This window comes from Brienomyrus brachyistius, chromosome 10, assembly GCF_023856365.1.
Source record: "Brienomyrus brachyistius isolate T26 chromosome 10, BBRACH_0.4, whole genome shotgun sequence".
Taxonomy (NCBI): Eukaryota; Metazoa; Chordata; class Actinopteri; order Osteoglossiformes; family Mormyridae; genus Brienomyrus; species Brienomyrus brachyistius.
The window spans coordinates 24,480,122-24,539,515 of record NC_064542.1 but is presented as its reverse complement, the minus strand read 5'-3'; the positions used below and the strand labels follow the sequence as shown (position 1 = coordinate 24,539,515).

Genomic DNA, 59,394 nt, shown 5'->3' with positions numbered 1-59,394 from the left:
TCATACGCACACACACACGAACATTTATACACACACACACACACATATATATATATATATATATATATATATATATATATATATGTATATATATATAAATAAACTGTGCGTGTGTGTTGGATTTTATATGTATACATTTATATATGTTTTGCGGATCAAAAGGTATTTGAAAGGTCAGTGGGCAGATTAGTGCCTGCAGACCCCACTTCATGTAATGAATTTATATTTAATATTTAATACACTTTTGTATGAAATCTTACTTATAATAAAGTGGACTTTCTTTATTCAAGCTTTCTGGTGCCAGATAAGGTCACAATGATTAAGAGGCTCATATTGTGTGAGAATTCCCTCTCTCTCTTTCTCCTTCTTTGTCTCTCTTCCTCCTTTTTGCTCTTTCTCTCTCTCTCTCTCTCCCCCCCCTCCCCTTCTGACACAGTTAAGAGAAATGATTTCCTTGCATGCACCCTTACTCGAGAGAATTACAGAGGCTGGACTGCCTATACAAACACGACACTTCGTTTTTTACTGGGAACAGATGTTTTCTCGTTACATAACAGCGAGACTAGCCAGCAGCTGTCTTTCCTGGCCGCCTGCGAGAGGCCGTGGGTCATGGGTACCCATGTAGGAAATCATTCAGGAACGCCGATCGGCAGCACAGTCCCTCCCATCCTGCCATCTCTTTTCTCTATGCTGTAGCACCATCGGCAGAAATGCAATGTGGGTTCTGAGAACTGCCATTGTTCGCGTTACAGTAAGCTTGGCACGCATGTCTCAGAGGGCTTGTGTGAAGTGCAGAACGTTTGCTTTAGATAACCTAATGCTTTAGGAGTTATGAAAGTCGAAATATCGGTACCCATGCACTTTATTTAAACAATTCGGCCTTTATTCTATAACATTTTTTAGATTAAAAAAATATCCATTTATAAATTCGCTGCTGCATTCCTTTGGATTTACAGTGGAACAAGCCAGAAACGCAATGTAATTTACAAATTCTACCTCATTGTGTCTTAAAATGACCTGAACGATATCATTGGCACCTTCTAGAACTAAGATTTCGGGCAGATGGTTCGACTTTACCTGACGACAGAACTCAGCTATAAGTTGCAGATAACAGTTGCATACATTTCACTCATTCAGCCACCCTGAATAGGGGGACAGGATTCTTTCCTCCTGGTTTTGTGTGAACAACAAGCTGCATGTAGAAAAGACAGAGAAAAACAAAGACATATGTGAGGAGGTCAGAGACAGGCACGTGGCCAGGAATGGAGAATCTCAAGGATTTCCTCCAGAGAATTCCTCTCCAGAGATCTTGCTGTTCCTCTTTCCACCATAGGTAATCTTATAAAGAAGTTTATGCCGCTTATAACTTATAACTCCTTGGATGGGACTGACCATCTTCTGAGTCTGTTTAAAAATCATGGAAGTTTGTAAAACAGCCTGGAATGCTGATTATCACCAGTAAAGCAAAACTAAATCAAGTGTTAGGAGAATATTAAAATGCTAACACTTCTTTCATAGTTTTAACCCAGATTCTAATTACACACATTTATCTTAATCAGTGTCAACTGTGCTGTTTTTCTTCTCATTTTTTGAGAATTGTCCAGTCATTTGAGTTATATGAAGATCATGTTCCATACATAGCAGTACAGGAAAAGCTGATAAATAAAGAGTCTCACATGATACCTTCAGCGTCTGCTTGTCACTGAGGAAACCGTGAGTAATGTCTTCAGACTGAAGGGGACATTCACACGCTACAGTCTAATGGAGATTCTAATGAGTTATAAACATTGCCATAGCAACAACAACAGGATTCATTGTTAAAAAACAAAAAGAGGCGGCATAGTGGTACAGTGGTTAGCAATGTTGCCTCACACCTCTGGGACCAGTGTTCTCAGTCTGGGTTCCACGCGTGTGGAGCTTGCATGTTCTCCCCGTGTTGTCGTGGGGTTTCCTCTGAGTACTCCGGTTGCCCCCCACAGTCCAAAGACATGCTGAGGCTAATTGGGGTTGTCAAATTGCCCATAGGTGTGTGAGAGTGTATGGTATGCAAGTGTGCCCCACGATGGCTGGACCCCTTGTGATCCTGAACAGGATAAGTAGTTTCAGAAAATGGATGGATGGTTGGATGAACAATAAAGAATGAGTAGTGCGACTGCAATAATGAAACACATTTAATAAAGCAATGGCCTAGAATAAAAAACTGAAGCAGATTAAATGTGTGTCTGAAGATCATATAAAGTAAGTTTGAGATGTTAATGGCAAAGGGCAAACATTTCAAAACCCCCCAGTAAACCATGAAAGATGAAGCATATTTAATTGTCACACAAAGGTCAAATTATCATCATCACAAGTACCTCAGTGGTGGAGACTCTTACAGTTTTTGTGATGGCCTTGGACATGGGCATAGCGTATAGCTATGTGTGTGTGTTTTCCCAGCATGCACTTGGGCGCATATTTAGGCACATGTAATCAGGCCCTCGGGAAAAAGCAGACATGCTGAACATTAGCCTGCAGACAAGCTGGACTTTCTTAATGCTGCAGGGCTCCAGCACAGCAGCTATTTTGGCAGAGTGCTGGTGTCCTCTGCACAGAGAACATTAGGTCACTCCGGTTCCTTCTAACGTCCCATTTTCATCAAAGCAGCCCCACTGCAGAAGAAAAACCCTCATGCTCAAACTGAGAATAATGACTTTTCAAGCCAAGGGAAATGATTACTTATTTTGACTGGAATCAGTGGCCCAGAAGACCTGGCTTAACTATGTTACTTCACTCAAAAAGAAATAAAAATAATTTCGGCGCGAGACCTTTGTTGCAGTGCCGAGAGGAACCTGCCAGGGAGAGGAAGTTCGTTATTCTGGGACAGGAAAAAGTGTTGAGAGAACTGACGGCAAAGTCAGAGATGCAGAGAGATGGCTTTGTTTATCCACATTACCAAATACGGTCTGCAGCAGCCAAGGCATGTGCTCTCTCCCTCTCCAAACCAGGAGGGCCCAACACTGCAGTCCACTGTAGCTCCAGCCCTACTGTCTCCTGTTTTTCACTTGCTGACTGACTGGCGGGAGGGATCCGGCTGTGGTTTCTTTCAGACTTCAGATTCCGGAGAAGGAAAATACCCAGTTTTCACTGAGCAAGCAGATTTCCCTCAATGTATTTATTTAGCTCCAAGTCATCCCAGGCTTCAAACGTTTTTTCCACCAAGGTTTCTGCATTGCCTGTATATACTGTATAAACCCTTCTGCACACAGGGCATTTATTTTTTCAGTAGACATCCATTAGATGAATATGCATTCTCAAATTAAACCCACTTACCTTTTGTTCCAGTCATATTCACTGTCAGAATATGATGCAGTCTCATATCTGAGACCAGTAAAATCCCCACACTCATCTTAGTTTATCCTTGCATATACTCCAGTAAGATTTCATATTTTAGGTTTTGACCATTTCCTAAATTCCATAAACTATTTTTGTTGATTAAACATATCAAATCGCATTAGGAATAGTGACCTGGTACTGGATAAGGGTTTGGAAGATATACCAATGTAAGATTAGAGAAAAAAAAAACCATAGCTGTTTTAGTGCCAAACAGTGGCATTTATGGTTTCAGTAAAAATTTACAATATGTAAATGTACGATTCAGGTCGTCATTTCTGGCATAATTCTACGTTCAGTAAATTTTGATGCTACATGTGAATTTCTCTGCAATTCTTTCAATAAGCCCTAAATGTATATATTTGCAAAAATAGAACACTAACAGCACATTTTAGATCTCAGATATTTAGCAACCATTTAGATAAGTAAGAACCATGAAAGCCATTGATTTTGTGTAAACATATTGTTTATTGCAATGTGCATTTTGTATCCATACATCATTGTGAATACCTGCAGTACGTCTTATGGACACAATACAGCAACAATACCCCTTATTCTGTAACGCCAACTGCTAACAAGACTTCTCCCTGTGAGTGTAACACATGGTCCTAGTTGGCTTGTGAGTATACACTGAGCGTCTTTGGTAGCTAGAAAACATCTCCTGGGCTGAAAACGTATCCCTATTCTCAGATAACAGTCTGACACCTGTCTTTTACCTCAGTTTCAAGTTGGCGTCATCCACTCTACTGAACATAAAAATCAGTCATATCGGGAGTGCACCTGATGCAAAAAAATAAAAAATAACTCCATTATCTCCATCTCCGTGATTCTGAGTACTTCACCTTACACTATGTACAAATTTACAAAAACTATGCAAATTTGTATCAATTTCTTCCACATTAAAAACAGCTCATCTCATGACAGTGACAAAGTTCCTATTGACGAATCAGCTTCGCTGTTCCATAAAACATCAAAAAAAGCCAAAGACTTAAATTTCCCCCACAAGCAGCAAGACCCCCGCTGCAGAGCAAGAAAAGCAACGTGTATAAGGAATCACACAGTAATCAAAAGTTGGGCTGAATGTATCAGTCTTGCTCAAGTCCTAATCCTGGGTCCTTAAATCCAGGTGGTTCTTTCCCCCTCTCTTTCCTTGATTTTGCTTAGAAAACGGACTTAAGGACATGAGAAGTTCGATGAGGATGGAATGGTTTAGTAAGGGCCTGACAGCCTGCTCCAGGAAGAAGAAATCCATGGGGGGGGGCTCATTTTTGAGGATGGAGGTCCACTCTGGAGGTCTCCTTGTCAGTGGCACGGTTCTGTGAATCGGAAGACGTGCCGCTCTGGGCACTCCAGGTCAGGTCTCTGGACCAGCCCCATCACATTTTCCCTCTCCCCCTCATCAGGCTTTGGGGGGGGGGGGGGGGGGGGGGGGAGGGGAGAGTAAGCCTCCTCCTCCTGGAAAAGGCACTCCTCCCTATCCCAATGTAACCCCTCGCTGCCTGCACTCTCTTTAACGTTCTGGTCTTCAGAGGCCTTCGTTAAACAGAAAACAGGCTCTGCCGCTGGAATGTCCATTGTTATTTTGTTTTTCATCAGCACGGCCAGCTTCATTGAAGTTGCGCGACGACGCGACTGGAGGTCTAGTTCGGCTTGAGAGCAGTGGCTCTGCCCGCCCCAAGGCAGAGCCACTTACACAGCAGAGCCCAGGCTGTGTGGCGACGGCTGGTCGGCCTGGTCCGCCGGCAGGCTCTGCGTCGGCAGGCTCTCGTCTGACGGCAGCCGGGATTGGAACTTCTCTAGCTGCTCCGGGCTCGCCAGGTTCTTCAGCAGGCTGTTTTCACGTTCCAGCTGGTTGTTCTTTTCTGCCAGCTCCTTGATCTGCTCCTTAAGAATCTCCACCTCTTCTCTGACCGCATACATCAGGTGGTTCTTCACAAGATCCTAAAAAGACAGAGGACAGTTGCACCTTAACTCCAGTAACGAATTGCATGATAGTCAAGCCAGAACACAGGGAAACGTCTAAGACAAACACTGAATAAATATACCTTCTTATGTAACAATGTCTGCTTGCATGTTTCATTTGCATCAAGTATGGTCAAGGTTCCAAAAGTCTGGAGCAAAACCTACTTAGCAGTTCTGAATTCTCTATTCCAACAGAAAACTCACTGCAGTTTTGCTATTAGACACCACATTCAGTGTCTCCTTGTAGGTATCCTAACCCATTGCCGTCCTTCTGCACATTTTGGCTATTGTTGTTCCTTTCTCTGCTATCTGCACTGCAGCAGCAGCGTAAGTATGACATCTGCACACCCCTGGCTCGCACGCTCCTAACAATGCAGCAGCACTGCAGCACTGCAGCAACCAATGACCGCTGCCAACGAGACAATGGGACGTGGGCTGTAGCCAGGAAACTGCATGCACCCCCACAGCCGCAAAGTGACCAGCTTCTCAGCACGTCATCAAACATCGTGCACCTACCAAACTGCAATTTACTGCATCTTTCTGAGTCGTATTACACGCTTAGTATAGTCCTCACTTACCATTGCTTGTTCGATCTTGTTGTCAATCGCAACAACGCTAGCACCAGAGGCACTGTAAGGGGGGAAAAAAAATCAAAATTGTAAATAATATCCAAGCATTTCACTGCCACGATGCAGCAAAACACACAAAACAACGTTGCCATACACTTAACAGAGCTATCGGCTGTAGGCTGTTACAACGCAGACTGCTAATGCTGCAAGGAGTATATGGGGATTACATCAGCACATCTGCAGAAGCGAAAGCTTTAAAACAAACACCGATCCATTATATCAGCAAGCAGGATTTCTCTCAGAAGCTGATCCGGCCTCCGCACAATAACACCCTATAGCCCCTATAGCCAAAACTGCATTTCGAAAGGCAACAATGACAAATAAGTCCATTAGATACTAAAGTATTCTTACAATTTTAATCCATCCAGAATTTCTACTGACAACTGAAAAGCGTCTAAAAACCGACACATCGTAGCTTTACGGTCACCATTAATAATGAAAAAGAATTCAAACAATTATAAATTCTGCCGTTTCTAAGCACTGATCACAATGCATCGACTATTAACGCGAACATTCAAGCCGCTCTATTAAAAATAAATACACAGCCCACATATTTACCTGTTGTCGAGTTTTACTGATACTACATCCCCTCCAAGCAGCGAGGAAAAGAAAGAGATGGAGTAGTTATGCAGCTGGTAGACAGCCACTTCCATGGGCGTTTTGAACATCTCCGTGCTCATGGTCAGGAGGAGACCCGTCTGAATAACGCTCCTCGCCACTTTACCGGAGGAGAGGTCAGCTTGCGCTTTAGCTTTGTTTAGCTTTGTTTGGCTGAGAGCCTTTAAGGCGGCTGCACGTCTGAAACCGGACGACCTACTCGCGGTATGCCTGAACTTTCGGCGACTGCTTCTATTTCTGAGGGCTGTCCTTATATACCCCGCGCCTGACGTCACATCGCGCACTGCAAACGTCTGCATAAATTATGCAAATGAGGCCGCCGGGCCGCGTCTCCTTACCTGCCCCCGGTCTGAACCCCACGGGGGGGCAGTAAACATCCCACCGACCCGCCGACCCGATCGCCATCTATGCAGCGATCGAGCGACTGTTCGCTTTGGAAATGCCCTTATTTTCCGTGCAAAAGTCCGTACGCGTACGTGCATGTGTATTATTCATCAGTATTACCTAAGGGCGTAGTTGGAAAAGTAATGCCACCCTGATCAGAATAAGCGTTTAGGACCTGAAGGGATGGATGGTAACGCACACAATAAACTAAAAAAGAAGAATAAGTGAAATACCTACGTCCTAGCTTATACAAATACAGAACCTGCTAGTATTGAGCCTGAGGTACACGATGTACTTTTCGCGCTTCAGCTTCCTGTGGCGTTTCGCCGCGCAGACTAACACGTAGCCAGTGGATACTGCCGGCCGCTTTTCAGCTTGAGTTTCTTCTGAAGTTTCCCTTTCGCCCGTTTTCTAATCGCTTCACCTCTTTAATCGTTAAACACCACCATAGTTTGCTAGTCGCACTTTGTTTTTGCAAGCCGGCGTTTGCAGACTTATGGTGCCCCGCTGATATACACGTGTTACATATATTCAAGAAAATTTTGTATGCGATTTGAAGAAGTATTTCGAAATTTAAGTTTAATTCTAAATCTGAAATGTGAAATATATTTCAGTAGTATTCTTTTTTCATGTCTTATTTATATTTTATTTTGTCGTAATAAATATATCTATACGACGTTTTGTTTGCAGAAATCACAATTGACATTGGAGATAAATAGTAATAGCGTGTTGTTTTGTAAAATACAAGTAAACAGGGATTTTCCATTTTTCACGGTAATTCCCCCTCTTGCCCTTTAGGGATAATTTTCCCTCTAGTGGCGAAATTAAATACTGCAGATAATTAGTTTGTATTCGAATAATACAAGTTAACTCGCACAATAAATGACCAACCAGTTAAACAAAGTAAATCCCACTGTACCCCACTGTGTTTAAGGTATTGTTGTATTCAAGGAATTGTTGTATGGATTTTCTTATTCGAGTAAAAGTAAAGGAGACACTAAGTCTTGTCGAAAATAGATTAGCAGTACTGTTTTTTTCATGTCAATGTGGAAACTGTACCTTCCACAAATTCAGTCTTGCTGAGAAAGACGGCATACATATACATTCAGATGGGAGCAAGCCAAATATATTCAGGTGAGAGTGCTTTACTCAAGTTCCCAATGGTGATATAATTGCAGGCTACTGGATTTGAACCTACAACCTTCTAACACCCTAATGCAGTGAACTACACACTGCTCCTAAAAAAATAAATACACAAATGAAAGCTCTCCTGTGATGTTAGTGAGGTATTTAAGATGTTTCACAGCAGCTCCTGTGATGTTAGTGAGGTATTTAAGATGTTTCACAGCAGCTCCTGTGATGTTAGTGAGGTGCCAGCAAAGCTTTGGTTCTGAGTCAAACCTCCCTGAACCAAAGTGCTTAATTCACAAATGTTATTTATGGAAGGTTGTGAACGATCTTATTAATGATGACCTCAACTGCTAACCAGAGCACATATAACATTATTTTTAGAATTAACGTCATCCTTATTCATTATTATACAAAGCAAACAGATCTCTATCATAAAGGGACAGAGAAACCAAACTATTTGAATGTTTCAGATTAGTATCAACTGAGTAAAGGTGTCTGACTATGTGAATGTGCATAAATCTCATTAGAATGTCATTAGAATTTGCAGGTTGTCTGAGTATATTTTTGCTATCAGTTATATTGTAGTGGGTATATCAAGGGGCAGTGTGTGCCTGTATCCAGAAGGTCGGCAGTTTAAACCCAACCTCAGCACGTCTGCAGATCCTTGAGCAGGGCCCTTAACCCCCAGTTCCTTGGGTGCCCCTTCACAGTGGCTGCCCTTTACAGACTGCTTACTCTACAAAGAGCATGTAGAGGGAGGCATGTATTAGGGATTTCTCCATAGGGACCAATAAGGTATCTATTATTAGTGCTGGCTAAAGGTAAACGTTAGGGGTATGAGGCAATGCCATGGGGTAGAATGGAGTGCTGGTTGCACACTGGTTAACGGCACGGGCTGCGTAAACATGACCCAGGTCAGGACCTCTGCCCATGCTGTTGGGTTTTATGATGTTTGATGATGGTGTCAGTCTCGTTAAGGCAAGCAGCTACCAAACATGAAAATCACACAGTACACAAGGAGGTGATGAGGTATGAGCACCGAGAGCAGTTTGTGAAGACATCAGGGCATAAAGTTGATGGAGTACTCTGACAAGCTGAGCCCATAAAATTTTATGCCGAAGTAGCTGGAGTGGTCATCCCGCATTCCCACCGGGGTGAAACAGACGTGCTTTTGTGTGCTAAATCCCCCAGATTGGACTCTAAAACCTGCTGATGCAAAATATCAACCCATTTATAGCTCATCTGACTTAAATTGACCTTAAATGGCAGAAAATCGGATTTTTTTCACCGTGTGGTGATTTTATTTGGTACATTCCTGATTAAACAGAGATGTCTGTTACTACGCTGAATTATCCATCCCGTCAGGCATATTATTAGGGATCCAAAGCACATAGTGCTTATGGACCACTATTGTTTTTGTTAGGATTATTATTATTGTTATTCGTATTATTATTTATATTATGATACTGCTTCCCCTCATTAAAGGGGTTGTACCGAAAACATTATCACTTCTCAATATGATGCATCAGACAGATGTTCAAAGTTGAAAATTATACATTACATTCTCGCACCTGTCGAAGCTGACACGCGACATGTGCTTTGCCTCGACTTGTTCACATAACTGCGGTCTCACTGCATCGGGCTCGGCTGGTGGAACAATTTTAAAACAATCTTGTTCCAATCGTACACTTATAAAAAACATTATCCTGAACATATCTGTGGTCAAAATCGTAATTGGTACCCAGCACCATACGAGTCCTGATTGCTGACACAGAAACTACATTGTTTTCCTATATCGTGCCTCTTCTACCATCCACAGTAAATCATGGAACCCAATGACCAAAATCATTGTCTGTGCTTACAAAAGAGGATGGTGCACAAAATGACTTCTTTTGTATGTTAGCTTGTCCTGGCAATTTCTGTGGTTAGCTGATTTAAAAGATGACATTGATTACATGTATAAACAATTTGTAGCATATTTTTTGTTTGTTTGTTCGTACCAAAGTAGAAACACAATTATTTATTATGCCAGTATGTTGAGAAAACCCTGCTGTAGGTTAATTTCCAGTTAATTTCCAGTGCATTACTAACTGGCATTCAGTCCATGTTTTCCTATAACATAACCTACTACAAAACTGAATTTGTCACTGTATGTTTACATTCTGTGCATTTTTGTTGCGGAATCATAAATTCAAAGATCCATAAGTGAACGGACAACTGCAAATCGTACAAACGCTGAAACTTCATAAACTCATTTCCAATGACTTCATAAAGTCATTTTGCCATCACTGTCCCATGATCCTTTGCTGACAGAGGATGCTCTGTCCAGGGTACAGGCAGGACACAAAATCAGACAAAAGGATTCACTGTTGCAGGGCCTTGATCCATTATGAAGAGTGCCATTGTCTCCGGCCCTGCCTCCCCCCTCCCCCACCCCGTGCTTGGTACCCGTCTGTTATCCTCAGGTGTTCTCAGACTTCCTACAAACCTCCCTGGTCCAGTAACAGTTATGGCTAGCTTTCACCTCCTGACATCTCCTTCAGTCTGTTCTAGAAAACAACTATTGTTCACTGTTCTTGGCAGCTGAGACACTCAGTTCCGCAAGGTTCCCACGTGGAAGAATTCCGGCAGAAAGAAAAGTCCAGAAAGGAAAATATTTTAGTATTCAATAGATAAACTGTGTTTGTTTTTCAGAGATATGTGCATGGAGGGTGGCCAGGGCAGGGTCGGGCACAGCCCAAAACGCAACCCAGTGGATTACAACCCACTTGCAGTGAGATTGCATGACAAATGAACATATCAAAGGTACAAGCGCCATACAGAGGGATCACTGGAATACTGAAGCAGTGTGCTACTGTCCTACCAAAGACTGGTGGGGACAGCTTCTAACACACAGTCTTCTGTATCCAGACCACTCCTACAAAATACAAAATGCACAACAGTCTGTTCAGAGACTGCCATGAAAGTACTATCATATGAGATATTATTATCGCTGCAATAAAACATTTTGCAGTAAATACTAGCCATAAAGTATGACATAAGTGTAATAAAGAAATACTCCATCTCGATGGAATTTCTTCAGAATGTTGACAGACTGAAGGTATTGTAAAAAAACAGGATTGTAGTATTAATGCAATAGATTACCAACATCTAGGCTTTCATTTAATAATGTAAATATTTAGTGGTTTTCCTGTTTCTGCTCTTATAGCTGATTAAAATGTGTATGAAGTGCCTCAGGAAATATATTGCTTGTTAGATAATGCTAGAAAAAAAATCCTTGACTGATAATTTATGCATATCAGGCATTTTAGTCTTACATAACAGTAAGGGCTCGGCACGGTGATAGAGTTTAAGACGGTAGGTCTGCAGCAGCCCAGGACATGCTCTGATGCAAGCCCATGTGTTTTATCCACATGGTCTATTATGCTTTAGTCAATAAAAAAATCATATAAGCAGATTTGTGAGAGCACTGGTTAGAAATGCACTTTGACATAAAAAAGAATAAGGTAATGCGCACTTATTCCTCAGCCTTAGAACCTACTTAGAATCGGAATAAATAATAAAATCTGAAATTCATTATATTTTGCCATGGTTATATTAAAATACGATGTATTGGAGCTCGTAGGCAGACCTTTAGCAATCTGATAATCCTGAACGCTAACTTAACATATAAGTAAATGACAAAGACAGTTAGATTTCATTGTACTGACAGACGTCCTTGAAACACACATTGCTGCCTAGTGTCGTCTGAAAACAAGTCAACACTTGTCCTTCTTTTAACTTTGTCTCGCCATGATAATCCAACAGCATACAGAAGAACTTGTCGAATAAATGCAGCTACATCTTTGTGGAGCAGAACAGCATATAGCCACTGCACAGCATGTAATCACAAGCTGACCACCATTCGGACCCAACCACACAATTGCCACAATCGCGATAATGAGTGATCTGCCACGATCAGTGAACACCTGTCAGCAAAATGAGTCCCATCTGCCCTGGTTTATGCAAGAACTTACCGATCCCTCCTTTTGAAAAGACTAGGGGAGTAGGGAGGCTGGTAGCTCATAGCTGACTCTGCGATCAGTGCATCAGATGCTGGATGAAGGACAACTACCAGGACAGAAGGGTCCCCAGCCAGCTGGGCAGAGTGAAGAGGTTAAGGGGAGGCCCCCCGTGCGAAGGGGAGGAGGAGGAAGACACAAGGTTGCTTTCACTACCAAGTGTTTTTTTTTCCTTTTTTCATTTCGCTCTGAAAGCATAGAGAGATATTTCACTGAACATCATCTGCTTACTGACACCTTGTGGAACGACGACCTGAAATAGCCATGGAAATACGGTGACCCAAAAGTCTCATGTGCACCAGTAGTGTTGTTCTTATCAACAACTCAACTGTCAACAACTATAGTCATCTTGCCCAGAAGCAGGACAGTTCTTAAGGCAGCAGGAAACTCCCCCGATACTATGTACATATGATACCATGAGCTAAAGTGTTCTAACTCAAATAATAAGGTCCTTGCAAATGCAAATAAGAACCAGGTGTGAATTACAGGTGTGTGTTTCAGGTGTGCATTACATACATATCCAGCCTCAATTCCTCACACTTGCACCATGCATGCATTTGCTGCACCATGGATTTGTTTTGCATTTTTGTTTTGTCAGTGGAAATTCTTTGCACACGGTTCCATTGAATATTCTGAGGGATCTAAGAATATAGGCCGAAACATTAGTGAGTAAAAAAAAGCTCAATGGATATAGTTTTGACTTTGGAAAGGGTTGCGGTGTGTAGAGCCTGTTTAGATGTATTATTTCATCTTCTGTCTAGGTGGAAGTGTGCCCTCTTATGGAACGACATCCTATCCAGGGAGTCCTTCTGCTTTGTGCTCTATCCTGCCTAGGACCGCCTCTGGACCCTCCTGATCAATGTTTCCATGTTCTAAAAGAAATATTAAATACTTTATACAAACCGAAGTAAAATCTAGGAGCATTGTCTGCTTACCTCATCTGTGGTTTCTAAGGGATGATGTAGTTACGCACTTTTGTGTTGTAACGCAGTTGAGCCAGATCACTATGTTGAAACTATTTTTAAAGCATTTCCAAGCTACAGATTGAAAAATATGCACAATTCCACATAAACACACTATCTGAAGTAGTTGTTCCTCTTATAGAAAACACAGATTTTTTTTTTTGGTATACACAACCTACACACTGCTCTGTGGAAGCTGCAATTCGGCATTTCCCTAAAGTTCAGAGCTTCTAAAGCCAATGAATTTTGAGTAACACCTTTTCTATATATTAAAGCTGTTGAGGTATGTTAGGATGTTAAGGTATACATCCATGCGGCTTATGAATGTTCTATGAATGCATTATGAAGGTGCACTGAATGTTCTATGAATGCATTATGAAGGTGCACTGAATGCTCTACAAGTACATTATAAAAACACCGTGAAAGTGCAGTTAATGTAAAGCATTACAGAACTTTGCTAAAATATGAAGGGTGCTGAGCATGACATTACGTTTATTCAGCAGCAATGCAATTGTTGGCTGTGCGTATTAGTATGTAGATACTTGGCACGTGTGTATGTGGTGAGGATATTAATTCTGACAGATTTCTCATTTAGTCATGTCGGACTTAAGTATTGCATCTGATTGTAAAGTGTAATGTATGAAAAGCAGGCTAGTCAGAATGATTGTAAAGGGGCACAATGAGCAGAGCTCTGTGACATGGGGTTGGGAGGAGGACCGGGAACATCATTCAGGACAGGGGTGAAAATGACCATAATGAAAAGTCCGAAATCTGAGTCTGGGTGGGTTTGCGAAAGAGAACAATTTATAATGGAATACTCACTTTTTATAATGCCTGCGAACAAGGAGGGGATGAGCTGAATGCGTGCACTGATTACCTGTCTTTGTGCCTCTGCAGGACATCCACACCCTCCCTACAAGGCTTTGTACCATTGGCAACAGCACGAGTACAAAGAAGATCAAGCATTATACCACTGACAGTGTCCTTCTTACTAATTACTAATACAGTGAAGGCTGCACTCAATAAGTTCTATGACTGTCCATGACATTGAGAACCACACCTGTCCAATAATACAATAAGGCTTTTTCTCTGTTCAAGTACATTGAACAGAAATAATTAGAAGGTGATTGCTAACCATAATTTGCAATTATGAAGTCATCAATTGGCAGATTATGGCCTCCCCCTGTATGAAAAGGTGTTTTATGAGGTAGAAACAAATCCAATTCAATTCTATGGGCTGGTGTGTAGATCAGTCTATTAGGGCTCTATGCTTGTGTCCAAAGGCTCCTGGGCACTTGTGAGCAACAGAGGCATCATTTCACGGTTGGGCAAGAGGTTCTGTGACCCCACAGCCTGTTTACACGTGTGTTTCTTAAGGAGAACAGGATGGGGTATGTTAAAGCTTGCCAAGTTCATAACCTACAGCAACAAGTACAGGCTCCATTAAGATTGCAAGCACTTGAGGATGTGGGTTATTGGTTGGTTTAGTGCATTTCATTATTATGACTCCATAATACAGTATAAACTCCAAGGTGTTATTCAGCAAACTGGAATGTTCCATGTGCAGACTCTGTGCTGTATGTGAGCCTCCATTGTCAGTCAACTTTATAGCTGAGCTATTTATGCCAGTGTGTGGGCTGTTAGTGAGGAGTCACAAAAGCAGCATCAGTCAAGCAAGGAGGGAGTATTTTAATTCTGCCAGGGTGTCTTGGGCTGACAGCTCCTGCGAAGGACATATCAGCCTGCTGAAGAAGACCAGAGGATCCTCAATTCGGTGTGACACGCACTCTCCAGTTTCAGAGGCGTGAATCAGCGGAGCGTGAAGCCTCGCATGACTTCGCCATACAAGGAAGGGACAGATACTAAGCCCTGTAAAAAATATAGGCAAACTATTTAAAAATGTATTAATGTTGTAATTTAATATCCTATTAAAGGCACGTGTTTGTTTCACTACAAGGTCCAAAGCTTGTGATTAGCTGTACCTGTATAAGACACACGTCCTTGTGAGCAGGCATGTAGGCGAGCAAGCCTGTGCAATTATCTTATCAGCAGAACACTCGTTCTGTGAATGTCCAGACAATGATGTTCCAGCTGTCTGAGACGAAAAGACGATTATGTAAGGCCCTATTTTAATACCTAGGAAACCGCACTGCCTGCCTACCTGTGCAAACAAGTGCCCACACCTTGTCAGTGCCATATTTCCGGGCCTCCACCCATTATGGCAACCCAGTGAGCTGCCGGTCACACCAATAGCTCCACAAACAAGCCTGGAGTGTGTCCTCACCTGGGCTGGACTTACAGAACACCCCGAATGGCAGCTTCCCTCCGCTAACCCGCTAACAGCACCAGAGCCAACGCTCGATTCATGTCAAGATGATGTGAAATAAATAGTAAAATGATCAACCCGATTAAATGAAAAATTTAAATAAGCAAAATCCTATAAATGAACTATAAGTGATTGTGAGAAAATCGAGACATTCACTGGCTTTTGTTTGCTTCAGCACAAAGGGCAGATTTTCACGCTGCCTTACAGTCACGTCAGTGGTCGTGACGCTGGTCCCTGTCCTTGTCGTGTTTGCTCAACACATCCTCAATTTCTAAGCAACATCTCCTTTGTTTCGTCAAAATCGCGAGAACCATGACAAGGGCTCATTTTACCGCTTTGTCATCGTTCTGTCCCACGCTACCCTCTTCGTCACCGTAGGCAGCTAAAGCCGTCGCAGACCCGCAAGCCTTCCTGAAGTCCAATCAGGCTGCTTCAGGAATGTCCCTTGGACACATAAAGGGCCAATTTCACACAGGTTTGAATGGGGCGCTGGCTGCCCTACAATTTTTCTCAGAAATTAATTGCAGTAAATTTGCGACGTGGTCGCAGATGCTGTATCTTTGCTGTAGCCTGACCAAGGGGCTTTGAGGACAGGGAGGAATGTCCTCACATGTGGGCCCTCGAATCGCTGCATGTATGTATTAACAATAAACAACAGGAGTGTTCCTAAAGAACCGTATTTATTTATACCAGTGTAAGTGAAGATATCAGTTATTTTGAATTTTATTTTCTTATATTATATTTTACCGAAGCCAATGATAATTTGGATAATACCACCTCTCTTGTGCAGTTTGATAAATTAAATTTCAGGTGCATTATGCTACATATATTACACTGAGCAAAGTTCATTCAATGCACAAGGAGAAATACTGGCTTATCGGATATCTCTGGTAGGTGGGAACCTCCATGGTTGCATGACATTCACTAATGCTAACTACCATCTATACCAAGAATTGTCATAAAATTGTCACGAAATTAACTGGTACAGTGAACATCCACATTTATGGCTAAACTTAGACCAACTGCAGAGGAAACGAAAGCCTGGCCCTCCTTCGCCGTGCCGACATCCAACCCGAAGAGCCACGCAATGCAAGTGGAAATACGTTGTCTTCAGTCAGACTGCTCCAGTGGAGAGCCGACTTCATTCTGCAAGCTTACGTAATCTTTCCCAAGCCTCCTCTGGATGGCATCTCAGCAGCGATGTGGCGAAACACACCATTATAAACACAATGGGAGCCCTGGCACATGGATTAAACTGCGATTTCGTGGGGACATGAAACGGAATCTGCATCGCAGGGTAGTTGGCATAAGGCCACAAGCGCTCCCTGCCACACAAATAATTAGCACAAAAAAACTGCAGTTTATAAGCAGTGGGAAGCAGTGGGTTTGCAGTTTCCATGGATATATATGAATATTCCGGTAAACCAGCCACAAAAAAATTCGCTGGCTTCCCCGAGTAAATCTCTCGACATTGTTCTGTGGCCCATTCATCCAATGCAACCTGAAAAGCATAAAATTGTGCAGCCCAACACCCCAAGGAAGACGCGGTAAATGGCTGACGAGCGAGAGCAACACGCCAGAACAAAAGGTCACACGGGTCAGTGCCATACATTGTCGTTTCCCAGTGCCCACTCACACCACATTTACCAGACAGATTCTGAACAGAGGCCTCTGAGAGGCGAACAGACGTAAGGAGCCAATGGGACTAATGAGGATGCGAAATCCTACACTTATCTGAACGCAGCAGGACGTAGGCTTCACTCACAGCAAAGGTGATGCAATGCTTCTGCTACTGGGCTTGTGACAAAGCTTTGACATTTGACTGACAGTAGACACTGAAAAGCCAAACAGACATTTATGCAAAACAATGCATCGTTAATTAGATGTTGCCACCTTTTACACAGCTAAATAATGCTCCCGATGTTCCATTTTTCAGAGGCGTTGCTCTGTAATCCTTTTGTAGCTGCCCAGGCCCTAGGAATAAGGTACATACCTTCTTCTTTTTGAGAGCAGAGTCCATTGCACTGTAATTCCTTTTGTAATGTACTGGCTCCACGTCAGTTCCTCTGCTAGGGTTTGTGACCTGATATTGCCACATGGGTCACTGAGACGTGAGAGGAACGGAATACAAACAGCCAAAGACCACCATGCCTACTCTACCTAGCGCTTCACTGATAGCTATAGCTAACAAACAAACCACACTGTTGAATGAAAGCCTTTGACAGTCTATAACAGCTTTTATAGCCTTGGCGATGCTGCTGGTACAATAACCACCAAAAATATAGCACCAATTATTCAAATTCTATTTATTTGTCCCAGAGCTACAGTCCAGCACTATTTGTCTATTAATTCTGAAACCACTATAAGAGTGTAAAGCAAATAACCATGACGGGGTTTTCAACTGATTGCTCTCTGCCTGCAGCAATGCAAAGATTGTAATCGCTAATATCTAAATCAGGCCGCCACATTCTGTTTAATATTCTTCCTGTCTGCCCCCGGTAATCTGTTCAAAGACGTGTTTATGGTGTAGTTCAGTTTAAGGGAAAATTTTTCAAATCAGGGTCGCTGGTCTGCAAAAAAAAAAACTCAGCTTAGGACACAGAGGGAAAGAAAAGCGTGTCGCGTGTAGCAGCGCGCAACTGCAGAACTGGAGCAAAGTACATCATGTTCTTTCACCAGCGTGCTAATGAAGACCTGGCATGTTGCCGAAAACCTGCCCACTGAACACCCCCCCCTTGCCCCCCCATGCAAAACGGGTTTCTCCTGTGGATGGGACTAATTAATAATGCATTGTTTTTCTCTGAGCCCCCCAAACTGTCAGCCCCCATTATTTACGTGCCACTGGTCAAGGGCCATTCTGATCGATGCCCACTGTTACGCAATGACCTCGAGGCACACCAAAGCGGGGGGGAATGGGGGGGGCAGCAAAGTGGGGGGAATGGGGGGGGGCAGCGGGCCCTGCTGTGACGGCAGCGTTATGCTAACAGTCAGATGGAAAGGCACTTGTGGGTGCCGTCCTTCCTCTCAGGGAATGTGTTCTTCTCCCCTGCTGAGTCTCCCGCTTTGTCCTGATCCACCGTCAACTCTTATCTTAAGCAAGCCTCATTTTGAAAGCCTGAAGATGTTAGCCTTGGGACACCCTACGCTGCTACTAACAACAGCGCTTTGAGTGCTGACGGATCCGGGGAACACACCTAGGGGGCTGAAAGGAGCAAAGCTGTCCAAAAACCCAGTTTAATCAGGATTTATTCAATGATTACTGCTGTAATTACCATTATTGCCTGAACAGAGGTAAACCACTGAATTGCGGGGGCAGCTGGGATTGCAGATATGATTTAATAAAGTTGTTTGGAGTTTGCATTGGGAGGGCTTATCCAAGCTCAGGCTCTCCTGACTTCAAAGGCCAACAGCTGAGCTCAGAGCAGCGGGGTTCTGGCTCGGTCGGAGCCTGGACGTGCTGGAGGTTTGGGTGGGGCCGGCCCATTGCCCAGAGTGGCAACCTGCAGGTTCTCACAGCTCTGCTGCAGAGAACCACATGGCCTAGCGACGCGTCAGTACATGCAGCGGAGCCCCGACTGTGTGGTGGTATACTGAGCGCCGGGGGTAATTCTGGGAAAAATGTGTGAACGCCAGGCTCATAATTCTCTGCCCATCAGTACGGTTCTGTGGCTCAGGTTCCGGTTCTAATGTGGTGTTGGTGTGGTGCATCCTGTTGTTTTTCTACTGACTTTGTCTGTTTAATAGAGAACCTCAGACGGGAACGTGGCCTCAACCGATAGACAATTTCGGGAGGGGCACGAATAATGCAGCCCCCCTGTGCAAACAGTGTCTTTTAGAAGATTCAAAATGACTTTGAAATTGCTTTGATGGCAGTTCAAAGATGTCATGCAGTGCAGAAACAATTCACTTTCTTCTCTGTAAATTCTTATGGGCAGAAAACACTTCATAAATGCATTCATGTTCACAGTGACTCCAGCTTCTGCTTTAGCTGTTTGTCATAAATCATTTAAATTTGTTAAAGAGATGCTTGAATCCATTATAAATGTCCATAATTTCCAAGAGACCTTTATCAGAACTTTAGGGGCAGTGGTGGCCTAATTGTTATGGAAGTGTGCTCATGCCTGGAAAAGTTGCTGGTTCAAATCCTCATCCAGCAATATACCCCCCCCCCCAGGATGGCTTTGCGTATTGGCTTTGCTTGAAAACCAGGTAAATAAATAAAAAATATATGACTAGCTAGCTAAATGGGAAAATGCAAACTATTGGCGATGGTTGTCTTTCCACTGAGGCAAAGCTGTGAACAGCCTTAAAATCTGTAGCAGACGATATTTCTTTTCACACCCTCTGTTTAATCATAACTAAAGAATGAAGATCCAGTTCAGCTTGGTGGATCGTGTCACATTCTACCAAAGACTGAGCGAGGGACCAGCAATACTAGTTCAGTGACATAAAAAAAAAAAATCTCTCCTCTTGCGAAAGTCGACCACGTCATAATCACTGAGGTACGCTAAGGTCTGGGAGCACTGGGGTAAGTAAGCAGCAAGTAAATAAAGATATGTTCTGCTGGCATCCTGCCCTGTGTAAGTTCAGCCAAGAGGCATCGTCTATACATACGACAAGCTGAAAAACGTTCCTTCTGTTTCATAAGGCATCTTTGTAGACTGCGATATGTCATCACCATTTGAAGTAAAAGTAGCCTGGTTATGAAATACAGTTACCATAAAAAGATACACCACCGGCCTTATAGCTTAGTAGCATTATATTTACTTATAGTGCAACACTGTTTTAATCAGTTCTGTTTTACAATCTCCCAGAAATACCTAACTAGCTAGCATCCCAATCAGACTTAGCAATGGCCTTCAGTTTAGGACAATGTGCTTTCGGGACTTAAGCTACCGTTTGGATTAAAATGAAGTTATAATAGTTAGCAGTAAGACGGCAAATATGATTTATTTGTGTGCACGTTAGAAACCAACTGCATGATAGTAGGACTGGCCGCGCATTTGGAGCAGTATCGCAGACGTGCGCGCATGCTCTGGGGAGGCCCTCGGCACGGCCGTGTGTGCGTGCGTGCCCTCTCAGCCCTCCTCCGCACGCCGGGAACACAATGTTCCAGGGAGAAAGCACTGCGACAACAGGGCAGTGCTAATTATTTATGAGGGGAGGCGCTAGCTGGAGCGCGTTCGGCCGCCGCAAGGGCGTGTGGAGACACGCCGCTGCACCAGAGGGCCGTAATCCATGGCGCGTGATTTACGAGGTTAAGTTCATCTGCAGCTTGCTGTTCCAGACTCCAAATAATGAAATCACTATATAATATAGAAATTATTGGTGAGAGGCAGGGCAATGATAGGTATGTAAATTATGCTTAATGATCTTCACAGTTGTGTGAAACTGACATGAGGTCCACGAAAATGTGTCAGCTTTAATTTTCCATTTAATTTTCCCCTCCTCCCCCCCGAAAGTCACCCCAGTGTTTGCAGTAACCATTCAGTATTCCCCTAATTTGACTAGGCCACTACCGAACCATGTTTGGCTAATCAATACCCCATCGAGTTATTTGTCAATTTATGATAGTTAATTAATTAAGTGAGCGAAGAAATTGTGTTTTTTTACAATCAGTGAGCAAATATACCCTTTCTGTCCAGGGGTATGTTTCCTAAAATCTCTCATTAATAATTTACACAGGTGGAACCATTAACTTACATGGTTCCATGTAAGTTTCTAACAGCATTAGTAACTATGCTTTTGGGAAACAAACCCCAGATAAATAGCTGAAAACATTGCCTTGTTTATATGACTTTTGCACAGTACTGTATGTAAGTGGAATTTCAGAATGGGATTATCTTGCCACTGCACTGCATGTAAACACCAAAAGCCTCTTACGAATGATTTTTATATTATATACCAATTTCAATTGCATCAGCAATTCAGTTTCTTAAAATTTCTATTAAGTTTTTATTTGCAACAAAATAAAACTCTTAAGAAACTGCATTATTACTGTATATAAATGCAGTAATATTAATCTGTGGAATCCAGATTTTGAATCAAAAACATGGTGAGTGAAAACAGGAGTTGGTGGGGCGGGGGGAGTGTACTGTACCACAGCAGCGAGGCGAAGTGTACCAAGACCTCTGTGGTCGATATGTAAGATAAGAATATGCAGACGCCCCACGTGGGTGGAGCCAGGACGACACGCTATTGTGCTAGCAGCCTGCTTGCAGTCTGGCCCTCTCTCACCTGCTGTGGCAGCCACCGTGTCAGATGGGGGAGCGAGGCTGGGTACGCTTCAGAGGACAGGACCCAGGGGACAGGTACTCGCAGGGCACTCAGGGCAGGTAGAGGTGTGCAGCCTGTCACGTTCACCGCGGGCAAACAACGAAACGAGGCCTCGCTCCCACTAATATAAGATTCCCAGTTACCTAGCACTTAAAAATACAGCGTTTACCCATGGGTGGTTCCCTGAATTTCAATGAATATCCACACCACTACCTGAGTGTAAACAAAACCAAAATTTACATTAGCACTGACAGCCAAGGTTGACGTTAAGGTGGCAAAGAATGCAAAAACTATCAAAATTAATGTGTAGCTGTGTCAGAAATGTCTGTGGCCATTACCTCCTGTTTACACCTGTGGGGCTGTAGTGAAGGAGGACTTTAGTGAAGGAGGACTTTAATCTGAAGATAATTATCTAACCAGTCTTGACCTCTTTTCTGTCGCTGGAGGAAATTCTACTGGAGTTTCGATCTAAATGTAAACAATGACAATGGCAGTGCATTGTAAAAACTGGCCCCCACTAAAGCAGTTATACCATAAAACTGACAGTAATCGAGAAGTTAGCTAGCTGCAAGCGTCACCATTTCAAAATTATTTGTATAATTATATATTCCCGTTACAAAATATAAATATACTTTATGCAGCAAAAACAACATTTAAGAAATGTCTTAATTGATGCAAAATCACGATATATACAAAAAATAGGCGCTGAATCTGTGATTTGCACAGTTCAACAATTGTAGCATTTCTGCAGATGTTCTGGAATTAAGATCTATAGCAATTCTTCCTTCTGTTGGATGTAAGAATTATCCACAGTTTTGGAAAGTGTTTCTCCATCTCAGAATAGGTGTGATCACCTCTTAAGGAAGTTACACAATGCTGAGCCTGTCACTTGGGTGTTCATCAGGGGAGGAGACATCTTCTGTTCCTTTAGTTAATCCGCTATAACATCATCAGGGCTGAAACTAACGGGATGGGGACCTTTGGGCTAAAGTCATCATTGTGGCCCCACCTAAAGCATAAAATGCTGCTATAAACCAAAGAAAATCATAAGTGAGGCCCTACAGTATGTAACTCAGGGCCTTAGGCTATAGTCCAGCTTCACCCATGCATAAGTTCAGCCTTGAACGTCATGTATAGAATCAGGGTTATCAGGGTTCAAGCAGGGTGATCAAAAACATTATAGTTATATAAAGTCTCAGTCTGGAGTTTAAAATAGCAGTGGATGGGTGGAAGGAAGGGGAGACTGGCATGATGTAGCTTTGATGCACATCCTGAGCAGGAGCGGAGAGGAACCAACGCAATACTTAAAATGAGGTTGTTTACATGTGACTGTGGACATGAGGATGTTATGAACCCCACCGAAAGTCATATATTACTGCTCCATTTCTTGGGGGGTAGCAGAATCTGCCGAAATGAGATGTAAACAGGACAAACAAGTATGACGACTTGAAATGTCATAATAAATCTCAGCCTGTTTCCACTGCCTTGCCCTTAAAATAAGATGTTTATTTGATAGAGCGTAAACCATTTTCCGGTTTTGTTCCTATTGAACAAGGACATTAGCAGGCCAGATCTGGTAATGTTCCTGTCGAGATCTTAATTGTGACTTTCTCACAATGTTAAAGTGTGAAACTGTGCCCTAGAAACTGAATGTTTAGGTCGAACAGGAGACGTTGCACTCGATACTGTAGGTGATTTAGGGAAACAAATAAACAACCATATGTACGTTCTCCCGCATCATGGTGCCCTTGGTTTCATGATCGATGCCCTATCTGACACCAGACCCATCACCCACTAATCTCACTGTGCCTATATTCCCTTGTGAGTTGGTGCAGATGAAGCAGATATACTCAGTAGAGGGTGGTGTCTCAAAGGGCAACAAGTGGAGTACGTGACCCACGCAACCCTCCCGAAATTTGCCCAGTCTGTTTAGTCTGATTCAGCGCTCCGCTCTGTTGTCTGCATGTCGGCAGTCTGCGACAGCTGCTACTGTTTACACTATGCGCCGAGGACGACTAGTCGCAGGAAAGTATCACTTCCTGCCAAATGGATTACAAAGACTGACACCTATATCAGATTTGGGCGATAGTGACCTGAGCCGGGGAACGCATGTGAGCCAGACAAAGCACAGGATGGGACTCTGCACGACCCCCGTCTCAGGATAAGGGGTGGCTGACACAGGAAAGATTATTTTTAGACAGACTCCGAGTAACAGCGACTCGGAGCTACTGCAGCGGCGACACTAGATTCCTCTGTTTAATGTCATACTGGGTTACCCACCAAACCATCACATTTCCCTTCCTCTACAAATTACTGCTGTGTTTTGAGCTGTACACTACATTAATTTTCTTTGTTCCTAAAATATTTATGTATGTTAATATAAATGTGAAACTAGGGCTCTCAGGGCCTGTTACAAAGCACTATGTAATAACTTGAGAAAATGTAACAAATTTTCATCGCATAATGCAATGTTATTATATAATACGTTGTCACACACTGTGTAACAATGCAATATGTATATTGTATTCCACATATGCAATAACTTGACAAAATGTTACAAATTTATAGAATACAATATAATTGTACATTCCAACATTACCTTATTACTATTATTATCATCATCATAATCATTATTATTATTATTGTCATCATCATCATTCAATTTGGAGTTATTACATAAACCACCATTATCAACATCATAATGCCTTGTTACAGGGCAACTGTCGAATCTGCCACATCAAATGTGGTGAACAAAATAATGTCCTAAGAGATATTTGTCCACCCTTTTGACGTCACACTAAAGCTGCTGCTGATCACAGTGATGCCTGTTTCTTGTGCATCCCGGCTCCTTAATTAGCGGCGATGTGTGGCTCAGTGAGCCAGAAGGCTGTGTCTCTGATTGGAGGGTCACCGCTCCAATTGCCAGGGTCAGCAGAATTACATCACCACTGCACTCCGGAGCGAAGCCCTTAACCCGCAAGTGCTCTAGGGACCGTCTGACCTGCTTTCTCCAAAAAAAAACTCATATCATTTTGGATAAAAGCATCTGCTAGGTAGATGTAAAGCAATGCTGCCAGCCAGCAAACACACTGCATTATCTGTCACCCATCAAACAGGTGCCCTGTTCACCTTCGGACCTCCTCTAGAGCCCTACTGAAGTATCAGAGTACAAAGGCTCAGGTATGTGTCATCCTGAATCCAGCAGCTCGGCTACGACGCAGCGGCTCAGCACAACCCGGCTTAATCGTGGAGCTTCCGGCCACGAAGTGCTGCATCAGCGTACGAGAGCTGCCGCGGTCGGGCCCGGACGCTTCCTCGGGCGACGAGCGGAGAGAAGCCAGAAAAGCGCACGGCCCGGGGATAGAAGATACGCCGACTGAGGGAAATGAAAAGAGAAGGGGGGTGGTGGGGGGGGAGGGGTCCCATGCAGCTGTTATTCTGTCAGGCTTCCTCTGATAGCGGACTTGGCTGTACTCCCAGTTCTTTACGTATACTGTAGAAAACACAATCACCTCGGGACCATTTATTTATTTTTTTTTCCCCAATAAAAAAAGTTACGTGAAAGCCATTCCAAAATAGAGATCTTATGCTATCGCTGGCTTCTTTTTTCTCTGTCATGTTAAAATTATTTACGCGGCAGCAGTCTGCAGGAGCCCCGCGCTGGTGGGCTTCAGGCGAAAGGGAGAGCTCCCCACCTCCTGCGGAAGCTGCTTTCTAAGCTAGAGGACCCGCTTTGAAATGCTCACAGTCTTTTGGCTACAAACTGCTGCTAAGCCGCTCATCGGGCAAAATGTGGAACTGCGTGCATCCAATCTGGCACTCGGCCTCACTTCTCAGCCTAACGGCCAGCTTTTAAACAGCAGTGCATTTTTTTTCCTGTTTCCCAATCAACTGTTTATAGCCTCTTGTTTTCCTTAATACATTTTATAATTTTCTTTGTCACCATTTCTGATCTGAAATTCACCATTTCTCTCTGCATTACTATGTGAAATACAAGCTTCTTGGGATTAAATATACATATGAGTGTGTGTGTGTGTGTGTATAGACCCACTTTTTTTTACTAATGGCCATCTGAAAGGGGTGAAGCAAACGTGCTCTTTGGCAAACGCAATGCTGTATAATTTGTGTATCATGAGATGTGACAGGAGAAATGTGCTGATATTCGGAAAAAAGAACAAACCCAGCCTCTTATCAAGGGATCAGCTTATTAGAGCAGGTTTTAGCATAATCTGCCCCCAGCGAAGCTCTGGGACTGTAGGAAATATAAGACCAAGCCAAGCATGAGAGAAGAAATGAGATGGTGTCTGTCGAATGCTAATTCTGAGGAACAAGGACTCACAAGGGTCCTCCGGCACCATCTTTCAGGGGTCTCCATGGTAACACTGTTAAACTTGAAAGGTATTGGCTGATAGAGTTGCAATTCTATGAATGATGCCTATAGATTTGGATGCCCTCCTGAGCTGAGGCCTTTGAACACTTAATTTACTTGAATAATTTGCATGTGTTTAACATAGGCGAGGCCTTGTAGTTTGGGAACAGAATGAGTAAATGCATTGTCAAAGCAGGAAACAAGGCAGACGTTCTTTGTTGATATATTAGATCAAAGCAGTATGTTCTTACCTGAACATCCACATATCATTTCTGCAAAACCTGTGAGCAAAGACCTAATATTATATTACAAAGACATGTGGAAGAACTGCCCTCTGCTCATCACAAAAGTATTTCCATGACACTTCTACATCACACACAATATTGGCAAGATGGTGTAAAAAGATTCTGTGAAAAGATAATGACAAACAAATGAAGTCAAATCTCTGTGAACCTCAAAAAACAAAAGGGACACAGACAGGTTTCTCTACCGCAAACTGTAGCTTGATAGGCTGACAGGGGCACGGCGGGAGGCGGGGCTAACAGGGTGGGAGGAGGGGCTAACTGGGCGGGAGGGGGGCTAACAGGGTGGGAGGAGGGGCTAACTGGGCAGGGGGAGGGGCTAACAGGGTGAGAGGAGGGGCTAACCAGGCGGGGGGAGGGGCTAACAGGGTGGGAGGAGGGGCTAACCGGGCAGGAGGAGGGGCTAACCGGGCAGGAGGAGGGGCTAACAAAGCGGCAAAAACCACAGCACTTTCAACGGGTCATCAAAGTGAGCCACTTTGAGATCAATCTTCCATTATAACTGGCAGTCAATCACTGAGGAGACATCCGAGATTTGTCAGCATGCATCACCTTGGATAGAACATAAAGTTGTCTAATAACGCTGTACATGCCTTGCAACATGAAACAGATTTCGAATATTGCCAGAGGCTTCACTGAGGTTAACATATTATAGAAGTAAGCAGTAGCTCACAGACTCAAATCCCAGGATGGAAGCTGCTTTTTAGATCTTAAGAGAGGTACTTCACCTGCATCATTTTGGTAAGCATCCAGCTGTATTGTTTAAATTATATTACCACTTCTAGCGCAAACAGAAATAATTACAACTAAAGCAACTACTAAGCATCTGCTTATGCTGTTAAAATAACTGACCAAATACAATAAAAAAATACAGGCTATGGATTCTGCCAGTATCTCAATACCATCGTTTTCTGTTTTTGTTAGGACAAGGAAGAATGAAACCAAAAAGTAGCCTTTATCTCCCAGGGGTGCATTGTTAAAGGAAAGTTACACAGAAAGAGTAACTTCGGCAGTATGATAGCTTCAGCTTAAAACCTAGGAAGAAAGCTTGTGGAACGATTTGTGTAAGTGAGCTCGTGTGTGTTGGTACAGACACCTGCACAAGACGAAGGGGATAAGCCTGGAATGTTTATCATATCCTGTATGAATATGACAGCATCACATCATTGCTCAGGTAACTCTGTTGATGTGTCTTTGAAATAATCTGTTTCCATATTACTGTGCATCTGTGCAAAGCCAAGCATCCTAATCCCGGGGGCTCGGTACAGTAGCTGTTGCAGCCCCTGCATCTGTGTGAGTTTTCCATCTATTTAACTCCTCTTCTTCAAATCCCAGTGAATATTTACTATATTTAGGTGGAAGATAGCGACCAATCATGTTCACACATTATTTGCTAGGTAGAGCAATTATATGGCATTTAAAATATGCATGTAAATGTCTCCTTTTTCTCTCCTACAAGGCAGAAGAAGGTTTTTCAATGTGAGAAAAGATTGGCAAAAAATTCAGATTATAATGCCATATAAGCCAAACTTGGATAGGAGTTACACATGCCATACTGTACAATGCAAGTCTTAGGCCTTTAAAGAAACTTTAAAGCTATTCATTTGGGTACTAAGCATACATTTGCTCAGTTAACACAATTTGAATACACACAAAATAACAGTAACACACTTAAAAGTAACAAGAGATATCCAAAAGGTTAGGGGTATCTTTGGGAAAGCCGTCGTCAGGGTCACCCCAGCTATTCCACGCATCTGTTAAATTTAACCACCAGCTCAGTTAATTAACTTAATCAATCATATAACTCAATGTTATATTGATTAGCCAAACTGGGTGTGGGTCAACTTATTGGAGGGTTCCTGCAAATACTGTGATGATGTCTAGAGATGATTTTCAAAATGGCTAAGCTAACACTGAAAGACATAAAAGCACAGTTTTACATCAACAGAAAGATAATATGATTTTGCTCAGTATTGTGCTCAGTCACTCAGACCTGCGCACACATGAGTCAGGCTGTGACGTCACTGCATTAAATCCAGCTCAGGCTGCTAGGACGTCTCAAGCCTCTCCTGGGCACAGGTGAAGCAGCAGAGCCTGTTTGAAGTGATCGTGCTGGTTGAGTGGCCAACTGCACACCCTGCAACAGAAACCAGCGAAGCCACTCAGCTCCCTTTTAGGGCAAAGGGTGGAGTCATCCAACGCTCAAGGCCAAACGGGCCACGCAGCACAATACTGAGGAGCTTCCAAAATGAGCGGGAAAAACACTGATGGCCCAATCGGCCTCATCAGGCTCAGTGAAAGGATTTGAGTAGATTCAGGCATTTCCATAATGTGACGCCCACCCCAGCCAAACCTCTGCCTGTCATTCTACCAAATCTCTCTGCTTCCAGTGTCACTGCCTTAATGTTCTTCGCATTTAAAATGTCTACATGTTCATCATACAATTGGGTCATTGTGACCCACCCGTTCAGGGGCTCATTCAGAGCCTGGGCAACAGGGGCTAATTTGTGCTGGGGAGGGGCTGCTGGGCTCTAGGTATGAGGGGAAAATGACCTGCATCACATTCCATCTGCTGGTGTCTTGGGTTTCTTTGGCACTGCAACCTCTGTCTCTGGAGCCTATTGGGCAACATTATGCCAGGTCTTCGCTGGAAACGTGATTGCCCGCTATTCACATTACTATGCCAGGTCTTCGCTGGAAACGTGATTGCCCACTATTCACATTACTATGCCAGGTCTTTGCTGGAAACGTGATTGCCCGCTATTCACATTACTATGCCAGGTCTTCGCTGGAAACGTGATTGCCCACTATTCACATTACTATGCCAGGTCTTTGCTGGAAACACGATTGCCCACTATTCACATTACTATGCCAGGTCTTTGCTGGAAACGTGATTGCCCGCTATTCACATTACTATGCCCACACACAAAGTTCTTCACCGATTCTGTCTCTTCGATTGACACTCTTCCAATTCGACATACATAATAATGGGGTCTGTCTCTTGCCAGCACTGTGCCTTCGTCGCTGTGCCATCTCATCCAACTTTGGTCGTCACGCCAATTTGTATATGATACACAACAGGCAAAGTCGCAGACAGGATACGTCTTGTTTGCTACTCTCTCCCGCCCGGCCATGCCACTGTTGTTCTGGATGGGTGCCAGAAAGAGCGGCGAGTGAACATAAGAACTTGGCAGCTGCCGCATCTCACTCTCTCCTCCGCATGGAACAGCCACAAATAAGCCATGAAGAGCTTAGAAGAACAAATAAATCTTGTCGCTTAGCAATCTCCGGCTTTAATTACCAAACTGGAGCCTTGCTTGGGCCTTCCTCCTAACGGAAGGACACAGACCAGCCTCAGTGAGGAGATGAATGCCGTGGCTGGCTGTAACGATTCTCACCATGCAACCAGACGGCTCCATAGGCATTAAAACACCAAAGCCTCCTCGCAGGACATGTTTTCCTGTTAAACCATAGGAGGTCCCCCTTTGAGCTGCCTGGTGTTTCCGATAAGCAGCTCTCTGCCGATTCTCATGCCTAGTCATTTGTTACAGGCTTTTGTAATAAATGTGGTAACAAAAAATAAAAAGAAAACCAACCTCAAAGCAAGAGGAAAATGCATTCTGAGATTTCTGTGTTTACAATAATCCATCTGGAATGTAGATATTGCGCACAGATATCTAAAGACCACTTCAAATAGCTTGCAATTAAAATTTCCATGATGAGATCATTTCGCGGGTGTATGTGCGCTGGGGCATTTCCGACTCTGAAATCAGGGAGAGCTTTCAGCACCCTCCCGGGGTAAGGGTGTGGATGGACAGTGTGGATGGACATGAATATGTTGTGGAGGGAGCTGACAGATCTTTAGCAACCCCTGATTGCAGCAAGCAGAGTACAGGCATTGCCTAACAAACGCTTCCTCTTATCAAACAGCTTCAGCCGCTGATGCCGTTGCAGAAACTGCTGAGCCTCTTTCCCACTGTGCTTCCACAGATGTGATGAGTGTGCAGGACACAAGACCAGGGCCTGCCACTTCAAACCGAGATGAACTGAGTTTATGTCCTCAACTTCTGTACTTCCAGACCTCGGTAAGCTAGCTTGCGTAAAGGCAGCAGGGAACGTCTCACAGAAATGTTCACAAAACTGTTCCTCCAAGTCTCCCCCCAAGTGGTCGTAAAACGAATGATTTTCTGGTGACTGTGGTCTATACAATAAACACTGGTTCCCAAGAAAAAAAAGTGTAGCTTAGAGTTGTTTACTATGTAAAAGTCAAAGTATTGTTTGTTCCACTTGAAAGTAATTTAAATATCTGTTATATTAATAAATGTGAACTACTTTAAAAATATTAAAGTAATGTACAAGTGCAGTGCTGTCCATGATATAAATGTAGTGCTCTGCATACCTTTATATTTGTCTGTTTTGCATAATCATATTAAATTTACATCATTTTTATATCCAGATTTTGGAAGCTATACAAAGTACATTCAGTCTTTTTCCTGAACCTGGAAATAATAGTCCTATAAGCCCAAAATGTTCTGAGACAGTCTTTGGCAGGAACGACAAACGGAACCATGTGACACGGGGGCTTGGAAGTGAACAAAAGGTTCACTGGGGGAAGTTTTCCACTTTTCAGAGAAAGGGCAGACCAGGACGCGGAAGCATCCAGCACAGCCCACCACGTAAACACAAAAATAAAGGAGAAAAAACAGCAACACTTGTGATGTGTGGGTGAGGAGCAAACCCCAAACAAACAGGCTGCACATGTAGGCCCTGGCATCCGCACTTCAGTCTGGGCGACTGGAGACAAAACAGACCCAATGGCTTAGTAAGATCTACATAGGCAATGAGGGATAGGTGAACTTAATTAACTCCAGTAATCGTTGTTATGTGATTCTCCCTTCCGAAACAGATCTCGTCCACCCCCTTTGCCCTCTCCTCCGAGATGCTCTCCGAGACAATGCGATTACTCAGTGAGGAAGTCCATTAAAAATTACAAAGCAAAACAGGAGAACCACACAAAAGACCAACCCAGAAACCTACCCACCTGCAGATACAAAGCCACCAAGCTCCCTCTGTAAAAAGACTTCAGATATCAGCAGGGCTCTCCAAAGACTGACGTAGTTCAGTTTATTTGTTTTGCTTTGCTCACCATAAATGGTGATAAGATAGCATTACAAACACCACAAGGACAGAATCTTGTTCCAAGTCTAAATCTATGGCTTCATCATTTTTGTTGTGCTTGCCATAATATTATTATTAATTATTCAGAATTAATTATTCAGAATTGTGTCATACCATAGTACATTTTCACCGTAGCGATAGATGACCCAGTCTCAGGCTAATTAAATGCCTGACTTTACCCAGCGAGCGACATGTCCAGGGACACAGTTTAGCTTGGTGCAGACGGATGCTATTGAGATGGGGCCTCATTATCTTTATGGGAGCCAATGCCTGAGTCTAACTAGATAAGATATGAGGAGAAGCAGAAAGCCTTTGGCCGCCCTCGCCCTGCAAGCATTACGTAAAATTCTAGAATGCCAACTATCGGAGCGAGCATTGCCGATAGGTAAACCAAATATTAAAGGATAGTTAGCCAGAATGTAACACTCACACTCCTCCCGCTATTTAAGAAATACGCTAACAAAACACTTCTTTTGTCTGTTTAACACGCAACAGGTGTTAACACGCAACACGAGTGACGTAATACACTCTCAGGGATGGGTGTGTTTGCCCCTGCCTCCTCATTTTTCCTAAAATCATATTAAACCTGCGTGGTTGAACTTTAGCAATGTAACAGTGAGAAAGTAGCGTCCACATTACTTACACCCCCCCCCCCCCCCTTGTTTTAAAGGACTACTCATATTTAAACGCTGTTACTGTCTTCTGCGTAATGCACCGTCTGATAGATGTAACAGGCCTGCTCATTTGTCTTCTTGACTCCTCCCACTCAAACTCAGCCTGCCTTTGGGATTCTGAGCCATAAAACCCTTCTTTTGTTAAATCAGCATAATGCCTGCATGGTGAGATTACGCACGTGGTGAGACTGAAGAGGTGTGTTGCGTCTTGTAAGGAACAGGACAGGCCGTTTATCAACACCATGCATTTACTCGTGTTTTAAAATTCAGCAAATATTGTGCACTGTTTGCACTAAGGATTTATACTGATAATAAAGTGCTGTTAGATATAAACATAAAATCATCCGAAGGGTTTGGGGAAGAAATATTATTGAAAGTGGTCCATTCAGAATCAGTCCATTCAAAATCCTGTGTACACTGGAGAAATAAGATCTAGGTGTTATGCTGATAGAGGGGGAAAGGGACCGATACAGATACGAAAGTAAGTTTGAACAAACTATTACAAGCACCTCTCTCTGGAAAGTGACACACCTGGGGTGTTTACATTTACATTTACTTTTCTCGTGGCATTTTCTGATGGTATGGGTTGGGATATCGGGGAGGAATATGCTATGTTGCTATGCAACATGTCTGAACCACTGGCAATACCAACACTGTCTAACAACATGCCCAGAACCAAAGAGGCATCAAAGGCAGGCCAGCCCAGATGGAACCTGAGACTCCAGGTGCAAACCAGAATGAAAAATGAAACGGCAACTGGTACACTGGTGTCCACAAGACCACACATCTCATGTCTTTTTCATTGTTTAAAAATATGTTTCAGTTCCTAATCACATTTACTACATTTTAATTTAGCCAAGTACCTTGGTTATTTGTCTAAATCCTTCTACAATATATAATTGCTGTGACTCATTCCTGTTACTCCCGAAAGACTGTTCCAGTATAGCAATACATACATTTGCTAAAGACGTTCATTGGAGAAATACAGTAAATACAACTAAGTGACTCACAAAGTTTCTTTGTATTAAAAGTATGAAATACTCTGAAAGCATTATTGCCTTTTAATTATATTTTAAAAATATAAGTAAGTGTGATGCTAATAAGGGCCAGTCATACTTCCAATCCCAGTGCCCATTGTACGTTTTCATTCTTCCACTGGTTACAATGGCATTTTAAAGGGTGTCCTTCATTGTGGAACTGAATTCACACATACTGACAAGTGATCTACGTGCTTGCAGATAATATTTTGCTTGAGTTTACATTTAATCCTTCACGTTGAATAACTAGAGGAATTTCACAGAGTACATCACGTAATTGGACAATTTGTTCTCTTTTCGAACAGAATGTCTCATTGATACCCCAAAGAAAGAGACCATATGAATACACTAATTATGAGTCTTTGGAAAGAGCTGAAAGGTCAGCGAAGCTGTAGTGTAAGCAGTGACAGAAGTGAAAGTTCATGCTTGGGAGGAGCTTTGGGAGGCCATGGGGAAAAACGATCAGGTGGCCCCAAAGATTATTTGGCAAATGCCTCAGGAAGGTCGACTGCTCAGGCTGTGCTCAGCTTGGGTGGGGATCTGTTGACCAACTTTGAGGAGCGGCAGAAGATCTAGTCGGAGAAACTGCTTATCCTGGAGACAGTGTTGAAGCGTCTGATGGATTAGTGTCTGTAACTGTAACTGAAGTCACTATGCTGGTTTGAGGTATCCATAGTGGAAAGGCAGCAGAAGTAGATGACATCTGTCCAGAGATGTTGAAAGCACTGGATGTTTTTGTGGAGATACGGTTGATGTGCTTCTACAATGTTGCATGTACAGTAAAGCGGGTTAACTCTGGCCTGGCAAACAGGGGTGGCCATCACTGTTGTTAAAATGACGAGCTGCAGGGCATATTACAAATATATGGCCAATCACATTTCTCAGCCTCACTGGGAAAGTCAAAGCAAGGTTACTGGAGATCCTGTACTGTAAAGTTTGTCATTGCAGGATGCGACATATGAGTTTCTTTAAGAAAAGCCAACTTGTGATCTCAGTAAAGGCAGAGGTGGAAATTTCAGGTCCAGAGAGTAAAAATCCAGACCAGTATTTTGTTTCATCCAACCAGATGAGTACTCTGTTACTGTGACTGATTGCACTCAACTGGTTGGTTGAAAGTAAATCGCGGTCTGGATTTTTACTTACTGGACCTGAAATTGCCGCCCATGAAATGAGGTGCCTTTGAAGATCATCCAAAGATAATACTGGTAAAGGTTGTTTCATACTGCAGCAGGAGAAGCAGGGGGGTATTAAGCACAGTACTGTTACAAAGTTAATGAAACTGAATGTTTCCTTTTCTTGTCGTTTCTGATCTACCTTCCCATTCATTTCACTGGTTTCCCCTTGGCTTGACATGTAAAGTAGCTCTTCGGCTGATATTCAAAGTAACTGTTGAAGCCTTAAGCTAAATCACTGGCTGGTAAAATTCTCCAAATGACCTCTGGTGAATGGAAAACTGGTCATCTGTATGGCATCCATTAACATGTTAAATGTGCATTCCCTGTGAGAAAGGAGGAATGGAAACTGAACATTGGTATCTGCAGAGAAACACGGGATCTTTGTGCCGAACACCGTGTTTAAATGAAAAATGAAACTATTCTGTCATAGTTGCTAAGGCAGTAGGTGAGTTTTGTTAACATTACATAATTTTTTTTAAAAGAAAAATCCTTTTAGTAGCATGAAAAACAAGTGACAGAATACAATGTACCCCAATTAAAGCTGAAAAAGAGTTATCCTGTCAGTGAATCACAGTGGTCTCAAACTATCACTAGTAGCTTGGGAGATATTAAACTGTAATCTGCTTAAAGACTGAGCAGTAGGAGGTGATAACATCTTGTACTTGTTTAATACAAGAACATCCACGGATGTGTCATGCAGATATGCCCTGACAACCTTAAGCTGCAAATTTCTCTTCCAATACCAGGACCACATTCCAACTCTTAAACTTTAAATCACTCATCAATCTGGATCTTCAGAAACCAGAAGCCTCGCCCAGTTGGCAAAGACGACGGCCACTATAGTCGACATAAAATCAAACTGATGTGATCCTGTAGAAACATGACCAAGCTAAAAATGCAGCATTGCAAAGTCAGCATTTGTGACTAAAGGACAAACAGCACCGTCTGCCACGGAGAAGCACCAGATACTTGACGGAAAGCGACAGACTGCTCTTAATCACAGTTTCGTGTGTCACACACACTCTTATTACTTCCCCTGGTCACAGCTCTCGCCCTGTTCACGAGCGCTCACCCATGTTACGGCACTCACAGCATAGTCGCCGGCTGGTGCATCACTTTCTACAACCGTTTCCAAAAAAGTTGGGATGCCATGTACCACTGTGTTGCGTGTTTAGCACTGTGTTGCGTGTTTACCTCTGTGCTGTGTGTTTACCACTGTGCTGCATGTGTACCATTGTGTTGCGTGTTTACCTCTGTGTTGCGTGTTTACCACTGTGTTGCATGTTTAGCACTGTGCTGCGTGTTTACCACTGTGTTGCGTGTTTACCTCTGTGTTGCATGTTTAGCACTGTGCTGCGTGTTTACCACTGTGTTGCGTGTTTAACTCTGTGTTGCATGTTTACCACTGTTTTGCGTGTTTACTTCTGTGCTGCGTGTTTACCACTGCGTTGCATGTTTAGCACTGTGCTGCGTGTTTACCACTGTGTTGCGTGTTAACTTCTGTGCTGCGTGTTTAGCACTGTGCTGCGTGTTTACCACTGCATTGCATGTTTACCTCTGTGCTGCGTGTTTACGAGGTACCACTATGCTGCATCACCTCTTTTTTTAACAACATTCTACAAAAGTCTGGGAACTGAGGAGACCAGTTGCTGGAGTTCTGAAAGTGAAATGTTTTCCAATTCTTGCCTGATATAGAATTTCAATTACTCAACAGTCCGGGGTCTCCTTTGTCGTATTTTTCGTTTCATGATGCGCCAAAGGTTTTCAGTGGGTGACAGGTCTGGACCATAGGCAGGCCAGTCTAGCACCCAGACTCCTCTACTATGGAGCCATGCTGTTGTAATACACGCAGAATGTGGTTTGGCATTGTCATGCTGAAATATCCAAGGCTTTCTCGGAAAAAGACATTGTCTAGATGGCAGCATATGTTGCTTCTACACCTGAAAATATCATTCAGCATTAATGGTACCTTCCCAGATGTGCAAGCTACTCAAGCCACGGGCACTAATGCACCCCCATACCATCACGGATGCTGGCTTTTGAACTGTCCACTGATAACAAGCTGGATGGTCCCTCTCCTCTTTAGCCCAGAAGATGTACTATCCATGATTTCCAAAAAGAATTAGAAATTTTGATTTGTCAGATCACAGGACAGTTTTCCATATTGACTCAGTCTATCTTAATTGAGCTTGGGCCCAGAGAAGTCGGTGACATTTCTAGATTATGTTTAGATGTGGCTTCTTCATTGCATGGTAGAGTTTCATCCTGCATTTGTGGATGCATCGACAAACTGTGTTCACAGACAATGGCTTTCAGAAGTGTTCCTGAGCCCATGCAGTGATTTCCACTATAGAATTGTCTGTTATTAATGCAGTGCCAACTGAACACCTGAATATCACAGCTATCCAGTACTGGTTTTCAGCCTTTTCCCTTGCGTGCAGAGATTTTTCCAGATTCTCTGAATGTTTTAATGATATTATGTATTGTAGATGATGAAATTCCCAAATTCTTTGCAATATTACATTGAGGAACATTTTGGCTTTTTGCACTACTTGCCCACACACAGCGTGTCTTTCACAGCGTGGTGAACCTCTCCCCATCTTCATTGCACAGCGACTCCGCCTCTCTGGGAGGCTCTTTTTATACCCAGTCATCTTACTGACCTATGGTCAATTAACTTAATTAGCTGTGAGATATTCAACCAGGTCTTTTGTTTTAGCATCACGCAACTTTTCCAGTCTTTTGTTGCCCCTGTCCCAACTTAGATATGTCATCTTTGTTCGGTTTTCATTTAAATATCAGCATGTATACATTTTGCTTTCCCTGGGTGTTTGTTACCAGAGCCAATATTTAAACAGTGCATAACCAGGAGCTCCTGAGCAAATGACTGGAGAGCACGACGTTCCGGTGCTCGCCTTTAGCTCGCTGGGTGAGCACAGGAATGCGTGATGTCAGCACAGGTGCTGCTGGGGCAGCGTCCGTTCACCCTCCAACCTGAATCCAGCACCACCTTTCAGGTTGCCCTACATAACTGTCACTGCAGCCATCTTCCAGGCGCCTACCTGTGTAGGACTACAGCTGTTTGGGCCACTGGCATATTTGTGATATTTTTGGACATTAATAAGATGGAAAGGCACAAGAGCTTAGGACAGTTCAAATAAAAGAACCGGATCAAGTATAACACAGAAAGACTGTTCTTAGTGCATTCAAGCTCCATCCAATACAGTCAAGACCAATGCATCCATTAGGCAATACGGCATCAAACTTATGTTTCATTGTTCATAGAATAGAAAACGAACGAAAAACAACATTTTCATTTTAAAACATTGTATGGCTAAGTAATGGGAGACAGTTTGAAAGTCTTAGTAGGTAGTTATCAACAATGGTCTGGTTTAATGTGATCAGAACAAATTATGCACCCATTAGTCAGGGAAAGATAATCATTTAATGGACGCATAATCATCCACTGTTGGCTCAGAGTCTAATTTCTCTCATGAATGGAGAGTAATCTAGGGTGACAAAGTATAATGACAAGGTTTATTAGCCTTGGCCAAAGTTTGACAGCTCTCACCACTTGCGTACAGCAGTGATATGAGGTACATGCAGTCATAACAGTGAAATCTGTCGAAACAAAAACAACCACACTTTTCATAGACCTGGGCCTTGTATCATAAAAGTGCATTTCTTTCTTAGGTGGACAACTTGTCACATTTAAGGCAGTCTTGGCTAAAATGTAAGTTAAGAAAGATAATGTCCATTTAAACTGGGGTACCTTAAATATGGCAAGTTATCCCGCAGAGTAAGAAACCATGCTTTGTGATACAGATCCCTGATGAGAAAAGCACTCAACAAACGTGAACAAGTGGCATGCAGTCAGTTTATATTCTGTGTGTATCATCTAAACAAAACAACTAAACAAGATTAAGGCTTAAAAGTTTTTTTTTTTTTGTTTTGCTAGAAGTGACGAACTGCTGAAGTCATGCAACGTTTACACAAGTGTCACAAAATAGTGTTAATTTGTTATTACAAAACCATTATATTTAACTCATTTATTTTTTAATATAATGGGCTTTATGGCAGTCTGTTTGTAAGTATGAGTTGTCCATATGTCGGACTTCTTAACTCCGGGATCTGCCTGTACAGCAGATTCGAATCAATAAACAAGTCTGTTTGCTGTATTTTCCTCTGCAAGCTACACTGTTATGACAGCTTTAAAATCCCAATGTACAAAACAAGATATCCAACTAATTTGTTCACAGGAGCCCTTAAGCAATTTAGCAGTATCCCTGCACTGCAGCCCCTTTAGGGAAGGGAAGCAAATAAAAGTTTAAAGTCATGCGTTATTACAGGCTTATGAAGACACACAAAGTCATGCGTTATTACAGGCTTATGAAGACACCGACACACAAAGCCTAGTAATTGGCTGGACTGACATAGATCAACAGCCCAACATTTTTGTAACTGTAATATTGTATTAAAGCAAAGAAAGTGGTTGAATAATATTATAACAGTGCAAACATTAATATTATGCTGATGTTGTTTTGTTGCTGGGACAAAACTTGTGCACGGCTGTGGCCTTCAACACAAGAGCCGAAAGAAAAAGATTCTTCCTCATTTAGCAGACAATTAAACAGGTGCCTCTGTTTATAGTCTCGGGAAAAGTTGACAGACTGGCCAGACTTTCATTAGTACCAAGCCTCCAGTTTCTTTGTGAATATCATCGTGTCTTTCTTAAATGTTTCTGTGAAATCCCAATATGTCACGAATGTATAAACATTATTTTGGTTTTCTAATGCAAATGATTTCAGAAACACCAAACCGATGAACTCCAACTGCAATACATTTGCCACAGCCGCTTCCCTGGCCACCCAGAAAACTTCATCCCAACTTGGGTGAATCCCAGTATGCATACTTGACCGTACTTGTGTTCTTGTGTACCCGATCTATGTCATCTTACACGGCCGAAGACCAGTTATAATACTAAGAACACAAGACCGCGAGGACGGTAAAATTCCCTGGATGTTGCTCCGGCCCAAATTCCAAGGATGCATGGGTTGCATCCCCGCCGCACCAATCCCATGATTCATTGTGCATGATTCAAGTTCGCAAAACCAGTCTTGCCAAGCCCACAAGTACGGTCTTTACACATTTGTATCCCCTGTCACAGAAGGCTGCAGCATATCAAAGACCAGGGGATGATACCTGGCTGGCTGCCTGAGAGACAAGGAACACTCTGGAGGCACTGTAGTAACTGGGTCACCAGGGCGAAAAAGACGGTAGAATCAGGTTTGGTTACCATGTGTATCGCAGTTGGCTCCCAAACAGCTGTGGGCATTTCATCACATTAAAGTCAACAAGCCTCGCTTTTTGTATCAGAGGCTATTGAGTTTCTCTGGGTGTGCAAAATGGCAGCAATGTCCACCTCTTGCCAAGGACGGCTGTTACTCCCTGTTCTATGTCCTCTTACACTGCCACACCCACTGAATCACAAAGAAAAACAAACATGGAATGATTCTTGTTCAGAAAACAAGGGTCCCCGGTTTGGGAGAGCTGGGATAAAATGTACAGCAGAAAAAGACATTCTAGAGAAAATGAAGACGATGAAATCCATCACACGGCATGTTATGCAGACTGCGACAGACCCGAAGTGAGTGTCCTTCCAACTGTCTCCACAAGTCTGTCCTTATAGTTTGGAGTTCTCATTTACAGTGCTCTTTATCAAAATATCAGAATTTGATCCATTTTCAAAAAACAATAAGTTCATTACACCTAAGATAATATTTTTGTAGTTAAATCTTCTTGTCTGCTAAGAAACTTTTTATGCATTTCATCTCCCCATGATGTGAGAATCGCTCTTGTGATTGTGATTATGGCTGGACATGCTCAGACAAGTAGTGAGCACAGCACCTCTCACTTAATTCAATTTGAAGTTTCTGTAATAAATATATCCATAAACGCTCAGCTGACATGGCCAAAATTACCAGCAATATGACGCAAACCTGAAATTCAGAGCATAACAGTTCAAGATGCATGATGCAACACTCAACGCGCTTGTTCAACAACAGAGATTCTTAAGAGTACTGAAAACTTGTAACCAGGCAAACTTTGCGATGCCACATACTTAAAGTGAGTAAATAGCACGTTAACTAAATTTCCCAGGGATTTTAAGAGCAGCTGGCGCGGATCAGATATTTACAAGGCATACGTAAGTTTCGGAGTTTTATCACCAACATACCCCAGTCTTATGATTATTATTAGACATGGTCACAAATCAAGAAAAAGGCTGAATGTTAACAAAGAGGTTAATTCTCATGTTGCAGTGATTTATATTGCTTGCAACAATGTCTAATTTTGCTTGTTTGTTTTCCACATAGCGAGATTGCAAAGGTATTGTGTAAGTACACATGCTTACACTTATCTCCTCAGTCATTCTTCACATGACACGGAGCTTCAGTAGCGTGAGTAGTACATACAAACATACGTGTACATTTTCACAGCAGTGAAATTACTTGAGCAATAAAGCAAGGTTTTCATGTAACAGGTTTGATTTACTTCGACTCTACAAAGAGATCCTGGAAAGTATAAGGACACAAAATCGCATAACCTGTAGCTGCAAGGCAAACAAACACTTTTATTACTTTGAGTAATAGTCTGTGTTTTTGTTTTCTTTCTCCTCGTAAATCTTTAACCTTCGGTAAGGAAGTATTGGCCGAAATGCTGTCTGGTTCTGGGTAGGTGGTGGCGCCCTGGATAAAGGTGCCTGGCTGATGCAATGTCACCAGCAGACTGATACCTGTCGTTTCCAGGCAGGAATTCGCTCGGGTTTTGCAATGCAAATTATGGGCAATTTTCTGAGTGTCAGGCAGGGGACCATGTTTCCTAGTTGTTCCTAACACCTGGATTACTAGTTTTATGACTGTCCTTGTGTTACATGAATATATAATTCCGAAAGTGCCAGAAATCTGTTTAACAATGCCTGTTATAATGTACTTACAGTTGCATTAAACATTTGGTCCTGTGGGAATATGAATACTTTTTTTTTTAATAATTAACAAAAAAAAAACGTGTAAAGACATTTTGTTTTAAATTCGTCTTGAAATGGTTGCAACTGCAATTACAGTGTCGGCCTATTTTCGGTAACTGCTTATCAGTGATGATTGATCTGGAGCCCTGCCCTGGAAACACAGTGCTTCAGGCAGGGTACGCCCTGATCAGGAGGCCGGTCTCGTGCAGGACACAGTAAGGACAATATAAAGTCACCAGAAGCGTGTCTTAGGACTGTGGGAAACCCAATGAGCACATGGAGTGAAAATATAGACCAAGAAAGTACCCTGAGATTGCAACTAAAGCATGGCACTTCTACAGTGAAATCCATTTGTGTTTGTAGTTTAACGATAATTTTCACTTAATTCCTTATGTTCACTTGTGAGCGATACTTGAAAGATCGGCATGTGGTGAAGCATGTAAATATAAATGTGTGAACAGGTGCAAACGGAGAACAACAAACAAACAAACATAATCAAACCAACAAAGACATTAATAAATAATAAGGCAAGCAAGTAGTCAGACAAAAAGCTGCTGACATATAGAAGTGTCCATAGCTATTTGTTTAACAGTGTCCAAAAGTATCCAAGTTTAACAAATAGCAAATTTCTCCACATGGTCAGACATGGCTGCAAACGTGTGGCCAGCTTCACCTGCCTCATCACCAACAAATATTATACGGTTAAGACCCAAGAGGTCATTAAACGTAATCATCAGGTGCTGATCATTCTCACCGGACTTAGGTTGTGTGCATGACAAAGTTCAGGAACAACTAGCTTAATTTGTCATCAGGACCCATTAAGTGCTGAAGATTCCATGTGGGAGAAACTCATACCGTGATAACAAAGCAGAACTTCATAAGTATGACCTTTTTTATTTATGACAGCTATAGTTGCACTGAAGGTATTCATATTTATGCTGCAGGTAACAGGTAATAACAGGTAATAAGCTCATAACAAAATTGGCCAGAGGTTGAGTGTGCAAAAACACTATTTCTCTGCAAGGTGAGGAACAGAGGAACATGTAGGTGACCTCCATTACCTGTGAAAGTAGAGCAGGATGGACAGCATGGTCTGGTCAATGTTGCTGTTGCAGATGCCCTCATTCAGCAAGTAACAGGGATCCCGCACCACTGACTCCAAGGAGTCCTGGCGCATGATATTGTTGAGCTTGTCTGTGTTGAGGTTCTGGAAGACCAGCTGATCGCGCAGCTGCCGGAAGTGGGTGACAGTGGGGCTGCCCATACTGCTCAGCTGGCCACCTTCTCCATCACAACCGTTGGCCAGGTCCAGGCAGCAGCTGCAGCAGTCCAGGCCGATAGGGGAGCGACACTCCTCGTCTGCCATGGCAGACCGCCTCTGGAGGATCAGGTGCCACACTTGAGAGGGCAGAGTCTGCTTCCCCTCAGTCTTGCCTATAGCAGCCTGTGCTGTGCACACGCGTGTGTGTAAGAGGATGTGCGTGACTCTCGGTGTCTGCTTGTGCCCACTGCTCCAGCTGCTCCTTGGAGAAAGCTCCGGTTCCCAGGGTCCTCCCTGAAGCCTGGCACGCCTCCTCTCTCCTTCCCCTCACGCGGCCTTTTCCTTTCTCTTTTTTCCTCGTGGTGCTGTGCTCCGCGCGCGAAGCAGAAGTGGCTCGCTGCAGCTCTACAGCTGGAATGCGTTTGACAGGAAAAACAGAAGCTGCTTATCAATTTTTCAGCCGAGCACTTTTCTCCCCTCCCTCGATGTGTACGGGGAGAGAGAGAGACATGCACTGAGCAAGCCAGGAGGTGGGGAAACCCCTATGATTGGTAAGAGGCCCTGCCCAGAGCACAGGACCAGCCCTCCTCTTTTTCTTCTCTCTCTACAGCTCTTGCTTCACAAACAGGGATGGATATAATGAGAGAGAGAGAGAGAGAGAGAGAGAGAGAGAGAGAGAATGAAGCATACACTCAGCATGTGCTGTACACTGCTGCCACATCCAGGAGAAGTCAGCAAACGTTACTTGAAGAACAGCCGCTCACAGGAGACGAAAACACTGACAATCACTAATCCCCCCCCCCCCCATTCTCTCTCTCTCTGAGTCTCGAGCACAAACCGCATTAATGGCATGCCTCCACGCTGCACTTGTTGCTGTTGCACAAGGGCAGGAATCATTGCAAGTCAGCCAACTCCTTTAAATGCAAAAAAAAAAAGAGTAGGGCGGAAACTCCAGCATTCTTCATCCACTGGCTGTCAGCATGAAGCCCAGGCCAAGTCTGGAACAAACCCTGGTGCCAGTGACCTGCACATACTACCCACTTCATCTCCATATCTACTGGAGCACCTGGTCTATTTTTCTCCGAATGGGGCTCAGCTACCGACAGTGGGGCATACAAGCATTATCTCGGCAGGCACACGTAGAGGGATGGATAAGAGGCCAAAGCTCTAAGCATCTGTATATGCTGCAGGCCTGCATGGAGACAAGCTTTAATCACCGAAGGAGAAGGGCACGTGACGATGATGCTGTCGAATACCCATCGCAAAATGAAGACATCTCCTTAATTCGCATGATCATTAACCATCTCTGGAATTGCAGAAACAGAGTTTCAGTTTTGTTTTTCGATTAAGTTAAAAGTCCATACTTTGCAGTTCAGTTCTAGATAGCTTAAGCAAATAGCTTATCTAATCAGTTTGCTCTCCATGGTGTTATTGTGCTAACAGCATTTTTATATCTCACACAAGCACTCACAAGAATGGAGCTACATTTTCTCTAATGTGAAATGCTGGAAAAATCTGCTGCGGTTTTCGCTGGAACGTGTGCAAGTAAAGATCGATATGAATCCAGTGGAAAGCTTTCAAAAATCCATGGCTTCCAACAGCAACACATTCTGAACACCATAATAAAAATGATAGCAGTTCCTCAAATGTTCAGCCTCGCCAGGAGAAATAAATTAGTGCTCTTAAATTGTGCAGTCCCTCTTTAACGTTAGGGGCAGAGGGGGAAAACACATCCATCAAATAATCCAAGAGTTTTACTTTAAAAGCATGCTGACAAGAAAGATGACGGCCCTCTCCCTATTATGTAATCCAGGGGAAAACGGGGAAAAAATGTTAAACAAACCAAATAATTTTTGATAAGTTTTTACTTTTCTAAACTTAACATTATGCTAAGCTTTCTTAAATACAGAGCACATGGGGGAAAATTAAATCTAGACTTCCACCTAGTGGTTAAAATTTGCCATAACAGTGTAACCATTTTATTGTTTTTTTTTTTTTATTAGTCCATGACCGGTTTCAACAAGAGCAATAACGTAGTTTCAGATTCATTTCGTTTTTTTTTTTTTTTTATTTGCTGAACTGACTGCACCGAGAACTTTCTGTATTGTTTTTAATACAGAAACCTTTTAACAATAATCATTATGATAAACCTAATTATTATGACACACATTTAGATCGAACTTTTCTTCTGTACCAGACCATTCTACATTCTGTTCACTCAACCATCTATGAGATGAAAATGAAGAGTAGGAGGATCAGCCAGCAAGGGGATGCAAAAATGGATGCAACCATTTTCATGTATTTTACAGAACATTGATAGTAGCAGTTAAACTGAAAGATCAACAGTAAAGTAAGAAGTGGTTCTCTTTCTCTGTATGTTTTCCTTCTGTGTTATTCTCTGAAAGATGTCTTGACAATTCAAATACAAGTTAGTTAAACATTTACAAGCAACAGATTTTTTTTTATTATATGCCTTCCCGCAACGACAGCTGATCTGAGAATCCTGGACAGGAGAGGCATGTGATTCCATATGGGAAGATATCAGACAGGACATGAAGCACACAGGCCACAAGAAACCTTTGCCACAGACGGTAGTATGTCTATCTGCTGAGAAATTAAGAACCATAACTGTCTATCTGCTGAGAAATTAAGAAGCATAACTGTCTGTCTGCTGAGAGCAAAAAAAAAACTGGGCGGCTCCACCAGGACATTCCCATCGTTCCTAAGGGTCCAAGTCTGAAAACGGAATGCTGTAAAATTCAATGCCTTGGGAAGAAATATGGTCAAGATGGATAAACGGGCTCAATGTGTCTTTTCGAAGATAAACCAAATAAGGCCTACTGACTCTTTTCCACTGGATTATGATTTTCTTTAAATTGCTATAAGTTATGTGAGCAGCCTGTGACTTCATGAGTTTGTGACAACATAAGATTTTTGTGAGGAATGCGGAACGTGTATTTGTGAACAAGTGACAAGAAGTAGAGAAAATAATAAACTGGATACTTTTCAGTTGGTGTTCCCTGCCTCGTGCCCATTGCTCCCGGGGGATAGGCTCCAGACCCCCCCGCGACCCAGTAGGATAAGCGGTTTGGAAAATGGACGGATGGATGGACTTTTCAGTTGGTACCTTCTCAAAAATAATCCATGCAACATTCAATTAAATATCTGTTCAAATCAACAAACTGAATTAGTCCCAACTCCAGTAGCACAAGAATGGACTTCACTAAGATGTCTAAGAAGCAAATATTTATAAGACATTCAAATTTAGGGAGTCACTCGACATTTTAAAATGGCAGCTACTAGCCAAATTTCCCCAAACACAAGGCTGTATATAATGAATAGTTGGGAACCAGCTTAGATTACAACAAACAACATTTTTTTATACATATGATAGTAAAAGAATAGTTGGAATAGACTATCTGGTAGATTAATACACTCCTAAATGTCATTCTAGTTAGTAGATGATAAAATATTAATTAATGCATTAATAATAAATCATTAATACATGAAATATTAATCCTAACAAGCAGGGGCACCGCTAGCAATTTTGGGCCCTATGACAAAATATGAGGTTGGGCCCCCCTACCACACCCATTCAGATCTCTGGGGGCCCCTAAAGGGCGTGGGCCCTTAGAATTGTCCCAACTTTCCCCCCCTTAGCGGCGCCCCTGCTAACAAGTGTGGCTGAAAGGCATCTCTTCATTTGTAATGTATTGTTTTCCAATATTATTTTAACATAGAAGCTTCTGATGTCATGCAAAAAAATCTAATTTTGTGACCCCATACTGAACAAACAATTGGAAGATATATATATATATATATATATATATATATATATATATATATATATATATATATATATATATATATATATATATCCATCCATCCATTTTCCAAACCGCTTATCCTATTGGGTCGCGGGGGGTCCGGAGCCTATCCCGGAAGCTATGGGCACGAGGCAGGGAACAACCCAGGATGGGGGCGCCAGCCCATCGCAGGGCACACTCACACACCATTCACTCACACATGCACTCCTACAGGCAATTTAGTAACTCCAATTAGCCTCAGCATGTTTTTGGACTGTGCGGGAAAACCGGAGTACCCGGAGGAAACCCCACGACATGGGGAGAACATGCAGACTCCACACACATGTAATCCAAGCGGAGACTCGAATTTTTATATATATATAAATTCAACTAAAATATAATTTAAAAAAACACAAGCTATACTGAAAGGGCCAATATAGTAATCATTATCATCGACATTGTTATGTACCTGTTCTAGAATACTGGTTAGGAGAGATTTCATTTGATATTTAACAAAATACTGACAATAAATATACTTCATATAGTATATGGTCAACATAGGAGGGATTATTTTTCCAAATAAAGGGTTTGAGAAGCTGCTAATACGGAACTGCGTAAAAAACGAAACGTGTAACATTGTTCTAAAGCGAACGTGCACTTCTTGTTACTTATTGGGATCTACACTTACACCTACATTGACTGAGCGGTTTGCTTGTTATGTATAATTGCCTATTGTGTATGTTGCTTTGAACAAAAGCGTAACGGTACAGATAAACTCCAGTGCTTCCACATGTGTAAGGTCAAGTAAAAGCAAACAACGACTCGGCAGTTCCCCACATCCCTGCTTCGGCTCCCTCATATTATCCCATATTACCAGCTGGTTACTTCCGTTATCTTACAGAGTATCGTCATATTACGTCAAGAAATCCCCATTGGCGGTAGGACACGGACAGACTGGGCATGTGCGGAAGTACTTGGTTTAAAGTAATTTGGCGCGGTAGCAGGTACTTCCGTTTATAAATCTTTGCTTTTTGTTTGCTGAGTTTTATATGTTCTGATTTAATTCCATGGTAACGACCCGAACATATCTGGACGATGTCTCGTAATTGCGACAAAGATGACGGGCCAGTCACTGACATGACGGAGAAGATGCAAAAGTAAGTTAATTAGTTTTTTTTTTGTATTTCACTGGCGGGGTGGTCTCGTTTAAAACAAAATCGAAAATGGCATTGTTTTGATCAGTTAATATTTTCCTTTTTTAGGTCGTTGTTATTGGATTCAGACGAAACTGAGACATATCACAGGTACATGACACTCTTTTTTACATACTGCTAATGTGAAGTTATATATGAAATTTGTCGACCAGTTTGTACTTCGGCGGTAAATGTTCCCGAGCCAAACTTACGCTGGGATGTCTGATATAAATGTACACTACTATTTAAACGTTTTTTGCGCACACACTGCGATTTTCTACATTTCCATGTTACTCACTTGACATCTACTAAAAATACGCTTAATATTCTTTGCCAATAAATACATTTACAGTATTTTCATCATCTGTGTACCTTTATTAGCAAGAAAATGTTATCTTTCATTCATGAAAGTTATCTCCTGTAGCACTTAGCAGAGAGAATTCTTTCTACAAGGGACATTAAGTACTGTTCAGTTGAAACCGCTAACTAGTGAATCTATAACTAAAGAACAACCTAGAATTTTACTATGCCATCACCACACAACCAATTAATAGGGTGTCAGACGTGCACTGTTACATACTCTTCGTGTTATGAAGGAAGCTTGTTTTGTTTTTCTTGTATTTTCATCTATAGTTGTTCACTCAACTTTGCATTGCTTAACAATAATAAAAATACTGCAGTTTATGAAATAAGTGGGAAAAGTGGTAAAAAGCCAGTGGTGTGCAAAAACTTTTGACTGGTAATGTATATAAATAAATTTATGGGTTCTTGTAGTTAAGACTATTGTTCAATAATTTTGTTAGTTTTCCGGGTGGAACAGTGTTGTTAAATGGTTTCTTATGCCTTAGTAGTAAGTACTTAAGCTTTCGGCTGCACATTTTGTTTGCTGTTCTACTTGCATGTGACTTCAATGAAGTGCATCACTTGGTCTCTGGTAGTGAGACCCCATATTTCAAGCATGGTGTGTTTAAGTGAAAGAGAAACATTTCTACTTGTACATATAATTTAAAAATATTTTCTTCTCAGCCCCAAAATGAATATCGCCACTTAAATGCTGAAATATTTGGTCTTTTAAATGCTGTTTAATTGTTGTTTAGGTATTTTTGTTCGCATCAACTTGCGTATGAGAGGGAAATCTTTTGTCCAGCACTTTTTTTCCTAATTCCCTACTGTTAGCATGGGGCAGAGTATAAACAGAGTATTAACATTATTACCTGTGTGGGAGGGGGTATATCTGAATTAAGGTAAGTATCATGATCATCAAACTTGAATAAAAATAAAATGTGTTTTTTTTTTTTCTTCAAAAACAGCCTAGTGGGCTAAAAGGTTGTACAAATGTTCTTATTTCTTTGTTTCTGAAACGAGATCGGAACATTTCAGATTTTTTTGTAATCCTTGCATTTCCAGAAAAATATGGATTTATATTTATATCTGAGGTATTGGATTGTTGAATAACCTTAAGTAGGACTGGGCGATATAATATCGCTATATCGTGCATGCTCCATAATTACCAGGGCTTCAGATGACAGGCAAAACATTTGGCCAAACAGCAGCTTTTCGGTTTTATATGGGCATTTATTTACGCCCACAATTTGTTAAGCAGATTAATAGTATGACTAAAATATTAATGAGGCAAGCAAATTAAGCAAATTTGGGATATCCTTATGTTTCATAAGTGTCAGACTTTAAACTGCGAAAAGCACCGCCACACCACCGACGTCGTTTTACCTTGATTCTCTGCAAGATCTCCTCTTTTAAAAGATATCGTGGCTGTTTCTTTCTACACTGACCCTTCAGTGCACATAGTATACCAAGCATAGTGTACCCAATCAGCATGATGTGGTGTGCACCACTAACCAAATTTAATGGAGATTACTAAATTGTGGGTGTCACAAAACGCATCTCATTTTAGCTTGTACTACTAATTTGCTTACCAGATGTTGGGCGTAAATAAATGACCGTATAGTATCTCAAAGCTGGCGTCCGGCCAAATGCTTTGCCTTTGATCTGAAGCCCTGGTAATGATCTCGCATGCGCCATATAATATCGACGTGATATCGCTCAGCCCCAGCTTTAATTGATTGAGGCATTTTGTGTTAAGGCTACAGCTGTGTTCCACTTAAGGTGCCACTTGGTACTGTTGCTTCACAATCCTATAGGGTACTGAATGTTTTTGATGCAACAGACTCGCATACAGAGCACAAATAATCAATATGGAGAGTGTGTGTCCTTTCAATAAAGGAATTAACAGGTGTTTTGAAATGGAAAGTGCTATTTTTTTAACAGCTACTTTTAAGCTAATACTAGCGGTAGCCCAGGCAGGGAAGCCAATGATTTACACGACACAAAATGCATGCTTTCCATGGCAAACATCACCGTTACCTCAGCTCATTGAAGTGATCATCACATATACTAAATTGTATTGCATCCACCTTTAGTTTGTAATACTTTATCGTTCTAGGTGCCTTGCGTATTTAATCTTTTTCTAATTAGATATAAAACAAGAACTTCGTTGACTAGCTATTGGCTATAATTTTTTTCCATCTTATGGTTTTCGTTTTAAATACAGGTATGTTAAAGAAGGCAAAGCTGCCGCTCGGCACGGTGACATGTCAAAGTCCTTGGAGCTTTTCCGGTTGGCACATGACATTCATCCCAGTGAAAAACTTCAAAGCCGAATCAAGATGATTGAAGAGGCCATAGAAGAAATGGCCCGTCAGACATCGGAGGGCGAGGATGATGAGTTTGTTAATGTTAATGACAGTGGTCTAATGCTCTTCAAAGAATTGTATGACAAACTGTATGAACATCAAAAAGAAGGAATAGCATTTCTTTATGGTTTGCATAGAGATGGCAAAAATGGGGGGATTCTAGCTGATGACATGGGATTGGGAAAAACCATTCAGATTATTGGATTTCTTTCTGGAATGTATGATTCTGAATTAGTCAAATGTACACTTCTTATAATGCCTACGTCTTTAATTGGGAATTGGACAAAAGAATTTGCAAAGTGGACACCAGGAATGAGGGTTAAGGAGTTCCATGGCACTAATAAAACAGAGCGCAATAGGAACCTGGAGAAGATTCAGAGAAGAGGTGGTGTTCTAATAACTACATACCAAATGCTGATTACCAATTGGGAGCTGCTTGCATCTTACAATGGCAAGGAGTTCACATGGGATTACGTTATTCTAGATGAAGCACACAAAATTAAGACATCTTCAACGAAAACTGCTAAAAGTGCGCATTCCATACCAGCTAAGCATCGTATCCTACTCACTGGCACCCCTGTGCAGAACAATTTGAGGGAGATGTGGGCACTCTTTGACTTTGCTTGTCAAGGAGCTCTACTTGGCACATCTAAAACCTTTAAGGCTGAGTATGAGAACCCCATCACTCGAGCCAGGGAGAAGGATGCGACTCCTGGAGAAAGGGCCCTTGGCCTGAAAATTTCTGAAAATTTGATGAGCATCATAAAGCCTTACTTCTTACGGCGAACCAAGCAGGATGTTCAAAAGAAGCCACCAAATCCAGCAAATACTGTTGATGATGCTCTGGTTTTGGAAGAGAAGGAGAACAAGAACCCAAATGCTGCTGGAACAGTGATGCCAGCTCTGACAAGAAAGAATGACTTGATTGTGTGGACGTACCTAAGTGCAGTCCAGGAGGACATTTACAACCAGTTCTTATCGCTTGATCGCGTCAAAGAACTGCTCATGACGACTCGCACACCACTAGTAGAACTGAACATTCTGAAGAAGTTGTGTGACCATCCCAGACTCCTGTCTGCTAGAGCTGTTGCTCAGCTGGGTCTGGAAGAGGGAGCCTGCCCCAGCAGTGGAACCCAAGATGACAATGAATCTGCTGCTTGTCGAATTGATAATATATCTGATGAGACCCTCATATCAGAATCTGGCAAGCTGACATTTCTCGTGTCTCTCTTGGTCAGACTGCGAGAAGAAAACTGTCGCACTCTTGTTTTCTCACAGTCAAGGAAGATGTTGGACATTATTGAGAGGGTATTGATTAACAAAGGTTTCAAGCTGGTGCGGATTGATGGCACTATAATTCATCTACATGAAAGGGAGAGGCGCATTGCCCTTTTTCAGACAAACTCAAGCTACACCGTCTTTCTTCTGACTACACAAGTAGGAGGTGTTGGAATCACACTAACTGCAGCTAACAGAGTGGTCATTTTTGACCCTAGCTGGAATCCAGCAACTGATGCACAGGCTGTGGATCGGGCCTACAGAATTGGACAAAAGGAAAATGTTGTAATCTATCGGTTGATCACTTGTGGGACAGTGGAAGAGAAGATATACAGGAGGCAGGTATTCAAAGACTCCTTGATCAGACAGACCACGGGAGATAAGAAAAATCCATTCCGTTATTTCAGTCGACAGGAGCTGAAAGAGCTCTTCAATCTTGAAGATACCCGGACCTCTACAACACAGCTTCAGTTGCAGTCAATGCATTCTAAGCAGAGACGAACAGATCCCAAGCTGGATGAGCATATTGCCTGTTTGCACTCTATGGAAATGTTTGGGGTCTCTGACCATGACCTTATGTTTTCTCATGATGCTGCGGCTCATGAGGACCACCCAGACAATGAGGAATCACATTTATACATTGAAAACCGGGTTCAGAAGGCACAGGAGCTCGTGAAAGCAGAGTCTGAGATGCACAAGAAATTTACAGACATCATTGCTTCGAACACTGAACCTGCATATCTCCGACAGCCAGGTTCACAAAGCAAAAATTCAGGAAGAAATCCTGTCGACTTAACACCCACCTTTCATGTCCGAGGTGGTAGCGACAGTGATGACCGTGTTTCGGTGGTAGACCTCACCCAGTCTGACTCTGAGAGTGGCCAAAATGTGATTCCTGAACTAATGCCTGTAAAAATGGAGCCCACCACTGCTGTCATGTTAAATGGTGACAGTGGGAGCTATCCTTCAGTTATAGACCTCACTCGCACTGAACATGAACAAAATATAAGTGCTGAAAGAATTCCTGTCAAAGCAGAGCTTACTTCTTTCTCCATGCAATCGCCGTTTGACACGGAGGAACATGTTCAAGATGTAAGCATGAAATTAAATGAGCTTGTTCTTGGTAATACTTTTCCACAGAATCCGCACAAGTATGTTGAGCTCCAAAAGTCTGAGACTCTAAAAATTGACAGGTCTCTTGTAGTAGCATCTCAAGCAAAGGCTAATATTTCTGGAAATTCCTCTGATGAAGCTGAGAGCATGACAAATGTTGCTCTTACTAAGAATGTTCTTCTTATGGATGACAATGCTTCCGAAGAGTCTGCAAGTGTTTCTTGTGATTTGTTGAGTTCTACCAATTCAAAAAAATATATAGTGTCTCCAGAGGACAAAAATCTCTCATTTCACAATGGTACCCCATTAGGGGAAGTTGAGCCTGACCCTAATTTTTTAAAGTTGAGAGATTCCATTCTTCAGAATTCAGATTTTTCTCATGATAGTGTTGCTGATCCTGTGATTAAAAACGATTCCCATCTTGAATCTTTTCAGGGCAACTTTAATTTACAGTTGGAGGATACCAATGGTAGTTTTTCCGCTGAAAACCAGGAAAGCAGCCTTCAAGAAGCAAGCCCTCACATCCAGTTACATATGGACAGCAGCTCTATGGAAAAAGACCCAATGCAAATTTCTGGGGATGAGTTTGGTAGTGCCCCCCAGGTGAAGGACACAAGTGATTGTTCCATAAGTAATGACAAGTCAGTAGCAGAGTTATCCTTTATCCATTCTGTTCGTCAAAAGAAAAAATCTCGGGCAATTTGCTACAGTGATGATGACAATGAGGGAAGTCTTTTAGAGGGAAGTTCACCTATGGAGTCTTTCAAAGGAGTTGGGTCTTCTACTCCTAGACATGAAAGAAGTGTCTTGGTGTGTTCCACACCTCACAGGAAGAGTGTAGGTGGAAATACATCTGTTGCGTCTCGAAGATCTTTAATAGAAACTGTAGTGGATGATGTGGAAGACTTGGATGAGGACATGGAGGAAGCTGAGGATGAGCCCTCTGAGTACCACAGCAGTGCAGCTGATGTGGATGGCTCTGGAAGCGAGTTCGTCATGGAAGAGGAGGAACCTAGTGGAGAGACTTTAAACACAGAGAGTGAAGAGGAGGATGTGCAGGGGAGGAGCAGGGAATCTGACAGTGAGTGGAATGGGAGTTACCTGGAAGAATCGACAGGAGATCTTGAGCTGGCTTCTGATGAAAAAATGGACGAATGTAGGTTATCCCAGAGTAAGATTGCCCCTTCCATAGTTTCTAATATGTCATGTTCACATGGTGATGAGTATGAAAAGCTAGTGGAAAGAGGAAAAGAGAGCCACTCGGAAGGGAAGCTTAAAGAAGCTTTGGATTTCTTTGTTAAGGCACTTGATATCAGAAGTGGAGATCCTGAAATTCAGTTATTGACCATACAACTATATCGTCAGCTTAGTAAGCACTGAAATGTGCTGTACTTTTAAAATTTAAAAAGTAGAAGTTAGATTCAGGTTTACTCTTTATATAATCTGTTGAATGCTAATACGTTTTGGGTAATTAATATTACACAATGCATAATTCTGAATCATTCAGCACTTTTTGTTTTAAAACCGTACGTTTAAAGTGTATTTCTTCTATTTCTATTCTGCTAAACATTACTAGGATTATAAAAAAAAATGTAAATTACTTGCAAAATATTCTTTGTAGCTCTTGATACTGTGGTCATATGGTAACTCTAAATGTACCGGTGTATTGAATAATTATTCTAATGTTATTCAAATTCAAGTGTCTAGATTTTGGGTACTTCATCTTCTTGATTTGAAATATAAAGATACTGCCGAAAACCTCTGATGTCATTGAGAGTGAAGTAAGGGCATGAGTTGCAGTAAGCGATATATTCAGTGACTGTATTGCTGCCCCCCCAACTAATCAGTCCTTGCCAAACCCTTTAGAGGTGAAATGCCCTATGTTTACTTTATTCTGTGGTTTGATTAGCTGCATGACACCTTATGACCAATTAATAAATTTAATAAAATAAATTTCCTACTTAAGCGTAGAGCGTAATTGTCTGCGGTGTATCCCTTCTACATAGCAAAGCTGATTGAATAAAAGGAATTGTAACGAAATTGTTAGATAAAACTACCCATGTCTGGTCAAGACAACATTAATGATTGTTAACGTTTCAATCTTGGTTTTTTGTTCTTCTGGAATCTAAGTAAAATGTAATTTGAGTAGAGATGAAGTGACCAATGCAATGCGTGTCTTGCCAAATGATGTATAATGGGGAAGACAAGCATAAAATCTTAATGTCATCATGTTAGTTTGCCATCCATTGATATTTTTGTGAAAGGCCATAATATTAACTGTTGTGAGGGGAGTATTTTCTTTTTGTCAGTGCACCACTGTGTGTATATTATGTATGCAATGTCATTATGACTGTTGACGCCTAAGATCTCTGGAGGAGTGAAAGACACAGTGAAATTTGGAATAGTTTGCAAAGGTAAATTCTAGAAAGCTTTTGTGGAGTGACAGTCTTGTCTGAAATTCATTGTCACGCATTTAGATTCAATATATAAATAATAGAATGTGTCCTTTAAAAGAACCAATCATAATATGAAGTGCAGAGTAGTTGCAGCATAATCACAGAGCACTAGTGGAGTTAATTATTACATTGAAACTAGCTTGTCTCACATTCTTCGTTCTTCCAGTTGTTTATTAGCTTTGCCTAATGTGTTGCTTTAATTTCTTTCTTTGAACTGGTGTTTGTGTACGTGAAGTGACTTGCATTTTATGTAACCTAAAGATGGGCACCTGAAGCTATGTCTGCCTCTTAAGCTTGATCCCTTGTATTGTTTGGAACTTGTGTAAAATGACATCGATGTTTTTGCTGTCATAAAATATCACAGACATCTTTCTCTTTTGGCCTTGCAGTCCTCCCTAAATGTATAAATGATCCAATTTGCCATTTACTGGTGCTGACTAAGAACCAACACTCAAAAAAATTGACATTGTTAAGTGCACCCTATAACTCCTGTCTTTGGTTAAAAGTAAATTTGCCCTAGAGAATTCTCATTTATGGTTCGAGCCCATTAGCCTATTGCTTAACCTCTAATGGTTTCCAACCTTTTGATTTTGCGGATGGGGTGGGGGTGTTACCAGTGGATCGATCGCCTCCCAGGTGCGGGCAGGACAAACGAACATCATTCGTTGTTAAACAATGCTGTGGCTTTTTACCGTTGGTCTGACTGACCTCCCCATTTAGTGCTGCTGCTATTCATTTACACTAGATGTTCAACTTCAACTGTAGTTCCACCATATAGTTCATATGCATTATTTTATTACTTGTTCAGGCTAAACAGAAATCAGCAAATGCGTTTTATTATTTGCTGCAAAAACAATCAGCAGATGCACTTAATTGAAATGCTGCACAAGAGATGTTCTCCGTCCATGCAAGTGTGACTTGCATTTCCTGTCAGAATCCAGCAGCATGGTGCAGACATGGACCGGATCAGCTGTGGTGGCTCCTACAGGTCAATGCAGGTCAATGATCTTACAGGTGCTTACAGGTCAATGCAGGTCAATGATCTTACAGGTGCTTACAGGTCAATGCATGCTCAAAATGGTGAAAACTGAGGCAAACGCTAATATCAGTCGGTACAGCTTTTCTAAATGCAAATGCACAGCATATAGAATAAAAAAAAATGGTTATAAATTTTGAAATATGTTTCACAAAATGTATTTTGAGTAGTTATGGTTCACTGAATACTCTGGTTTCCCCCCACAGGCCAAAGACATGCTGAGGCTAATTGGAGTTACTAAATTGCTCATAGGTGTGCATGTGTGAGTGAATGGTGTGTGAGTGTGCCCTGCGATGGGCTGGCCCCCCATCCTGGGTTGTTCCCTGCCTCATGCCCATTGCTTCCGGGATAGGCTCCGGACCCCCCGCGACCCAGTAGGAGAAGCGGTTTGGAAGATGGATGGATGGTTCACTGAAAAAGAATAATACAAAGCTGCTTACCTTTGCATGGCCCAAAGCAATGGATGCAGTCTCTGAACCCTTTTGCAACCCTCTTACATTTGTTGAACGTTATTCTTCTGTGACATTTTATATTAAATATGACAGTTTTGTGGTTGCTGTCAATGATGCACAACTTTATAGGGCCAAGTAAGTATTTGGGTATGAGATGGAGTCCCGAGAGCGACAGCAAGAATCCGGATGAATGTACATGCAGTTCCAGACACACAGTGAAACCTGTACATGGCACAAAAAATAACTGAAAAAGAACACAAGAAGGTAAGAGTAAGAGGTTTTACCATACATGCCCTGTTACACTATACCCTAATTTGAGGATACCCTTTGTTCGATATGAAATCATGTTTCTGTCATTGTCTTAATGGTCATTAAAATACTGAAATCATAAATGTTCATCTTAAGGGATTCCATGGCAGATGTTTCAGATCTGTTCATTCCAGTGAAGAATATCAGACTTGGGAGCTACAGTTTCATTACAAAGGGAAAATGTGCATGAAGTAATGGACTAAGCTGGCTGTTCGCCCCAGATTTCTGCGTAACACTATTCGCATACAAAAATGAATTTGTGATACAGTGTACCAATTAAACCTGAAGTGCTCCGATAGTCTGGATATACAAACGACGAAAAAATATGGCTGTCCACATTGTTGCTAGTATATGTAATGTTTTCACTAATGGGATGTATATAGTGATCCAGGAGAACTTTATGAAATGGATGCTTAGGAGACTTGTTTGTTGACTTCATATAGGCAGTGGTCCAAGCAGCCTGGAATCTGAGGAACTGGCTTCAGTTGCATTAACCAACAGTGGCAGTCACTGGAGTGTCTACATAGAAATGCATACACACTTGTCTGTCAGACTCGGGTGAGACATCAATACGTTCTTAAAGCTATGGAAAGTTACCACGGGTGATCAATCGGTGCCTTTGCTTTATTCAAGAAGCTAAATGCTGTAATGTAACTGCTAATACATAACACTCCTGTTGTTCCGCTGTTATTGTTGCTGCTGCCTTTGCATCGTTTTCTGCATTGTAAAGCGTCCTTGAGTGTGAGAAAGGCGCTATAAAAATTAAACATTATTATTAAGAAGGGTGTTGTGGAGAACATCAACATCAATATGGTGGACATACCGATAAATGAGGTAAACCAATTATACTGTTGAAGAAGAAAAATACATTGAATACGCTCTTGCCCTTTGAGTATAACCCACTGGACGCAGGCAGGAAATTAATTGCTGGACCAGTAGATCCAAACTCAACTCAAGTTACCCTAATGAAGCTTTCCTCTCAGCCCTAAATTGCAGGATGTTATTTGACACGTGGCTACTTAGCGACTTCAGTATGGGCTCTCAGGTGAACCGTTATGCAGGGTATAATATGGGTGAGTGCCTATTCATCATGAGCTGGTGAGATTGACATTTAAAGACGTTTCATTGATCACATGGCAGAGTGTTGGCGCCTCGGGGGGGAGATAACAAGGCCCTTCCAACATGAGTGGTTGTGCCACCCAATGATAATCACCCAAAGATGCTAAAGCCTCTGTATGGCTATAGTCTCTCTCCTCCAGTCGAAAGCTTCCACTGTTGCTAACCAAGAGTTGTTTTGGTGCTGATTCCGCCTGAATTGGATTTATTTTCAGAAAGATTTTAAACCCGTTTACTTTTTAATGCCATGTTTTTAAATGTAGCTTAATTTCCCCCGTCCAACCTGATTGTCAAAATCATAGAGGACGTAGGAGATCACGGGCAGGACAGAGAACAAGGCTGAGGACTCTGAAAGGGATGCAACTTGTTGAATTCATAAACCAACACTAGAGGGAGTGCTTTCCTTAAAAAAAATGCTCATTTGGATATTAGACTCTAACCAAAAGGCTTCTTTTTGGTACAGTTTTTAAAGCCTATGTGGAACTTGAAATATTTATCATCATGGAACTTTTGTCCAGTTAAAAAAAGAACCAGACAAACTTGGAGAAATGTCACTTTTTAGTAGTTCAGTAAGTCCTGTTTAATTGGGTCATTTAAAAAATTGTTTTGCTTTCTGTAATATAAATATATATATAAATATATATATAAATGTAAATATATATGTAAATGGTAACATCAGGAAGAAGGAACATGAGAAGCTCGAGAAATACCAAGGGCTGAGAGAAGAGCTAGAAAAGATGTGGAAGGTGAAGGTAACAGTGGTCCCAGTGGTAATTGGAACACTCGGGGCAGTAACGCCCAAACTGGGAGAGTGGCTCCAACAGATTCCAGGAATGACATCTGAGATCTCTGTCCAGAAGAGCGCAATCCTAGGAACAGCTAAGATACTGCGCAGGACCCTCAAGCTCCCAGGCCTCTGGTAGAGGACCCGAGCTTGAAGGACAAAGACCGCCCACAGGAGGGCGAGTGGGGAATTTTTTTTTTTTATATGTATATATATATATATATGTAAATATATATGTAAATATATATATATATATATATATATATATATATATATATATATATATATATATATATATATATATATAAAAATATCGATTTGAAGGACGTGTCATTTGAGTGCACCTTGGATCCCATGCACTCCATCAGTACTGCATAGCAGAGACATGGAAGGCCTGACTTT

The 59,394-nt window shown here is 42.1% G+C and overlaps 2 protein-coding genes and 1 long non-coding RNA gene across 4 annotated transcripts; 2 read left to right on the top strand and 1 right to left on the bottom strand.

Moving 5' to 3' along the window:
• Positions 1–3,817: 3,817 nt before the first annotated feature.
• Positions 3,818–43,264, bottom strand: tsc22d3 (TSC22 domain family, member 3). 2 transcript variants are annotated; one of them, XM_049029610.1, is made up of 3 exons: positions 42,539–43,264; positions 5,910–5,961; positions 3,818–5,310 (listed from the first exon to the last, which is right to left on the bottom strand). In XM_049029610.1, the coding sequence occupies exons 1-3, from the start codon at positions 42,841–42,843 to the stop codon at positions 5,059–5,061; spliced, it is 609 nt and encodes a 202-aa protein (XP_048885567.1). In that variant the 5' UTR covers positions 42,844–43,264; the 3' UTR covers positions 3,818–5,058. The 2 variants fall into 2 exon arrangements, with proteins under 2 accessions (XP_048885567.1, XP_048885566.1); XM_049029609.1 differs by lacking the exon at positions 42,539–43,264 and adding an exon at positions 6,519–7,536.
• On the top strand, positions 28,713–29,562 carry LOC125751092 (uncharacterized). Its single transcript, XR_007400517.1, has 3 exons — positions 28,713–29,123; positions 29,171–29,217; positions 29,265–29,562. It is a non-coding gene; the product is annotated as an uncharacterized LOC125751092 (long non-coding RNA).
• Positions 43,265–47,212: 3,948 nt separating the features above from the next.
• On the top strand, positions 47,213–55,667 carry ercc6l (excision repair cross-complementation group 6-like). The gene is made up of 3 exons (XM_049029329.1): positions 47,213–47,701; positions 47,807–47,848; positions 50,307–55,667. The coding sequence occupies exons 1-3, from the start codon at positions 47,640–47,642 to the stop codon at positions 54,217–54,219; spliced, it is 4,017 nt and encodes a 1,338-aa protein (XP_048885286.1). The 5' UTR covers positions 47,213–47,639; the 3' UTR covers positions 54,220–55,667.
• Positions 55,668–59,394: the final 3,727 nt, after the last annotated feature.

Excerpts from the sequence above, each read along its gene's own strand:
- tsc22d3 (XM_049029609.1), bottom strand. The coding sequence starts at position 6,877 with ATGCAGACGTTTGCAGTGCGCGATGTGACGTCAGGCGCGGGGTATATA. Across the intron at positions 5,962-6,518 it reads TCAGTAAAACTCGACAACAG|TGCCTCTGGTGCTAGCGTTG; the intron begins GTAAATATGTGG and ends CCCCCCTTACAG. Across the intron at positions 5,311-5,909 it reads ACAAGATCGAACAAGCAATG|GATCTTGTGAAGAACCACCT; the intron begins GTAAGTGAGGAC and ends CTGTCTTTTTAG.
- ercc6l (XM_049029329.1), top strand. The coding sequence starts at position 47,640 with ATGTCTCGTAATTGCGACAAAGATGACGGGCCAGTCACTGACATGACG. Across the intron at positions 47,702-47,806 it reads ATGACGGAGAAGATGCAAAA|GTCGTTGTTATTGGATTCAG; the intron begins GTAAGTTAATTA and ends TTCCTTTTTTAG. Across the intron at positions 47,849-50,306 it reads GAAACTGAGACATATCACAG|GTATGTTAAAGAAGGCAAAG; the intron begins GTACATGACACT and ends TTTTAAATACAG.